This window comes from Schistocerca gregaria, chromosome 1, assembly GCF_023897955.1.
Source record: "Schistocerca gregaria isolate iqSchGreg1 chromosome 1, iqSchGreg1.2, whole genome shotgun sequence".
Classification (NCBI taxonomy): Eukaryota; Metazoa; Arthropoda; class Insecta; order Orthoptera; family Acrididae; genus Schistocerca; species Schistocerca gregaria.
The window spans coordinates 824,115,633-824,178,033 of NC_064920.1; the positions used below are offsets into that span (position 1 = coordinate 824,115,633).

General features: G+C 38.7%; 1 protein-coding gene across 2 annotated transcripts; it reads left to right on the forward strand.

The window, feature by feature from the left end:
• The first annotated feature begins 4,009 nt into the window (after window positions 1–4,009).
• On the forward strand, window positions 4,010–50,818 carry LOC126271548 (transmembrane and coiled-coil domain-containing protein 6). 2 transcript variants are annotated; one of them, XM_049974163.1, is made up of 4 exons: window positions 4,010–4,498; window positions 20,113–20,255; window positions 37,021–37,196; window positions 50,267–50,818. In XM_049974163.1, exons 1-4 carry the CDS (start codon window positions 4,273–4,275, stop codon window positions 50,739–50,741), a joined length of 1,020 nt encoding a protein of 339 aa, XP_049830120.1. In that variant the 5' UTR covers window positions 4,010–4,272; the 3' UTR covers window positions 50,742–50,818. The 2 variants fall into 2 exon arrangements, with proteins under 2 accessions (XP_049830120.1, XP_049830119.1); XM_049974162.1 differs by having other exon boundaries at window positions 4,011–4,567.
• Window positions 50,819–62,401: the final 11,583 nt, after the last annotated feature.

A 62,401-nucleotide genomic window follows, 5' to 3' on the forward strand; every position in this document is an offset into this window, starting at 1 on the left:
AAATCACCCTGGACCTCGGACTATGACGCGACCTTACGTGGGATTTCACAGTTGCAGACGTGTCAGAACTCATAATAGGCCCTAACTTTTTATCACATTATCAACATCATAACTATGATTGTCTTTACCAGCAAGTTTTCGAAAGAACGTCTTCGAATGTTTACACAGTCTATATCATCCCAACACGCGATCTGCGATATGTCTCAACACAGATTGATCGTATGGCCAGAAATGAAGAAAGACTGCCATGAGTGGTCATGATGTTGCTTACAGTGTCAGCATTGCAAAATCAGCTGATACATACATGCACCAATAGGCAGCTACCCTGACACTACCATGCATTTCACTCACATGCATGTGGATGTTGTGTCACTACAACCAACTTCAAAAAGTCAGCGGTATCTGTTGACAATGATTGACCAATTCACCTACTGGCCAGATGCAGCACCTGTGGACAACATCTCCCCAGGAGCTTTGGTGCATGCTGCTGTGCTAAACTTGGTATCACATTTTGGCTGTTCTCGGCACATTACAACAAATAGTGTCAAGCAGTACGAATCGGAATTGTTCACTAAGCTCACAGCACACTGTGACATGAATCATTACAAAATAACCAGCGACCATGAAGTCAGAAATAGAATGATAGAGCATTAGCATTGAGCTCTAAAAAACTCTCTGATATACCACCTGCTGGGTAATCAGAAGCTCAGCTGGTGGTTCTTCTTGGTTTGCTGAATGTATACAAACCCATTCTAGACAGTTCATCTGTAGAACTGGTGTAGTATGACTGCCTGACAAATTTGTAGGTGTGGCTCCCCAGCCTGATGCAGGCCCATCTATCTTCGTCGGTAGCCATAGAGATCATGCCGAGACGACCGAACCGACATACCTGGCCAGGCATGAAACTGTTGCCACATTGCCTGCAAAGAGCTTGAAACATGCACACACATGTTGCTGCCTACTAATGGCATCAAACCGGTCCTACAATCATCGTACGCCAGGCAACATTGTGCCATCAAGAGGGGTGATGCCATCCTGCACGTCCTGGTCAACAGCAAACGCATAAGTGTTAGGATAAATGGGGTCAAGTCTGCATACGTTTTCAATGAGCTACCCCTCACTAATGCTAGACGGATACGGCATCTCACTTCACATCGCCCAACCACAGGAACTCCTGCATCAGCTCCCAGCCCTGCAGCAGCATCCCCTGTGCCAAAACTGGCCACAAGGTAAGCTTCAGGAGAACAACAGTCCACAAAATCTGGTTAATGCGTCCACAGCCCGGTGCACTTCCTGGATGGTGCTCTGCCTTCACCTAAGGGACTATTGTAGCAACTGTTCCTGCTACCAACAAAGTTTTGAGCAGTGCAGAGCACGAGTGTTTGAGGCATGTGTTTGATTTCACACCATCAATTCATTTCCCGCACTAGCCACCACGAGCGCTGTGTTTTGCCATCATTACCACGTTTATTCTTTGTATTTTGTGACGTATTTGCTATATTTTCTCTGTGTCTTCGCTGTCAGAGAGGTGTCATCCATATTTGCTCATTGTGTAGCTCAGTTATGGATAAACCATCATGCTTATTCTCTCTGTCTCTCTCTGGCTCCTTATACTTTCACTACATTTAATGAAGTACTGTAGTAGCTTGTCGACTGGAAGAATAAAGTTCCTTTCAGTCTCCATAACCTATGGGAATTGTTTGTTATTTGTTCTAATCTAAACATGCAGGCTAATGGCAGGAAGTGCAAAATGGCTAAACAGGAATGACTGAAGGACGAATATAATGATTTAGAAGCATATTTCATTAGATGAAAGACAGATGGTACAATGTACAGGAAAATTAAGATCGCTTGGGAGACAACAGAATCAGCTGTATGGATATCAAGAGCTAAGATGGAATACAATTACTAAGGAAAGACGGAAAACTGAAAGGTGTAGGGAATATATAGAGGCTTTATACAAGGGGGATGAACTTGAAGGCAATATTATAGAAACCGAAGAGGACTTGGATGAAGATGAGAAGGGGGTACAACGCTGTAAGAAGAATTTGAAAGAGCACTAAAAGACATAAGTCGAAAAAAGGCCTATGGAGTGGACAACGTTCCGTCAGAAGTACTCCTAGCCTTGGGAGAACCAGCTATGACAGTACTCTTCCATCTGGTGTGTAAGACGCATGAGGCAGACGAAATACCCTCAGACTTCAAGAAGAATATAATACTTCCAAAATACCCTAATATTTATGGACAAATATAATACTTTCAACTCCAAAAAAAGAGGATGCCGAGATATATGAATATTACCGAATTGTCAGCTTAATAACTCATGGCTGCAAAATACTGACACAAATTCTTTGCAGAAGAATGGAAAAATTGGTAGACGTTCACTTCATGGAAGATCAGTTTGGGTTCTGCAGAAATGTAGGAAGACATAAGTCAATACTGAGCCTGTAGCTTCTCTCAGAAGGCAGGTTAAGGAAAGGCAAACCTATTTTTATAGCATTTCTAGACTTAAAGAACCCTTTTGACAGTGTTGACTGGAATTCTCTCTTTGAAATTCTGAAGATAGTGGAGGTAAAATATAGGGAGCGAAAGGCTATTTACAACTTATACAGTGAGCAGATGGCAGTTATAAGAGTCAAATGGCAGGAAAGAAAATTAGCAGTTGAGAAGGAAGTGTGATAGGGTTTTAGCTTATCACAGATCTTATTCTAACTGTACTTTGAGCAGGCAGTAAAGGAAACAAAACAAGTTTTGAAGTAAGAATTAAAATTTGTGGAGAAAAATAAAAACTTTGAGATTCGTTGATGACATTGTATAATTCTTTCAGGACTTGGAAAAGCTGCTAAATGGAATATACGGTGTCTTGGAAGGAGGATATAAGATGACTGTCAAAAGAAAGCAAAACAAGGACAAAAGAATATAGTCAAATTAATTCAAGTGATACTGATGGAATTAGATTAGGAAACGAGATGCAGCGTTCTGCTATTTGGACAGCAAAATAATATGATGAGCTAAGTAAGGATGATATAAAATGTAGACTGGAAATGGCAAGAGAAGCATTTCCCTAGAGGGAAAATTTAACATCGAATAAAAATTTAAGGGTTAGGAAGTCTTTTCTGAAGTTATTTGTCTGGGATTTAGTCCTGTTTGGAAGTGAAACATGGACGATGAGCAGCTTGGAGAAGGAATAAATAGAAGCTTTTGAAATGTGATGAGTGCTACAGCAGAATACTGAAGATTAGATGGGTAGATCAACATAAATAATGAGGATGTGGGGAACAGACTTGAGGCTAGAAGAAATTTGTGGCACAATATGCATCAAATATGGCATCAAGCAATCACCAATTTGGTATTGGAGGGACAGGTGAGGGGAAAAAATTGTAGAGAGAGACCAAGAGATGAATACAATAAACAGATTCAGAAGGATGTAGATTGTAGTAGTTTTTGGAGACAAAGAGGCTAGCACAGGTCAGAGTAGCATGGAGAGCTGAATTAAGTTAGTCTTTGGACTGAAGACAATAACTACAACAACGACAAATGTCCGTTTTAGGATTTATTATTCTAGAGTAATGTAATCCATTACGTCCTGACTGTTCAATGACGTACAGTTTGTAGTAAATGCTGATATACTCTACTTAGGCATCATCCAGCGCTGGTACAATGCGTTTCCCTCGCTATTCCGAGAATATACCTTAACGACCAGCTATTCCGATTTCGTACAACCGGTCGATAGCAAGAGAACAGCCATGACGAGATATAGAAGGTGACGGACCGGGACATACTGTTTGAGAATGAAAGATGAATTTTGGCAACGGTGCTCTTCGCCTCCTACTTCAGATGAATAAAATATAGAGTCAGAGATCCTTCACAAATCTGCATTGAATGCTCTAGTTGCTTTAAGGCGTAATTTGCAGATTAAATTAATACCTTCCTTGTCGCTTGAGTTGCCTTTCTATATGTTACTGGTCACGGCTGTAAGTTGATCAGCGATCCTTAGTGGGGCTCCTCTAAAAACCACCTTTGTTTCGATCACAGCGGTAGTTTTTATCTTTGATACAGCGTTGTTTTTGTTTATAGTATTTGGTCTGTGTATTGTTTACTTACGTGCGGTGGGTGTGTTAAACGTGTGGAGTGGAAAGCGATTTACTCATTGACAGAAGACCACGAAACAGACAGGAATTCGTATAATTAGACGAATTTTAAACTGACGCAGAATAAAATGATGTTCGTGCTACCTTGTATTTTTTAAACTTTGTTTCATTTGCATTAATAATGGAAACAAGTACCACTATTATAAGAAGTAATCTAAGAGAACAGAGGATTCATGAAAGGGATGAGAGACGACAGGAAATTGTAAATCATCGACGAGCGCTGGGAGAGTTGAACTTAAGTGATCGAGTCGTGAGCGCTACAGAAATCACAGATTTGGCGAATAAATTGAAATGCAAAAAGATAACGCTACAAGACATGAAGATTTTAAAGCAGGCCCTTATACAAAGTGAGGACAATATACGTGCATTTTTAAATGTCAACGGCGCGCTTCATGCTCTAGTTCGTGAAGCATCCGGTAATTGACAATTATATTTGTGTGTGTGTGGTTTTATTTTTTTCTTTCTTTTCCAGAAACATCTGGCACGGTTTGCTGGATGCTTCTGTTTGATCAACTTTTTTTGTGTTGTAGTAAAACCCATTCCTTATTCCGGAATACTGCGCAGTTATTTCCTCGTTGTAGGTCTACTCCTGAAGTCGTTTTACCATACTCACTCTAGCTGTGGATGGGTACCCATAATCCTATAGTGAGGTCATTCAAAACTGACCTGAGAACGTTAAGTCCATTTGTTTCATAGTCACTTTATTCTTGTTCAAACAGGTCTTCTGGGCAGCATCCGCCGCCCTATTTCCCAATCAAAGTAGGCTTAGCCATTTGATTTTTCCCCAAATCCTAATTTTTTTCACTTTTTAGCCGAGGTTAATTGGCAGGATAGTGAGCACTACACTCATGTCCCCATGTTTTAAAATCGTTAACAGCATTAGATTACTCTTTAACTGACAATAAATTAAACTTGACATGTTTAATTTACGTACGTTAATTCTATTTCTGTGTCAGTATGTTAACTTGAAACAGTATGTTATAGGTATGGGTTTTGTTTAATCATACAGTGGCTGTAAAGGTGGAGGCATCTAGGGTGCCAGTATATCAGTAATGCTATAGCATTTATGTTATACCGCCATGTGTAATTATATTTTTATAGGTACATATTATTAGTAGGTAGTTCTGTAATAAATAAAATGTTTATACTTGCTTTACCCCGTGTGCACATTTTACCCTGAGCTTCCATAAACAAAGAGTATATATTCACAAGATGATGCCCTTTGTTGATCCTAGTGAACAATGGGATCCATCGGCATATTCTTTGAAGTTTGCTTACAGTTATAATGTTTTTGTTTGTATGTTTCTTTTTAAAATAATAGATGTCATTTATGTGTTTTTTTTTTGAAATATGTTGTTTGGTTCTTATTTTCAGTAGTGCTTGTTATTTATTTTGTTATGTATGTTGGTGTAGTATATAGTGAAGTGTAAAATTCTGTAAAAACTGTTTCCATTATAGAGCTTGTTCCTAGCACTAGTGGTATTAATCATGCTAGTTCACCCTTCTCAAAAATGAGAGGAGGTGGGGGTTACTGTGTCTTCTGGAACAGATTTAGAATATTGGTACCCATATATCAGGCAGAACAGATTTTTATAGTAGGACTGTGTAGGCTAGTGACAAAAAAGATTTGATAATTTTTTTTTTTAACTGACCGATTGGAGAAAAGATGAGACGTCATTTGCGGCCGTTTAATCATTGGATGTAACAGCTGTGTGAGTTACGATAACTAGTGGTGAGTTCATGTGGTGTTGTCTGTGGGAGTGTGTATGGGTCAAACAGGCAGTTGTGTTGTTTAAAGTCTGGTGTTTACTTGTCATGAGATTACTGTTAGCAGGAAATCTGTGATTGATTGGTTTAATTTTTGTATTGTTGCAATTTGTAACATGAACAGAATAGTTGATGGGGAAGGGGGAGGGGACTATTGTTGGAGTAAATTAATCTTGTTTTGGGTGTGTTAAATTTCGCAAGGGTAAGTCAATTGTCAGTGTTTCGAGTTTGTAATGCTGTTTCAAGTAAGAGGATGACCTAGTATTAAACATAATTGAGAAATGGGATACAGTTGTTGTTTTAAATATTGGTAAAAAAAAAAAACACTGAGGAGGGAGCTACTATTTATTGTGATGTATATATGAGGGTCGTTCAATAAGTAATGCCCCACATTTTTTTCTCTTAACATATTTGTTATTAAAAGTCAGAATTTGGTGACAATGTACATCTAAACGTCTTGTCCATGTCCTATTTTTGTACGTAGTCTCCATCACGTTCTATGGCCATACACGAACACTGTGGAAGAGCATGTATTCCCTGGTGGTAAAAGCTCTTGTCCTGTAAACATAGCCATGTTTTCATTGCATGACTGATAGTCTAGTTTTCCAAGTGTGTTCTCCATAGAGAATCTTTAAGTGCCAACAATTAAGATGAAATGACCTTTCTTTGAATCTTGTGGCTCACTATGAGCATTCGTGGAACCCATCATGAGCACCTCTTCGAATACCAGACAGTCTCCAAAGCTGACCGACAACTGTAGAGCTAATTATTGAGTTGTGATATGCTGGTTGGCACAAATTATGGCACCCGGACTATTCAGAATGTCTGGGGCAGTGGGTGATGATGGATCTCCGTTTCTGCATTTCCTGCGGCTGTAACTTTCTTGACCCATAGTCCAACTGTGCTCCTGTAAACTGCAGCATTGCCATACACTGCACACAAGTGTTTATGGGTGTTCACCGTGGTTTCTTTTTCTACACACAAGAATTCAATAACAGCATGCCGCTTGTAATGTGAGCCGTATGTAGACGCAATTTTGACGCTGTACTACAGCTCTGTTATCTGCCAGAATGGTTAGAAACTTCACCAGCATGCAGAATAAACATCAGATGTGGAGCACGAACAAGGACGTTTGTCTATGTATATTACTGGCTCTTTTTTTTATGTGGCTCATTACTTATTGAACAACCCTTGTATGTGAGTGGTGTCTGTTCTGTCAGACATATCCAGCAGAATAGACATAATGTGTGATGATGCAGCTGGAACAGACATGGAACTGTAGGAAGGAGAAAAAAAGAGAATGGCGGGTGGGAAATTGTGACAGCTAGCTGCAGAGGGCATTGTGATAATGTAATGGCAAAAGTTCAAAGTTTGTGCAATACCAGGCCTTGACCCTGGATTCAGTGCTTCTTATGAGTGGTTGCCATAACCAGTTTGACCATCCGGATGTCATCCCTGACCAACTCAAATTTCCAACTTATTGCACACAGCAATGCAGCATCCTTGTGTGTTGAACTCTCTATTAGGAAATTCTGATTCTCATAGAAGTTTGGATGATATTTATCCATTTGCACTGATACAAATGTGGAGGAGCTGGACATGTCTGACAGAGCAGACTCCTCTGAGATATATACATTTCTGAAAAAGAGGTAATGGTTCCTCAACGGTTGTTTGAGTGTGAATGCATAAATATTGTCTGAGTTCCTATGGGAAACAGAATTTGTGACTGAAAAGTTTAATGGAGGAGGGATGCTGCATTGTATTGTGCGATTAGGTAGGAAATTTGAGTCAGTCAGGGACTGTGTCTGATTTGCTGAAGTGGTTAAGGCAGCTGCTCATGAGAAGCATTAAATATGGGTTCAAGTTGAAGCCTGTCCAAATTTTCAGCTTCCACCATTGCCTTACCACAATACCCTTTGTGGCTAGTTGTCATCCTCCCCCCTTTGCTCCATTTCCTTCCCCTTCCTACATTTCATATTTACACTTCTTCTGATGTAGAGGCCTTCTGTTGTAGGATTTACTCTATTAGTTGTTGGGTAGAATTTAAAAGTTTTAAATCTAGGTTATGCACTGATACTGTAGGTGGATGTTTGTTTACATGTGCAAGAGGTGCGGGAAGGGGCTGTACATTGCAGTTGTATGTGAAGAAGTATGTATGGACAGTGAATATGTCATTAAATCTTTTCTGAAGGTTAGGTTTTTTTGTGTTTTTTGTTATGAATGGGTTGTTAATGCATGATTATTTATGACTTGAGGTTGTGATAGCTATTCTGTGTTTTCTTATGTTTATATACATGTGCTTCACAGATTTGTTATTTTTTCATATTAGTGTTTCTATTTTATTTGTGATTTTTAGTATTTATTTTTGATTCTTTTAATTTTTGTTTTGTTTGGACCACTCTTTCTCATAAAGTGCAGATTTCTTTAATTATGAGTGGAGTCAACTCTATATTTTATATTAATTGTTGCTACTTATTTTTCTGTTTGTAGAGTGGGTTGGTTGTTCATATTGCATGGTTTACTGTACCTGCTCAAGATATACCATAATTAATTGCGAATATTGATGCCGATGAAAGTGTGCAACAATAGAAGCAAAAATGTTTCCGTAAATATGGAATCAAGTTCGCATCTAATTGAGCTGAAATTTCACCTGTGGCCTACAGGGTAAAGAAATATTTGGTATTCTAAAATGATCTTCTCAACTTTGATCAAGTATGTTTCAGAAATGGGGTAGGTGGAAATGTGTGGTTTGTGGCATAATGTTCATGCACACCTAAAGATTTAGTAGTTGTTGAACAAAGTTCTGTTTGTGCACTGTCTGTAACATGCAGGATATTGCAATTAGTATTCCAGTTCCTCTCATGCTTGGCCTAGCATGGCCTCATTAACCTGTGCAGTTGCTGCTGTGTTGTGAGTTCTTGCAGGTCCTGCGCTGTAGTCTTCTAGTTAGCATCCTTCAGAAAGCCCTAAAGCAAAAAATTTAATGAAATTATATTTGGTGACCTTGGTGGTCATGAAATGAGTCCTCCACTGTTGCCATCCATGAAATGGGTCCTCCTCTGCCAGTCCAGCAACCTGGAAATGTTGCCAAAAGCCTTCCTGATCATCAAGGCCTAGTGTATAGGACCGCCACTCTGCTGCAGCATGATGTCAGGTTATAGTTCTTCAACCCATGGAAATGCAAACAGTTCCAACATGTCCAGATAAACAGTCAAGTTTATTCAGGCCTCTGCAGTGAAACTAAATGTTTGCCATTGGACTGTCACTCACAATTTCCCTGCTGAAGTATCCTCATAGCCACACATTGTGTCAGTTTACGTTGATGGACACACTAAAGCAAGCTTTGTCTATAAACATGATCTTTATGATGTAGTCTGGGTCATTGCCAATGCATCTCATAATCTCAATTGCAAATGCTTTGTGCTTTGACCTGACATCAGGTTGAAACACATGCAGCAGTTGCACATTGTAAGCATGAAACTACAGTCTCTTATGTTTCACTCTGTGCACTGTGGTTGGTGGTAGCTGCAGCTGTCAGTATGCCTGACTGATTGGTTCCGTTGGACTCCAGATGAATGTCTGTTGCACCCATATTACATTTTCAAGCATTTGTGCTTGCTGAGCTCTTCATGACACTTCTGGTTTCTGTGAATCTCGTGTTCCACTGCCTGATGGCCAAATGTCATATCGGTGTACTTCTGTAATGTGTCCAGAAGTTCCATGGATCTGGGTGACAGATTTGGTCTCCATCAACCATTCCAAACCCTGTGCCATTTGCTTGGGGGGAGGGGCGGGGGGACATGACCATTTTCATTATAAAAATACCATCCCCATTTTTGAAATGTACATTATTGAGGTTGTAAATATTTTGGAAGATCCTCTACATTTAATTTAGCAAATTACATGTTTAATTTACTGTACATTCACCCATACGTGCTAGAGGAGGTGTTTGACATGTCATCCTTCCAGTCGAATGCACTCATCTCTGTAGGGAATTAAGAATCCTTTCATATGTCACCAGATCATCTCAGAAATCTTGACAAGATTGCATGGTTTACTACTCCAGTTCTATAACCTTATCACCAGTAGTGCTGTATACTTCTGTTTTGAGATGAACCCAGACAAAACACAACAGAGAATTTAGACCAGATGATCTTTGTAGGCTAAGGTACAGGTTCCAACCAACCTACTCATTTTCGACCACACTGACGTGTTAGACATCATCCTAAATCACCAACAAAATTTGCCGGTGCCCCCATTGTGCATGTAGCCCAATTAGATTGGAACTTAAATGAACGGGCTAGACTTAAGATACATTTCTGCTAGCTAAGACAGTTTTTCATTTTTTACTGAGTTTGCCCAGTAGTCTTCCTACTTTCCCCCACTCTAAAGTGGGTTTATCTTGAGGCAATATCAGTTTATTGCCATCAAAGCAAACACTATGACCTACTAGTTATACCAGCTTGCATGAAAATACTTTCAATGGCAACAGGACAGAGTTCACATTGCAATTATTGTGTGGGATTTTATACAACTGCCTGTCACTGCAGACATTTATTGTGTGTGTGTGTGTGTGTGTGTGTGTGTGTGTGTGTGTGTGTGTGTGTGTGTGCAGACATTTATTTTGTGTGTGTGTGTGTGTGTGTGTGTGTGTGTGTGTGTGTGTGTGTGTGAGTGTGTTTGTTTTAAATATGTACATTAGGAAGACTGGTCAATTTTTGGTTGAATATGTGATGCTACTACATGACTACATGGTTATGGAAAACCTGATAGGATTAACATTTGACAGTGAGAAGATAAGATGTGGAACCTTATGGATATTACATCAGATCATATTAAGAAGCCTTCCCATTGTTACTGGCATTTATTTCATGCAGGAGAGAAAAAGAAAACTGCTGATGGATTTACCGCTTTTTGTAAACCAGATGTGTCCAGAGTTGCTAAAACCAAGGCCACAAACCCACACTTGGGGGGGGGGGGGGGGTCAGATACAATTTTTCGCTTTGTTAATGTTCTATAGAAAAAGTATAATTTGTACGTAGTAAGTTGACACAAAGAGATTAGCACATCTTAATTCATTACCTACAAATAACTTATAATTATCCCTGTCAACGCAACGATGGAAATTCAACAGATTTTCATCATCAAATGTAATTCACAGTGTTTCATTGTTTTGCCAGTTGACAAGATCCAACTTCACCTCTTCAAGCAGGTTTTGAAGTAAAGTAGCAAAAGGGCCGTAAAATAAATCTAGCAAAGACTTTACCTTATCAAGAGCAGTGAAATGACTTATAAGTAGTGGTTCTAAGGTCAGGAAACCTGACAATGACTGGGAGAGAAATGCTCTGATGACATGAGCTTCCGTACCACATTCTATCCCATTGTTGGTATGGCCCAATTGGCCTGTCTATTGCTGAAATGCAGAACTTTACCTTCTCTCTCTCTCTCTCTCTCTCTCTCTCTCTCTCTCTCACACATACACACACACACACACAGATTTTGCTTTAAGTTTTCTAACACTTTCTTGTAATCAGAAAAATGGTTTTAATTACTCTACTTCACCTGAAAAGATATAATATAGCCATAGAATTGATTAATCAACTGATTTTTGGTTTGAAGCTGCATATTTAAAGTATTTCAATAACTGGAAAAATCAGTCAAAATTATTATGTCACACAATCAGTTTGTATTTTTCTTTTCTTTCTTTCTTTCTTTATTATTATTATTGTTATTTTTTTTAAATTCAGAGATGTTTCTGTTCTTTTCAGTCACGAAAATTTTAGTTTCATCAATTAAATTCAGAATTTGCTCTAACATTTTACTGTGATTTAGCCATCTTCTATTTGTGTCAAAAATCATATCACTGTATTCACTGTCAATGTCTTCAAGAAAAGTTTTGATTTTCTGTGATTGAGACTATGATCTTTTGTGAAATTAATTGTTGAAAGCACAACTTCCATGACATGTTCAAAATCTACTTTCTTTGGGCACAAAGTCTCACAGTTGTTTACACAGTGTAATGATATCAAATCATCACTGTGCGTACCAAAATACTTTTTTAGTATCCAAAATTACCGATATTCCTACCGTGGAGGCTGTTGTAATACTTGCTAATTTAGTCAGATATAAATAAATGTTTGAACACTGTTCCAATGCATTATTCCATGTAAAAATGCTAACGACAGGAGTGTGGAGGTTATGTGAGTTGATTTATCAATAGTTAGTGAAAAGCAAGCAAATTTCTTTGAGCAAATTTTGTAACTGGTCCTCCATGTTTCTTAAGAGAGCAGTAATTCTCCTTTGCCCAGACATCCAATTTAACTGAATTTTCTTAGAGTGTTTAACTGATACCAGGCAAATCTTTCTAGCAATGTTTCAAGACAATTTTTGACAAAATCTCCATCAGTAAATGCTCAACAACTTTTTGTTAAAAGAAAAGATATTTCAAAACTTATCTCTGTTACAATTTCTAAGTCCTTAACAGGTTTTCTGAACATCACTTGCTGACATGCCAATTCTCATATCAGGGTAGGAATTATCTGTTTGCGTAATTCTTCTGGCAATTCATAAAATGCAGACAGCAGACTTTTTTCAGTGTCTCCGTAAATTGTATTTTTTTGGGACAGGTGAAAGACTTTTGCAAATAAGGCAAATGATATTGTTCAGTCATTTCACAAAAAAATATCTTTTAATCCAGCTACCCTGAAACTCCTGCTTCTCATATGTGGCCTATTTTGTCCTTCTTTGTCCATTCTGCATTTAATTTTAGACGTTCTCCAAATGGAGACACTGAATTCTCACAACAGTGCTTATGAAGAGAAAAACAAAATCTTAATTACAAAAAGATTACTGTATAAAATTTGGTTACGCTATTATTGGCCAATGGTTGTGAAGTAAATGCTTCCTGATTCACAGAAATGCATCAAATTGTTACTAAACTTTGTTGCAAAAAGTTCAACCCTGTTACTGAGTCTGCTGATGAAGCTCACTGATGCAGGGTATGCACTATAGAATACGTGAAGCACTGATGGCTAAACAATGTTTTTTCTTGTGCACCCACACGTTCACTTGACTACATTATTGTGGAAGCTCAAAAATAACATACTGTGAAACAAGTTATTGTTCTGGATTGGGGTCCCTTGCCCCAGTGCCAGCTAGACTGGCATGGCTCAAAAGAATTAAGTTCTGCAAGGGCCCACCATTTCCTTTCTGGGAGAGAATGGAAGATGAGAAAGAATAATATTAAAGTTTAAAAAATTTACAACAGTGAACAATGGGAGGTGGGCTGCACTTTGTGCATTCCTGTTGTAAACTAATATCACCAATAGCTTGTACTGAAGTTTTTTTATTGCTGTAATGATTCACATTACACTGCATTGTTGAAAACATATGACTTTGACTGATTTACATGTAAAAATAATAACTTTGAAGAAAGTTATGTACACCATAAACCGCTTTATGTAACAAAGTAATTGGATAGATGAAAAACATACTCGTCAAGTGGCGGCAGAGCATGCACTTAAGAAAAAGGTTACAATTATGCAGGCTTTCAAATCCAGTGTCTCGTTTTTCCAGCAGAGGGTTGAAGGGGAAGGAAGAGAGGTGAAGGGAAAGGAATGGAGAGGTCTAGAAAAAGAGGTATATTTCGGAAAACTCACCCAGAGCTGTGGGTCAAGTAAGGCTTACTGGATGGGATGAGAACAAGAAACTGATTGTTCGGGACTGCGCTGGATAAGATTTGAATAGATTGTCAAACTCATCTCGTGCAGTCCCCAACAATCAGTCTTTCATTCCTATCCCATCTGGTGAATATCACCTGACCGATAGTTGTCGGTGACTTTTCCAAAATTTGCTCCTTTTCCTAGACCTCCCCAGTCCTTTTCCTTCGCCCCTTTCCTTCCCCTTCTACCCTTCTGCCTACATAATTAAAACCTTTTCTTACGTGCGTGTTCTGCCGCCACTTGGTGAGTATATTTTTTATCTATCCAGTTACACTATATTGTCAAAAATTAATTGTTTTCATTAGTTTTAAGTATGCTTTTGACATAATAATATTATAGATTATTTTATGAGCTTTGCTAGAAATTATGCAACATGACATTTTGCATCATAGTTTTTAATTAATATACAAATTACTTTCCAGTTACAACGTGCAGTATATTGATGATATAATCTGAGTGCCTTTGTCAACATTGTGTTTTGCGAGATGTATGACTTTTGATGTAGAAAAACATTAATACTTGCTACTAGTAATATACAAGTGACGACAATATTAGAATTTTTTTATAATTCACTAATGTGTATGGCACTGTTCTATAGATAATTGAAACTTACATAAATATCAAATGTAAATTCAAATGAATTTCACATTATGTTTAACATATAAAAGCACAAATTAATTACTGCACACAGTGTGCAAGTGGGATATGCTACTGCGGTATTAGGCATACAAGTGAATATGGATTGGATCAAATCCCACTTTGCCATGTTATAGTGCACAGCAAATACAAAGAATTCTGACCTGTGTGCTCTAAGAAGCTCATCCACACGGCAACCCTGCTCTTTGTTGCACAAGCTTTATTTGTAACATGTGCTGTTGTACACATAATCAACAGACCTTGGTGTGCATCCATGGAGCACAACAATTAATGCTGCTAGTTGTGAATATACCAACTTCTTGCAGCTGTTGCTGTAGTTTGATGAAAATGATATTTGATGTACTGAAGTGATCCAGAAAACATACTCAGTATATGCATTGTGTGTCTCTACCATCTTGGATTGTACAGTGAAGCAGAAGATTTGAAAATTATCTGATCTTCAAACTTATTTCATATCCAAATGGTATATTTCTGAGCATGGGTTCCTTATCAAAACTTTACTAAGTCTGTTCAACAACACCTCTCCACATGTAAAAGGAATTGTGGAATGCCCAGTATACCTCTCATAAGCATATAATGGGAGGAGCTTACATACTTCACAGCATTTTCTGACATAACGTGGTCAACTCTGCTCCTGGCCACTTTTTGAGGGTGGCCATTCATTCCAGTGGACAACTGGTTGGCGGTCATGCCTACATAAATGCTGTTCAGAAATTACAGCTTATTGATTTCAGAGGTGGCCTTGTCTGTGCTGTACATTGCAGTGACAAAAATAATGGGATGATGATTTTCACATATACAGGTGGCAGTAGTATCATGTACAGAAGGTATAACAGAACAGTGCATTGGTGGAGCTGTCTTTACTACAAGATCTACATCTACATCTACATCCATACTCCGCAAGCCACCTGACGGTGTGTGGCGGAGGGTACCCTAAGTACCTCTATCGGTTCTCCCTTCTATTCCAGTCTCGTATTGTACGTGGAAAGAAGGATTGTCAGTATGCTTCTGTGTGGGCTCTAATCTCTCTTATTTTATCCTCATGGTCTCTTCGCGAGATATACGTAGAAGGGAGCAATATACTGCTTGACTCTTCGGTGAAGGTATGTTCTCGAATCTTTAACAAAAGCCCGTACCGAGCTACTGAGTGTCTCTCCTGCAGAGTCTTCCACTGGAGTTTATCTATCATCTCCGTAACGCTTTCGCAATTACTAAATGATCCTGTAACGAAGCGCGCTGCTCTCCGTTGGATCTTCTCTATCTCTTCTATCAACCCTACCTGGTGCGGATCCCACACTGCTGAGCAGTATTCAAGCATTGGGCGAACAAGCGTACTGTAACCTACTTCCTTTGTTGTCGGATTGCATTTCCTTAGGATTCTTCCAATGAATCTCAGTCTGGCATCTGCTTTACCAACGATCAACTTTATATGATCATTCCATTTTAAATCACTCCTAATGAGTACTCCCAGATAATTTATGGAATTAACTGCTTCCAGTTGCTGACCTGCTATTTTGTAGCTAAATGATAAGGGACCTATCTTTCTATGTATTCGCATCACATTACACTTGTCTACATTGATATTCAATTGCCATTCCGTGCACCATGCGTCAATTCGCTGCAGATCCTCCTGCATTTCAGTACAATTCTCCATTGTTGCAACCTCTCGATACACCACAGCATCATCTGCAAAAAGCCTCAGTGAACTTCCGATGTCATCCACCAGGTCATTTATGTATATTGTGAATAGAAACGGTCCTATGACACTCCCCTGCGGCACACCTGAAATCACTCTTACTTCGGAAGACTTCTCTCCATTGAGAATGACATGCTGCGTTCTGTTATCTAGGAACTCCTCAATCCAATCACACAATTGATCTGATAGTCCGTATGCTCTTACTTTGTTCATTAAACGACTGTGGGGAACTGTGTCAAACGCCTTGCGGAAGTCAAGAAACACGGCATCTACCTGTGAACCCGTGTCTAAGGCCCTCTGAGTCTCGTGGACGAATAGCGCGAGCTGGGTTTCACACGACCGTCTTTTTCGAAACCCATGCTGATTCCTACAGAGTAGATTTCTAGTCTCCAGAAAAGACATTATACTCGAACATAATACGTGTTCCAAAATTCTACAAGTGATCGACGTTAGAGATGATACATGTGACATGGTTTCTGGTAGGATTATGACCCCATGATGGGAATTAACAGGCTTTAAATGTAGGATGGTAGTTGGAGCTAGACACATGGGACATTCCATTTCAAAAATCGTTAGTTATTTTAATATTCTGAGAGCCACAGTGTTCTGAGGATACCAAATTTTAGGTATGACCTCTCACCACCGACAATGCAGTGGTCTTCACTTAAAAATCAAGAACAGTGGAATTTGCATAGAATTGTCAGTCCTAACAGACAAGCAACACTGTGTGAAGTAACTGCAGAAATCAATTTTGGCTCTACAGTGATTGTATCTGTTAGGACAGTGCGGCGAAAATTGGGTTTAATGGGCTATCGCAGCAGATGACCGCTGCAAGTGCCTTTGCTGAGAGTACCTCTCCTGGGCTCATGATCGTATCAGTTGGACCCTAGCTGACTGGAAAACCGTGGGCTGGTCACGAGTCCTGATTTCAGTTGGTAAGAATTGAGAATAGGGTTCAAGTGTGGCACAGACCCCATAAAGCCGTGGACCAAGTTGTCAACAAGGCACTGTGCAAGATTCTGCTGGTTCCATGATGGTGTGTGCTGTGTTCGCATTGAATGCACTGGGTCCTCTGGTCCAGCTGAACATATCATTGACATGAAATGTTTATGTTTGGCTACTTGGAGACAATTTGCTGCCATTCATGGACTTAATGTTCCCAAACAAATGTAATTGCCACTGGGCCACAGTTATTTGTGATTGGTTTGAAGAAATTTGTGGACAATTTGAGCAAATTACTTGGCCACCCAGATTGCCCAATATGAATCCCATCAAATATTTATGCAACATAATCGAGAGGTCAGTTCGTGTACAAAATCCTGTGCCAGCAACACTTTGGCAAATATGGACAGCTTTAGAGGCAGGGGACTTCCGACAACTTGTTGAGTCCACACAATGTAGAGTTGCTGCAGTGCATTGGGCAAAAGACGATCTGACACAATATTAGGAGATATCTCATGATTTTTATCTCTTCTGTGTACAATGAGCCTGAGATGGGACTGGAGTAACATGTGCAATGTGGGTGGATTAGTCAAGTTTTGCACTGTATTTTTCCACATGAGTAATATAACAAGAGGTGGGGAACAAATGTGGTGTGAGGACTGAGGATGGACTAAGAAATGGCATAGATTTAGTAAGCAGTGAAGTACCACCTTGGGAAGTGTGGATAGGATGTTCGTCGTTTCCAGGCAGAGTGACAAGTAGTCAAAGCCCAGGCAAAGGATATGATTCAGTTTTTCCAGTTCAGGATGATACTGGCTTTACAGCTTATTCTTAGGTTTGGTTTGAGACTTAGGAATATGTGTGGATATTTCATATACACATACAAGAGGAACTACCATGTGGTTAAACAGTGCCTTTCATTCTTCAGTCATTACTTTTGAAACATTCTTGCATCCCCCAAACCTGGTTTTTTATGATCAGTTTTTTCCCCAGTCAAATACTCTATGTAGAGTGCAGTTGTTAATGTGGAACTGTTCAGTCTGATCTCTCTGTTGGAAACCTTTATTATGTGTTTGAAATATCTGTTTTAATGTCATTTATTGTTATCCCTATTTCACACAATCCTGAAATTTGGACTTCAGCCCTTTTTCACTTGTGTAGGCAATCTCAAATTACATGTCATTGAATATTTTTATTTGGTTTGAATATTCATTTTTGATTACTATGATCAGGATGTAAATTTAATAGTACATGCATGGAATAGTCTTTTAGGAACAAAAGATTTTCATTACATGGTTATCAGCTTTAATTTGAAATACTAAGACTTCAATTTCTTGTGGAAATCTGGCAAAAGCTGAAGTAGTGGAATTGTGTAGATTCTTTGAATAGTGATAAATCATGTAAGTCCAATTTTTATGTTGTGTTGTGTCATGTTAGATCAGTGACTTGTAGTGGGAACATAGTGGTGTTCATCAGGAATGTAAACATAGCAGTGAAGTGCACAGTGCATTAAGAAAATGATTGTTGTGATACATCCATTTGCTTTGCTAAAATACAACCAAACCATCAACTTCTCTACCTCATCAGTTCAAAAAGTATGGGTGTGGATTGATCAAAAATAGGGAAACAGTAAATAGCGGTTTTAATGCTGTACTACAGAGTCTGCCCCCTCCCCCACTCACACACATTTACATACAATGCACAGAACACTCATACAACCATGTGAAACTGTCTTTGGTATGATGTTTAACTTGCATCTCTCATTGGCTTGAATGTCAATTATGTTGCCAAAACATTCACCTTTCATGTGAATTTCTGCATTTTTGTGGTAGGTTCTTATGGGTAACACCAAGTCTCATCTCCTATGATGATGATCTCCCAGAAAAGGTTGGTCATGTTTTGCATTTCACTCAAGCTGTATCTGTGTGTCACTTTTATTTGTGAGTCAAGATGTGTGGAACAAACGCACACACTTTTTCCTTTTTCAAAACATTCTGGAGAAAGTCTTGAATATTTGATTTAGAGATGTCGCTCCATTGTGACACAACAATGTCAACACACTGTGGCCTTATCCACTACTTAAGACTGTGTCCTGATAATTGACTGGTCGAATGCGCATCTGTTGTTAGTTCAAGTTGCCACCAAGCTACTGCAATGACGTCACTTGCATGCCAAGAGTAAAATCATACTTGAAACGTTTTGCTTCATGATATGCTATAAGTAACTCTGACACCACAGCTTCCATTAAAAATAGCGACATCAGTGATGTCACTGCTCAAGACAGTATTAGAATCAGTATGTGTAGTAAACAATGCAATCCAAGGCTTAACCCACAATAACTAAACAGCATATAGTAAGCAAAACTCTCAAATGACATCTACAACAGAAACACTGTTGTGTTCTTCAGTCTGAAGACTCATTTGATACAGCTGTCCATGCTAGTCTATCACGTGCAAGCCTGTTCATCTCGGCAAAACTATAGCAACCTACATCCACTTGAAACTGTCTGCTGTAACAGACACTGATCCTACTTTACAGCTTTTACCTCCCAGACTTTTCTTCATCAACAGATTGACTATTTTTTCGTGCTTCAGGATGTGTCTTGTCATCTGATCTCACTCCATTACAATTGCAGTCAACTGAAACATACAAAGAAAAACATCATAGATGCCAACTACGTAACATGTTTCAAATTTCCAAGAATTGTTCACTAGTTAATCACCTTGACAGTGTATTAATTTAATGTACAAAATGTACCTGTTGCACTGGCCAGCTCTGTGTGATAATTTTAACAGTTTTCTCATTTGAATGTTTCATTTGATAAAAGTATGCATAATGATTATTTAGCAGGAGAAATGCAAGCATTTAATTTATTTAGTACAGTGTTAACTATGTACTGTCAATAGACAACTTACTAACTATTAACAGTTCAGAGACTTAAAAATAACCTTCAATATTACTGAATACTATTGTTCCATTTATTGCTAAAAACATCATACGCACCAGCAGAGACTGAATGTACTGTGCTTCATTGTAAAAAGAAGCACTGTTAAGCAAATCTCTAATTTCATTCAACAAATCTCATTCAATTAAGAATTATGGTATATGGAGCTGCATTTTCTGTACAGATAGTAAGTTTGGACTGATCATTATTCATTGCACCAGTAACATTTTGCAGGTCATAAAACACCATACAAGTTGGAAGCTATCAACTGCTGTTGCAATCTTGCACTTGGAAATGAAAAAGTTGGAATGCAACTAACCAAAGCATTTGCACCTTATCTTATTTCACAGTTGGACTGCTTCAACCATGTATTCCTGGTAAATAATTTATTTTCTTCTTCTTCTTCTTCTTCTTCTTCTTATTATTATTATTAATAATACCAGAATTGCCCTAACCATATACAGTGGGAAATAATGTTTTTATATATTTGCTTAGAGCAAAGTTATGAAGTGTATGTTGATAGAAGACGTGTCCTATGAAGGGGGTAACCAGATGCAAATATCCTGCTCGGTAGAGAGCATCACAATGGAGTTGGAAGCAAGGTAAACGCAACCTAAGGTTAAAAAGAAAATGATGTGCAGTTAACATTTACAATCAAGGAATTGAGACTTATTCAATGAAAGTGTGCAGCAAGTTGAAATAAACATGTGTGATATTGTTAGTTACCCTTAGATAGGTGCCCGAAAATTTACAATGGGAGAGAGAAGCATTTAGAATGTAACTGTTCATCAGTACTGTTGGTATGTTTTTACAGAGTTCCTGAGGGAAAAAAAAAAAAAAAAAAAAAAAAAAAAAAAAAAAAAAAAAAAAAAAAAAAAAAACAGATAACCAAGAGAAGAAAAATAAGTGTTCAACTACATAAATAACTGAAGTCCAGGAATCTGTCAGTAATAAGAAAATCATCCTTGTTTTAATGTCTGAGTTACTATTAGATACATCAAATATTCTGATTTGATTAAGGAAAAAGTATTTGAAAAGCCAGCTATTGAACTTACGACATCAGCCTTACCATTGAAATAGAACACAGATCCCGTGTCGGTGACTTCCAAGACTTTCTGTGTGAATTTGAAATGATGTTAAGTAGTTTAGATCCAACAAAAAAGAAAATCATCTGTGGTGACTTTAACATTGATTTTTTGAAACCCTCAAACTGCAAAGAGGATTTACTGTTCATGTCAAGGAGTTTCAATTTAATCCCCACAGCAAATGCACAGACAAGAATCTCTAAGCATCATAAAACTGTACTAGAACAGATTTTTATTCAAGAAACCCTCTTCCCCTACAGCACTAAAACAATAAATGTGGGCTACGGTGATTATGAGGCCCTGCTAGTAATGCATTTTTGTACAGAGAAAATACCACCAATCAAAATGACTGGGTGCAGGGATCACAGTGATGGTAATATAGCAAACTTTTGCCACCTAAGCTGGGAAACATGGGATGAAGTATGTTTCAGAAATAAATTGCTTACAGCTGTATATGTACATAAATGGCTGAAAGCAGTTCACTTCTGAAATGTCTATTACTTCATCTGTGGTTGCCCTGAACAAAAAAGTTTCGTGGGTTGCATCCTACTTATATCCGTGGTGCGCCCCCTTCCACCTGGCTCTGGGAGGCATGGTACAGAGAGGTCAGTGTTCAGGGTGAGAGGAGAAGTCGTGATGGTAGCGGGCATTCTGTGCTCATCTCTGTCAGAGCATTCCAGCCCAGTCTTGTGAGGAGGACAGTGGTGGACATGCTCTCGATGAATTGCTGCTATTGCTGGATTCCATGCCACACTCAGTTGGTGTCCTTTGCCTTTGTTTGCAAGATTCTCACGAATCCAAAGTTCTAAGGACTCTTTTATGACACTGTCCCAATAGCTGGTGGCTTGGCAGAGCACCTTGGTGTTCTCCAAGTCAAATATGTGGTATTCTTTGATGCTTTGTCGTCCTATCATTGATTTCTCCGTCTGTCCCAGTTGCACATGCTCGATATGTTCCTCGTAGTGGTTAAAAATACATTGCTGTATTTGTCTAATGTACTGTTGACTGCAGTCGCTGGCAGCGCTGTAAATTGTTGGTACGCTGAGTTTAAGGAGGTCTTTCACAGAGCCAAACCACTCTCTTTACCCAGCATCCGAAGCCAGGTGGAGGGGATCGCACCACTGGTATAAGTAGACTGTCATCCGCAAAATCTTCACACTTTGCCAGAAGATGGCGCGTACATTACTCATTGAAATGTGGTCTTATAATACTGACGCTTGGCCGGAAACCCGAGAGCTTTGCATTAATCGAAAAACTATTTGTATTATGTAGCAACTCATCATATCGTGAAGATGCTAAGTTGCAGATAGGTACAACAAAAAAGACTGTCACAAAATGAGCTTTCAGCCAACAGGATTTTTGTCAACACACACACACACACACACACACACACACACACACACACACGAAAACTCTACTCACTGTGAGTTATATTTACGTGAGCGAGTGTGTGTGTGTGTGTGTGTGTGTGTGTGTGTGTGTGTGTGTGTGTGTGTGTGTGTGTGTGTGTGTGTGTGTGTGTGTCTGTTGTCTATTTTTGACAAAGGCCTTGTTAGCCAAAAGCTCATTTTGTGAAAGCTCATTTTGTGGCAGTCCTCTGTTGTGCTTATCTGCAACTCAGCATCTCTGCTGTATGGTGAGTAGCAACTATCCTTTATAATAATATTACATTCCATCCTGGATTTTCCATTGTTTAAAAAACTGTTTGTGTGGGATGAGGTGTTCAATGAAGCAGATGTAAGTAAAATGTTCAATAACTTTCATGAGACATATCATTACCATTTTTACATAGGCTTCCCACTTCAATAATGTAAATTAAAACCAACTACAAACAAAAGTTGGATCTCGTCAAGTATAAAAATCTCCAGCACAAAGAAAAGATTTCTCCATACAAAGGAAAAAAATACTGAATTGTTAAAAATGCAAAATTATGCCAAGAGTATGGTAGGATCTACCACAAAGCTATTAAAGATCCAAAAAAGGGGTAATGACGAATACATCTGCAAATTGAAAAACATATCATGGGTAACATGTAACATCATCAGATCCTAAACAGGCACCAAGCCAATGACAAAAATTATTAGCCTAAATCTGGAAAATGGACAAGTATCTGATATCACCTCAGTAGCTAATATTTTTAATGAGTACTTTAGCAGAATAGCAAATCTTATGTAAAGTAACTTTCAGGCTCTTAACATGTAACACTATGAAAACCACAAGCCACACAATTGATTTATGTTTCCCAAAAAAGTCAGACGCAATGAGCTACACTGGCAATTAGATCATTAAAGAAACTTTCACATGGTTTTCAAGTCATTTTCGTCCTGTATTATAAACTGAACAAGACATTATATTGTCGACCTGCAGAAGCATATTTATTATTAATCACTCCTTATTCAAGGTATATTTCCAAATCTCCTAAATGTTGCAACGGCAACCCCCTTGCACAAAAAGGGAGCCACAGGCAATGTTAACAATACAAGCCAGTAGCTCGGCTTAGTGGCTTGTCTTGTATAATATGTTGCTAGAGCTTATTAACAAAACCTCTTTGGTCAATTCACCAGCCTGGATTCAGGATTCACAACCACAGCACTCTATGAATTCCTGTATGCTACACTAAAAGCTATAGATGGAAAGGAAATTGCTCCTGGAATATTTTTGGACCTATGCAAAGCATTTGACATTATAGATCATTCTATTGTATTTCATAAGTTGGAAAGAAAGTGGAAAGGGAGTTAGAGTTACTCCAAATGAATGGATTAGGTCATATCTTACCAACCAATAACAAAAAGTTGTTCTTAAACAAGTTAAATAACTGGAAGCATTTTAAGAAAAACAGTATACTCATCAGAAAAAGCTACAATGAAATTTGGCGTGCCACAAGGACCAACATTAAGTCCAGTCCTCTTTATTTTGCTTATAGGTGATCTGAGTAAGACTGTGCATGACAAACAGAAAACTTCATTTGCTGATGATACCAGTATTTTGATTACAGGGTTAAACCAGTAATCTACAGACACACCATTATGTATTTAAACCGGGGATTTAGAAACAACGGAGAGACTTTGTCCCGCCGTAGCCCACAGTGGTTTGCAACAGGCCACAGCATCCCCCCCCCTTCCCGCCCCTCATCACCTTCCACCGAACCCAGAGTTGGTGGTCGGTCCGGCTCCCAGTTGACCTCCCTAGGAACGTCTCACACGAGACGAGTGTAACCCCAGGTGTTTGCATGGTAGAGTAATTATGGTGTAGGCCTGCATGGAGATGGTGTTTGCGCAGCAATCGCCGACATAGTGTAACTGAGGCGGAATAAGGGGAACCAGCCCACATTTGCTGAGGCAGTTGGAAAACCGCCTGAAAAACCATACACAGGTTGGCCGGCACACCGGACTTTGACACTAATCCAGCAGGTGGATTTGTGTCGGGGACTGGCACACCTTCCTGCTTGGGAAGCAGCGCGTTAGACTGCATGGCTAGATGGGCGAGCAGATACACCATTGTTGGAGCTGATAGATTATTTTGAAAGAAATGAACTTGTAAGAAACACTGAAAAAAATGGTAACCATGAACTTTCATATATTCTGCCCTATTCAACAAAATGACCACTCATTGAGAACAAATAACAAAAACTTAAAATTGATTGATGATGTGAAATTTCTGGGAAGATATCTGCAGAGTGAATGAAAATGGAACACACATAATAAAGTACTTACAGCTAAACTTGTCATCAATCTATTATATGCTACAGATATTAAACACAAGCTGTAACAGAGAAATAGTAATACAGGTACATCACACACATATCAGATGAGCAGTTAGGTATGGAATAATATTTTGAGATAATGCACCTTGTAGTTGATCCATATTCAAAACCCAAAAATTAGCTATCTGAATCATATGCAACATAGAGAGACAAGACCCGTGTCTCCCTCGTTTCCTGACATTAAAGATACTGAACCTCCCAAGCCTGTACATGTTTGAAATGACAGTCTTTTCAAGAGAATGTTTAGAAACCTCCAATGCATATCAGCAAAACAGCTCTGTGCACAGTTATAAACGGGAAACTGCAGTGACATCCATGTCTCCCCGGCCAGGGCATCAGTCTTCCAGAAAAGTGTTCTTCATAGAAGCACACAGTTTTATAATCACCCTCTAACAATGCCAAGTTATTAAAGGAAGAAAGTTAAAAAAAAAAAAAAAAAAAAATGCGGAAGTCATTTCTGATGGACCACTGTTTCTACTCTGTAAACGAATTCCTCATCATTTAAAGTGAAATCTTATAATGTAAAATTACCAGATATATTACAGGAACTGTGTGATAAATCACACCTATTTTACGTATGGTACTGTATTAGCATAATCATTTACATTAAACTTGTCCAGAGCAGTCACATGTGATAAAATCTATTATTATTTGTATTTATATGTAATCTTTATCTCCTCTGTATCCTTTTTTATTTTTAACTTGTGCTATATCTGTTCAAGATGTCACATGACCGAAACAAAATCAATATCAGGCCAATTTGCGTTTGTGACATTGATGATGGCAGCATGTATTTGGACCGATCATTGTAGTGGCAGATGTAAATGGCATAACCAGGTTCTGAACTGCTGTAGGGTAATAGTAATCCCACTCATCATGCCTTATGTTTGGTGCTGTCACAAGAAACATTTTCCAGAAGTGAAGATTTCACACCATTTCATTGGAAGTCTCCAGCTTGGTCCATTTGTACTGGAAGCAGATCACATTCAAGTTATGCCCTCTTTAGAAGTTTTTCATACATTTGTGTACAAAAATCTTAGAAATTATCATATTTCTGTGTGTCCCAGAGGGATTGGAGACCAGGTAGGGTTGATAGAAGAGATAGAGATAGAGAAGATCCAACGGAGAGCAGCGCGCTTCGTTACAGGATCATTTAGTAATTGCGAAAGCGTTACGGAGATGATAGATAAACTCCAGTGGAAGACTCTGCAGGAGAGACGCTCAGTAGCTCGGTACGGGCTTTTGTTAAAGTTTCGAGAACATACCTTCACCGAAGAGTCAAGCAGTATATTGCTCCCTCCTACGTATATCTCGCGAAGAGACCATGAGGATAAAATCAGAGAGATTAGAGCCCACACAGAAGCATACCGACAATCCTTCTTTCCATGTACAATACGAGACTGGAATAGAAGGGAGAACCGATAGAGGTACTCAGGGTACCCTCCGCCACACACCGTCAGGTGGCTTGCGGAGTATGGATGTAGATGTAGATATAGATGTAGATGTCTAAAAACTATCACTACCTACTGAATGTATGGGCATATAAAGTTCAAATTCGAGTAGTGACTGGCTCTGCATTTAGTTGAATGTAACTGAAAGGTAAAAATAAATTAAGAACAATGTGTAACAAGAAAAAAATACTGGCTCTGGTGTAAAAGAAGACACTTTAATTACATGAAACGTTCAGTGGTTAATAAATAATCACTATTTTCACACAGGAAAATTTTTTTTAGTTTGCTGATTTTTAAAACAGTCGCTAAACATCTTATCTTTGGGTTTACAGAAAAAGTAATGTTGAACTCAATATGAAGGGTGATTTGAATGCCATGGCATTTTACTTTGCAAGTGCTATGCTCTCAGCTTGCCCATTGAAGGAGAGTAAAGAGTTTAATGTGGACCCAGAACTACACTATGTGATCAAAAGTATCCAGATATCTGGCTGAAAATGACTTACAAATTCGTGGCGCCCTCCATCGGTAATGGTGAAATTCAATATGTGTGGGCCCATCCTTAACCTTGATGACAACTTCCACTCTCGCAGGCATATGTTCAGTCAGGTGTTGGAAGGGTTTTGGGGAATGGCAGCCCTTTCTTCACGGAGTTCTGCTCTGAGGAGAGGTATTGATGCCGGTTAGTGAGGCGTGCCATGAAGTTGGTGTTCCAAAACATCCCAAAGGAGTTCTATTGGATTCAGGCCATGACTCTGTGCAGGCCAGTCCATTACAGGGATGTTATTTACTAATTGAAGACATAAAGTCTGTAAATGAGTCCGCAATCATTTTTGGCACTTTATTTTCCTAAGTCCATCTTGGTCACACAGATTTCTTACACTTTGTTACCGGTTTCGCCATACTGCCATCTTCAGATTTGTTACAAAGATAAATACTGTGCAAGCGACAGGTTCAATAAGTTAATGCCAAATCTAACAAGTCTTAGTGATAAATAAAATATAAAATATGAAATATTTATAGCCACATATAGCAGCCATACATTCGATTAAAATAGTCTGTCGTAAATCATCGTCAAGTTAAACATGTGAGTACATGGTACATGCTGGTAATATTCAGATTCCGTCTGATATTTGTACAAGAGACTAATGCCAGCAGAGGGCACTGCCAGTGTGATGATTAAATTGCGGCATGCACAGTCATTAGTTTAATTTTTTTTAAAATTACTTCCCACAGCAAAATGGGTCTGACAATAAAATGTAACTGATGTGAAATTGAATTCATAATTAAAATACCATAAAAAGTACAAATACTAATATAATACAGCCACTAGCCTGACTAGGTAATAGGTGCAACCTGTATAAGCTAGTATCAAAAGTGTAACAATAAAATAAAATATCTAAAAAATCTTCCAGCCTGACAAGTCGATTACCATAAACATAATTGTAGTACAATTAATAAAATAGTAACTATACATTACGAGTAAAAAAATCAATAATTGATATTAAATCCAGCGTGTGGTCTCGATGGCAACATTTTATAGTATCCTTGTTTTCCTGTGGTCGAGCTTATGGAGGAAGGCCCAGTCTCCTCGTCGTGAATGGTCGGCGCATGTCGATCCGCTAGGGTGCTCTACGCTACTAAATCTTGTAGGAGACTGCACTGTGACCTTTCATCACACTGCAGAGTGTCTGAATCTTGAACTGTATTCAGAATCATGTGTGTAGCTTTGTGTAGTAAAGTGAATAAGGTTGACATTTTGTTGCGTGAACAGCGTAGATGATAGCCAGTCAAGCTTTATGAGTTTTGAGTGTGATGGATGCTTTGCTCAGCACTCTAGATTCACATTTGACTGGACTGAGATATAAGTTTCCATATGACCATTTAACTTTTCTAGGATTTCCTTTTACTGAGGCAAATGTTGGGATGATTCAGTTGAGAAAGACATGTCTGAATTTCCACTCCGTCTTTCCTGAACATGAGCGTCTGCTCCATATATTATGACCTTATTGTCACCAAATCCTAATTTTTATTCTTGTGATTTATCACCGAATTTTGCTTTAAATGCAAAGCATAGTAATAAATTACTGCCTTGATTCTGCTTATGATCATTATATGTGAAGGGAGTCTGTGGGAGGTCATAATTGAGGTATAGCCAATGAGTGTATTCCAACTATTCCTTCGTGTGTTGGCTATTATTATTTAAAGCAATCTGTAAAAGGTAGTTAGTGTCAGGAATGAACTTCAATGTGCTTGTTATTGTGATAATGTTCCAGATTAAACTTAAGTGTGTATGTTAGTGTGTTGGCTAAATTTGTTACTTTTAACAATGCTTCAGAGAAATTTCTCTATAGAGATTCAAGGGTGTTCTTTGAAACCTACTATTAGTTGAGCTGAGACAGAAATCAATGTGAATCTTCCAGTGCAGTGAATGCATTGGGTGTGGTCTTAACAGTAAAGTACACATGAATTGCTCAAAATCAGTAGTTGGGGAGTAGACTAGTTATCACTGTTTTGTAGGTCAGAACATTTCACAAATATAGTGGTAGAGGAGATTGATTTCGGTTTTCCAGTAAAATGGTTTAATTTCCCAGTGCACTTACGAGAATTATGCAATGAAATTGTGTATCACACAGTTTCTGGGCTATGTGAATGATGATGGAGAACTTCCTTTGACTGTTTGGAAGGAAACTATCATTCACCTTGGTGAGCTACTGTATTCAATTTCTTTATTGTGTGGCTGTCGGCTGCTGCACATTTCTATTATATAGTGAGCACTTGTCTTAACTACTCCCATTGGCTGTGTTCAATTAAGATTTATTTTCATTACTGGATTAGTAATTCAGGCTTTCAAGATCCTTGGGGTGATTTAAGAAAACTTCTTTCTACCTTGATAAAAATATTTTATTATTTGTTTAATTAACCAGTTGATGTTCCTCTGTGCAAACTTCATCATCATTCACAGTATCAGCACATTAGTGGGTCATTTAACTGATATATGTGGTGTCTGTTCTTTCAACTTCACCTGTGATGTAAGTTGATAATTTTGGTCTGATGGGAGTCGTGCTACGGTAGTCCATGCCGTTGTGGTGACCACTGTGCCCAGATGGTGTAGTGGTCAGTGCATTTTCCTAGTGAGTCTCTGGTTGAAATCCCAGCCCAGTGCAAATTTTCAACTTGCCCCATTGATATAGATAAATGCATTCTGGCACCTAATGTCTTTAATTCCTTTGTGTCTTCATTTAACTGAAATACCATTTTTGCAGAACATCTACGTCTAGTAAAGAGAAGTGTTTCAGTGTAAAAAAAGTTATAATCTGTTTCACTTCTGAATTGATTCTATGTACAGAAAACAACACATTGTTACCTGCAACAGGTTCTTTGGCATGCCAGTGTAGAAGTGTGCACAGAAACAGCCACATGAAAAATCCATTAAATACATACATTTATTTACAATAAAAAGGGGATTTCAGAATTTTCTTTTTTTGAGAGCACATGTACAAGAATTGTGTGCCAATTTGGAATTCTAGAGCCACACATTTTACTGTTTGCATCCTTTCTGCATAGTTTTTCATTGAGTGTATCAATACCCTTTTTATTGTGATATGTCGTGAAAGCTCAAGCCTTTCCAGTGCTGCCGTAAACCATTTCATTGTATAATTATGTGTGAAATAAGTGAGTTTTCAGAATTTTAGGACGGTTACAAAATATAATATCCTAAATTATTGGTATGAGTGTTTTGGATATGTGACTTATTTTTACCAAATCGCTTACAGCCAAATAATACATCACCCCAAAATTTCGTTGTATATCAATGTAAATAAACGTGTATTTTTGAGAATTTTCAGAAGCTACCATTGTCCTTTGAGTAATCTATTAGTAATTTGTAGTAAATCAGCATTTACGATTTAGTACTTGTTGCAGATATTCTAACAAACATATTATGTTACATCTAGCTTCCCCTTCAAAAGGAGTGGCCCAATATATATTATTTACATTTATCATAAATAGGCTCTGTTTTTGAGTTGCTAACAACTATAATTAACCTCAAAACATTTTAGGAAACTCATAATTTTTACCACAGGTTTTAGTGTTGCATAATTGGAAATCTTGTTTTGTGTATTTGCTACAATTCTGATAGAGAATTAACATTTTTTTAGCACAACAGATTAAAAGATAACCAGTGACCTTAATTTAAAGTTAATTATTCACTGCTCTGTAATATATTGCACCAGCCAAAATGCAGCCCCAATGGATGCTGTTCTCGAACACAGGATGAATAATTGGTTGACATCCGTAAGCAGCTGGAAAGTGCCCTGGCTACTGTCAAACAATTGGCAGCTGTTGTGAATTGGTGTGTTGGAAGAGCTCCCGAGACTCGTGCACCTGTAATACACATGCTAGAGGTACCTTGAGTACTGTCCTCTCCAGTGGATCCTGTCTCCTCTGCATAAGGTACAAGATCAGTCAGTGCTCGTTCACTTGACTGTGAGTGGTGTGTCAGTGGTAAATCTAGGTGTCCTGAATAGAGTGGATGGTGACTAGGGAGAACTCATGGTGTTGTACTGATCCCTCTAACTGACAAGTTTCAGGTGCTATCTCTCACTAAAATTAAAACTGAGCCTGTGGGACTCACTTTACCTTTTTTGGGAAACCTGTTTTGTCCAGTGGCAAGACGGCGCAAATGCAAAATGGTAGGGGTCTATTAATTGTCAGCAGTTCAAACGTATAGCCAGTGGTGGTACCTCTTAGGTAAATGGCAGCAAGGAACAGGTAAGGACACAAGGTACACTCAGTGTGTATGCTTGGGGTCCTCATTCAACATGTTGGAGAGGCTATCCCAGCAGCCATTGAGGGAACTGGGTGCAACCAACTGCAGATTGTGGTGCGTGTTGGAACAAATGATGCATGTTGTCTGGGCTCTAAAGTCATACTTATCTCAATTCAGCAACTGGAAGAGAAAGTTTAGATCAGCCTTGTGCTTGGAGTTTCAAGTTTCATTGAAGCTCACAATTTGCAGTATTGTCCTCAGAACTGGTCATGGCCCTTTGGTTCTGAGTCAAGTGGAAGGACTGAACCAGAGACTGTGAAGGTTCTTTGACAAGCTAGGCTGTGACTTCTTGGACTTGTGCCATACTGTCAAGAATGGTAGGGTCCCCCTAAATGGTTCAATGTGCACTACACGTCAGAGGTAGCTACACAGGTAGCTGACTGTGTGTGTGTGTTTTCTAGATTAGGCAACTCTCTATCCTATCCATATAATGGTAGCTGTAGGAAACCCAGAAGTACCAGTGTAAGACTGAAAGAAATGCCTCTTACAGGTGAGAGTATTAAAATTCTAATGGTTAACTACCAAAGCATTCGCAACAAAGTGTCACTTTGAAGTTATCCCAAAAAGCAGTGAAGTTCAAGTAATACTAGGTACTGAAAACTAGTTGAAACCTGAAATTGATAGCACTCAGATTTTTGGGGAAAGCATAGGCAAATGGGACCTGAAGGTGGTGTATTTGTCACAGTAGACAAGAAGCTCAACTCCTCTGAGATAGACATAGAAACTCTGTGTGAGATTGTTTGGACAAGATTCACTATGGGGGGCGGGCCTGAAACAATAATTGGATCCTTCTGTCGCCCACCAGACTCATCTGATGTAACCAAAAGCTTTAGAGAAAACCTCAGTTCACTTGTACCTAAGTTCCGTAATCATACTGTAGTCATCAGTGAAGACTTTAATCATCCAACAGTTGATTAGTAAAATTACAGTTTTGTTAGTGGCAGGCATGATACAACATCCTGTGAAACTTTACTAAATGCCTTTTTTGAAAACCATCTATGAGGTGTACAACTTTGCTTCCGTCGTTTTTTCCTCAACATCTGATGCTTTAATGAAACAAATTGGTTACACTTGTATCATTCAAAGTATTTTCCATTGCTGGCCACTACTTTCTCCCATCTTTTGGCCAGTATACGAATCCCGCATCGAAAAGATCATCCATCTTTTGAAATGATCCACAAATAGATCCAATTTGTGACTTCTTCATGAGATCTGATGTGTTGGTCAGCCAGGCCATGTGCCATTGATCTAAACAGGTGATAGTCAAAGGGAGCAATGTCTGGAGAATACAGCGGGTTGGGTGGGACTTCCCATTTTAATGTTTCCAAGTACATTTTGACCTCTTTTGCAAGGTGGGGTCGACCGTTGTTGTGCTGCAAAGTCACTTTATCATGCCTCTCACGGTATTGCGGCAGTTTATCTTTTAATGCTCTGCTCAAACACATTAATTGCATTCAATAACGAGCACCTGTGGTTGTTTCACTTGGTTTTAACACCTCATAGTACATGATGCTGAGCTGGTCCCACCAAATGCAGAGCATGATCTTGGAGCCATGAATATTCAGTTTGGCCATCGACTTGGAAGCATGGCCAGAATATCCCCATGATTTTTGCATTTAGGGTTATCGTAATGAGTCCATTTTTCGTACCCAGTCACAATGCGATGCAGAAATCCCTTCCGTTTTTGCCTCTGAAGCAACTGTTCACTAACACACAAACGCCATTCAACGTTTCTTGGTTTCAGCTCACACGGGACCCAAGTTCCTTCTTTCTGAATCATGCCCATAGCCTTGAGATGTTTTGAAATGGCTTGCTGTGTGACTCCCACTAATCATGCGAATTCCTCTTGAGTTTGATGCGAGTCTTCACTCAGCAATGTCTCCAGTTATGTATCTTTGAAAACATTCTCTCTTTCATCACTATGCCAGTCTACGATGTTAAAATTGCCATTCTGGAAGCATTGAAACCATTCACGACACCTTCTTTCACTAATAGCATCCTTACAATATTTTTCTTGAAAGAGGAAGCCACCTGGTAGAATTTTTTGCAGAGCATAACTTAATCATAGTTAACACTTGGTTCAAGAATCATGAAAGAAGGTTGTATAAATGGAAGAACTCTGGAGATATTAAAAGGTATCAGATAGATTACATAATGCTAAGACAGAGATTTAGGAACCAGGTTTTAAATTGTAAGATATTTCCAGGGGCAGATGTGGACTCTGACCATAATCTATTGGTTATGAACTGTAGATTAAAACTGAAGACACTCCAAAAATGTGGGAATTTAAGGAGATGGGACCTGGATAAACTGAAAGAACCAGAGGTTGTACAGAGTTTCAGAGAGAGCATAAGGGAACAATTGACAGGAATGGGGGAAAGAAATACAGTAAAAGAAGAATGGGTAGCTTTGAGGGATGAAATAGCGAAGGCAGCAGAGGATAAAATAGGTAAAAAGATGAGGGCTAGTAGAAACCATTTGGTAACAGAAGAAATATTAAATTTAATTGATGAAAGGAGAAAATATAAAAATGCAGGAAATGAAGCAGGCAAAAAGGAATACAAACGTCACAAAAATCAGATCGACAGGAAGTGCAAAATGGCTAAACAGGGATGGCTAGAGGACAAATGTAGGGATGTAGAGGCTTATCTCACTAGGGGTAAAATAGATACTGCCTACAGGAAAATTAAAGAGACCTTTGGAGAAAAGAGAACCACTTGCATGAATATCAAGAACTTTGATGGAAACTCAGTTCTAAGCAAAGAAGGAAAGAAGAAAGGTGGAAGGAGGATATAGATGGTCTATACAAGGGTGATGTACTTGAGGACAATATTATGGGAATGGAAGAGGATGTAGATGAAGATGAAATGGGAGATATGATACTGCGTGGAGAGTTTGACCGGGCACTGAAAGACCTGAGTCGAAACAAGGCCCCCAGAGTAGACAGCTTTCCATTAGAACTACTGACAGCCTTGGAAGAGCCAGTCCTGACAAAACTCTACCATCTGGTGAGCAAGATGTATGAGATGGGTGAAATACCCTCAGACTTCAAGAGGAATGTAATAATTCCAATCCCAAAGAAGGCGGGTGCTGACAGATGTGAAAATTACCGAACTATCAGTTTAATAAGTCACAGCTGCAAAATACTAACGCGAATTCTGATAAATGCCGATCTTGGGGAAGATCAGTTTGGATTCTGTAGAGCTGCAAAATACTAACGCGAATTCTGATAAATGCCGACCTCGGGGAAGATCAGTTTGGATTCCGTAGAAATGTTGGAACACTGACCCTACGACTTATCTTAGAAGAAAGATTAAGGAAAGGCAAACCTAAGTTTCTAGCATTTGTAGACTTAGTGAAAGCTTTTGACAATGTTGATTGGAATACTCTCTTTCAAATTCTGAAGGTGGCAGGGGTAAAATACAAGGAGCGAAAGGATATTTACAATTTGTAGAGAAAGCAGATGGCAGTTATAAGAGTCGAGGGGTATGAAAGGGAAGCAATGGTTGGGAAGGGAGTGAGACAGGTGAGCAAGCAATAAAATCCATGGAGAAGAAATATAAACTTTGAGGTTCGCCGATGACATTGTAAACCTGTCAGAGATGAGGATAATGGAATGTAGTCGAACTAAGTTGGGAGATGCTGAGGGAATTAGATTATGAAATGAGACACTGAAAGTGGTAAAGGAGTTTTGCTATTTGGGGAGCAAAATAACTGATGATGGTCGAAGTACAGAGGAAATAAAACGTAGATTCGCAATGGCAAGGAAAGTGTTTCTGAAGAAGAAAAATTTGTTCACATCGAGTATAGATTTAAATGTCAGGAAGTCGTTTCTGAAAGTATTTGTATGGAGTGTAGCCATGTATGGAAGTGAAACGTGGACGATAAATAGCTTAGACAAGAAGAGAATAGAAGCTTTCGAAATGTGGTGCTACAGAAGAATGCTGAAGATTCGATGGGTAGATCACATAACTAATGAGGAGGTATTGAACAGAATTGGGGAGAAGAGGAGTTTGTGGCACAGCTTGACGACAAGAAGGGACCGGTTGGTAGGACCTTTTTAGAGGCATCAAGGAATCACAAATTTAGCATTGGAGGGCAGCGTGGAGGGTAAAAATCGCAGAGGGAGACTAAGAGATGATTACACTAAGCAGATTCAGAAGGATGTAGGCTGCAGTAGGTACTGGGAGATGAAGAACCTTGCACAGGATAGAGTAGCATGGAGAGCTGCATCAAACCAGTGTCAGGACTGAAGACCACAACAACCACCATACGTACTTGAGAGCATTCGATGAGACTAACACTTCCCCCAAATGATGAGAATTGGGCTCATAAACTGACATTTTTAATCAAGAACAACTTGATGCAGACACAAATCAACTAATGTTTGAATGATGTTATGTTGAGTGAGGTCCAAGCTAACTGCCTGACGTCTGTGATCTGTTTCTTTCGACCGCTACTTACGGTTGTCGCCACCTATCAGTAAACGTGGAAGAAAAGTTGTACTTCTACCAGGTGTACAACTGGTAGAACAGATAGTTAGGAGCCCACTCTTGATGAAAATATATGGGATATAATGGCAACAAATAGACCTGACCACCTTGAGGATCTCCACATCGAAACTGGGATCAGTGACTGTGATATGGTTGTGGCAAGAATGATTACAAAGGATAACTAAAACAAGCAGAAAGCTATATATGTTCAGTAAATTATACAAAAAGTCAGTCGTGCCATATCTCAGTGAGGAAGTTGAAACTTTCAGCACAGGGAAGGAGCATGTAGGAAAACTGTGGCTCACATTTAAGAGAGGAGTTGACCATGCACTAGATAGATATACATCCAGTAGAATAGGTCATAATGAGAGGGAACTTCCAATCACTGTGAAGAAACTTCTAACTGCATAATAGGAGTAAAACAAAGTGTAGGGCTATACATAGAGAGACACTGAATGAAACCATTTGACACTCAGCAGAGCAATGCGTGTTGTCTTCGATGAATAACATAGCAGGATATTTTCAAATGATATTACATGTGTAATGGTGTGACGCATGTCAACAATCTTGTGCGGTATGTTGGCCTGTCCTTTGCCTAGTATGTGGCCAACCATTGGTCTTGGATATCTGTTGTCTAATGCAATTTCTTTGTGGTGTTGGCTTGTCAATATTTGTACTTAAGTATGACTGTACTGTAAGCGCAGCTCCTGTTTGTGTAAACTGAAGAACATAAAAACCATACTCCAATTTTGTTACACCTTTTTCTTACCACTACACTTCTTTTAGTATCGTCTTACATTTGTTGCTTACAACAGACCCAGAGAGCACTATAGTCGAAACATTGGACCCAGATTTGGGGGTGTCAGACTCAAATCCAAGTCTGACCATCCATATTTAGATTTTATCTGGTTTCCCTAAATCACTTAATTCAAAGGTGTGGACAATTTTCCTGCACCAATCCCTGCTTATGCTCTATTGCAAATGACTTTGCTCTCAGTGGGACATAAGGGTTTAACCTGCTTTTACAGTTTTACACATATAGTGATAAATATTTATAATCTTCATTCTCATTTTTCTCTCATTCAGAGACTCACTATATATGCCTTTTATTTTACACAGTGACTTTTGAGTCATCTTGAATAACTGTAATTCAGTAACTAGTAATATTGTTAGATGTATGTGCCGTAGCGGTATAAATGCAAGACAGAAAATTCAAAGTCCACAGTCTGCCTGTCTACAAAAATATTGTTTTATGTAGCTACAACATATGTCAGTAATAGTGTGTACTACAGCTTATCAATAATTAATTGGAAGCTTGTAACAATATGTCATAAGCAACTTATTTATGCATAATGTAATGGTGTGATTATAGTAAATCAGATAACATTTCTGCTTGTGTTTCCTGTATTTATTGCTTTATTTTTTCCCAAAGATAAATATGCATTTTATCACAAAATACAGTATAAGGGTCTGTAGCGAATGTGAAATTAATGGACCTTTTTTTCCTAATCATCTCTTAAAGGATATTTGCCTCTGGACTCTTGGAAACTTGGCAGGAAGTGGTGAGAAGCCTTGGTCAATATTAAAAACTCAAGGTCTTTTGCCAAAGATTCTGCAACTCATTACTATGGGAAGTGTCATTCAGTCAGCAGTTTATGCTCTTATGATGTACACAAGGACAGGAATCACTTTTATAGAGTAAGTTTTTAGAAGGCAAGAAGTTAGTTCTTTTTGTGATCTTGTGCAGTTTCAATGACAAAAAGCAGCAGTTTAAATTTACTGTAATTTTATAATGACAATAACTCATGATTGCAACTGTGAGGTGTAAATATTATAGGATAAAATGGCTTTATACAGTATTCATAGTTGTTCGAAACAAAGCTCACATTTTTAGAAGAACTGAAAGATAGTAGAAACTGGATTTAATAACTAACAATAAATTTTATTTACGCTCTAAGACAAAAAAGTCAGTATTGCATTTGTCCACCTCTGTCCCTTATGCGAGCAGTTATTCGATTTGGCATTGATTGATAGAGCTGTTGGATGCCCTCCTGATGGATGCTGTGCCAAATTATGTCCAGTTGGTGCATCAGACCATCAAAATCCCAAGCTGGTTGGAGGACCCTGCTCATATTGCTCCAAATGTTCTCATTTGGAGAGAGATCTGGTGACCCTGCTGAACAAAGTACAGTTTGGCAAGCACGAAAACAAGCAGTAGGCACACTCATTGTGTGTGGGTGAGCATTATCTTGCTGAAATGTAAGCCAAGATTGCTTGCCATGAAGGGCAACAAAACGGGTTGTAGAAAATTATTGACATAACACTGTGCTGTAAGGGTGCTGCGGATGACAACCAAAGAGGTCCTGCTATGAAAAGAAATGGCACCCCAGATCATCGGTGACAGTCAGATTGGTATCCCACCACTGTCTGGGGTGTCTTGACCCATCTCTGGCCTGCAGTCTCATTGACTGGAGTAGAATAGTCTTCACTTTTGAGCCCTGCCTCGAACTGAGCTCTAGTGACCAGCAAAGAAATATCTTGGAACCTATAACCATATTTTAAATACTAGTCATAAAAAGACACATAATTTACAGGTAGGAGGAAAGGTATCATCAGAGAAAAAATGAGATAAGGTGGAAGAGGCATAACAAAGAAGCTTGGGTACAAAACATGACATAATAAAGTGACAAAACAACACAAAAAGATTTGCTGTAGTAATATGAGTAACAAGGGTGTAAAGATGGAGGGAAGATGAGAACTGCTGCCTAGTGATAATTGAAGAACTGGCTTCACAATGTGATGAGAATATTTTATTTGATGCTAGTTTGGCACATTGGATACAGCTGATGATCATTTTATTCAGCAGTCTCATTGTTAACATGACATTTATTTATTTGTCCAGGGTTCATCTTATAAAGATATGGAAAGTGCTTTAACAAATATGTATGCAAATGCTGCACACAGAATCATGATTTGGGGCAGTGGTGAGGGTGTCCTTGGTTGATGCTTGGTTCCTGTCTGAGTTAGGAACATGGAGTAAAAGGTTTTTGGTTGAGACAGGACCAGTGGCCATTTGTATAGCCATTCAAACAGCTCTCTTACTGTAGATATGTTACAGTATGCTGTGCAAGATTTGAATGACAAACCAGCACTTAGGGAAACTGTGCAGATTGATTAATTCCTTTTGCAAAAAAATTTAATTGGGCTGAAATTAATGCTCGGCCAATGGCACCATTTATACTTGCACTCTTCAGATTTTACATGCAAAAACCATCCCCTCATTCAGATATTATGTGCAAAAACAGTCGCCTTTTAAATACATTGGACTGGAGCAAGACTGTTGGTTCAAATTTGGTCCTCTGGTGTATCCAATCTTGATCTAAGATAAATTTTAACCATTTGAAAAAATCTTGCTTTTTTTGGATTTTATATGCAGAAAACACATTTTTCTGGAAGGTTTGGAAGCAAGCCACTTGTATGTGCTAAACTTGTACGAATCAGTTCAAACTTTTGATGAAGGTAAATACAAGTCCAAATGAATTTTTTAAATTCAGTAATCATACTAATTGTTGAGACACAATCGTTTAAAGTTGACCTAAATGTAGCTTGTAAAATTTGTTCTTACATGAATTGAATGTGCAGAAATTTTTTTAAAAGTGGATCATATAAATGAAAAATACTTTCTTACAATGAAATTGAAAACCCACTTTTAAAAATCTACCTTCATTCAGATTTTCTGTGCAAAAACACTTTTTTTTAGTTAAAAGTGTGCCACTTTTGTGTTCCAGACTTGTGCAAATTGTTTCAAATTCTTGGAGAAGGTAGACAAATACATGTAATTAATGGTTGTACTATTGCTGCTTTGTGGAAGCTTTATCTGCTGCCACAATATAAGCAACATGATTTGAAAAACAATAAAAAGACCTATGTTGGATCAGATGTTGCCTGAGTCAACAGAAATCTGCATTGTTTGCCAAGGTATCAAGGTATGGCAGTCCAGTGTCAAAATTATGGTAAATGAACTAGAATGAAAAATGGTCCTACATAGCACAAAAAAGGTGAATATGTCCTGGGCAGAGTTAGGGATGTAAAAGAAGCGAACTAGCTTTTTGACCTATATGCCAGCTTCAAAGACATTTAAATCGAAACATTTTGATATATTCACACTCTTTTATGAGTTAACCCTACTTCCCTAGTGCATAGAGTTCTCTTTACTGCAATGCATTGGCACACATGCATCATGCAGTTTATAGAGCAAGGCCCCTGATCCTGTGCTCAAAAGGCAGATGATTTGTCAGCCATAGTAAACAATACATAAAATCATATAGCTGAAGAGCATATCTGAAATAGCTAAAAAAGTTTTTCTGGTGAAATAAAATTTCTGGAGGTGAATTTGTTCCTTGGGGATGCTACAACAATTTTTTGTTTCTAGGTTGGAGGGGGGGGGCGGTCATTTCCTCCCCCCCCCCCCCCCTCAGGGGACAATTTCTCTCCCAAATCCACCCACTGATAAACGTATGGTGAAGAATGTAAAACCAAATAGACACTAATTTATGCTTTTAGAGAGTGGGATGCATCTGCAATAGTAAGTATCTGACAGTGGGGGTGGACCTGTAATAGAAAGTGTGGAAGAGGGGGGGGGGGGGGGGTTGCACCCATCCTAAACATTAGTGAAGTGTTGCATCATATTGCACAACATGACAAATTCCTTGTTGGATGACATGATGGCATGTACCATGTTACACAACATGACGTGATGTATCGTCTTACTTTACTTGACACGATGCATTATGTTATGTGACTTGGGTACTAGTACTAACAAGTAAAAAAGTGAGACTATGTCATGATGTTTTCATCTAAATGTCTTAAGTGAAAAAGCTAGTTCCATTCTTTTACATCCCTAATTCTGCCCGGGACATATTCCCCTTTTTTGTGCTGATATGAACTCCAGCCCATTCGGAAAATTGACTCTGGATCCGTAAACATGCCGTGGTGCCCCATGCACGTCTTCATGTCCACACTTCACCTGAAAAACTGAGTTGGCACCCCACAAAAAGTGAGATGTTGAAGTTAGGAGAATGATGTTACTATCATGCACTGTAGACCTTGGCACATGGTTTTCCTGTCAAAGCATTACATTGTAATCGTGTATTGTGATGTGACAAGGTGTTGTAGTTATCCCCTTGCATTATTAACCATTGATCTTGATTCCTCTAAGTACCCTTTGTGTGTGTAGTATGTATTACTTATGAAAAATGTTGTAGCTGCATTTTTGAACAGATATATTTTAATAGTCTTTTTCATCTTCTTGAACAATTTATTGTATAATTTCATTCCCTAATAGAAAGTTCTGTTTCAAGTTTATTTGTTTTTGTAGACAACTGGCTTGTGTTCCATCATTATGTGTATAACTGTTAGTTAAATACTTAATAATGTTTTTCTCAGTATGTAAAACAGATAGGTAGCTAGACTAATTTGTTAGAGAAAGGATACCTAGTTTGTTGAAACAATTCTTTAGGATGAAGTGGTCTAATACTTTTGTTACTATTCTTATGGCCCATGCATTTTAAAAATGGTGTCCATGTTTTGTGACAAAAAATTCCGATTACTAAGAAATGAATATGTAGGAGTAGTATGTCAAAATAAGACATTGGCTGTTACAAACTGATGATAGAATCCTAAGAGCAAAACTTTCTGTTGGTGTTATTTTTGCCAATACCTTGGTGTGTGTATTCCATGTCAATTGACAATCACAATTCATCTTTAAAAACATTGTGTTTGTAATGCTTTAGTTTATCATCTATACTTAATCCAACAGGACTGTTTTGCCTCTTAATGCTGTAGTGCATACTGTTTATTTTCTTTATACTCAGTGTTAACTTATTACATTCTGCCCAATTGTGAACATCCTTCAGGGTTTCAGTTTCTTTTACTAATAGGAGTTCAGTGACTATAATGTTCTCATAAGCAAAGAGAACCTGTCTGGAAAGTCATTGACATACAAGGTGTCCATAATTAAAGTTCCAGTTTCAAAACGCCATAGAAAGATTACTACTGATCAGAATGACATCAAATTTGAACTGCGTATTATTGATTAGAGATGGGTAAAACTGTTATTTTCAGAGATTAGATGAGAACTGGTCACTCATGTCTTTGACAGCTGTTTGATCAACTCCTTTCCTCCCTCTGCCACATTGCACTTTGAAAGAAGCTTTCTTTTTGAATTTTGTAATCAGTTTCTCCAGATCCCTAGCAGACATCAGACCAGTGCCTTTTTTCATAACCTTGAGTTTGTGGAACTTCTGCAGGGCTACTGGCATACAGTTACTGTTCTTGTAAAAGAGCTTTATCAGCAGCATGCAATCCTTCATGGACACAGTCATGTAGGGAATCTCGTACACAAACTGAGGAACAGCTGTGTGCTGCACATCTATTGGTGTGCATATTCTGATGCTGGCCAAATTTTCATAAATTTTTTTTGTTCGTTGATGTTTCCCCTTTGTGTCAATAATACACTGTTCAAATTTGACATCATTCCGAGCAGTATTTCTCTTTCTATAGTTTTTTGAAACTGGCACTTTAATTATGTACACCCTGTATATTAAGAACAATTAGACACAGTACAACTCCGTGAGGAGTATATATGTTTCTTGTCTGACAAGTGCTTAATTAAAAATCATACTTGAAATGATTCTAGGCCACCTTATTCCATGCTAAAAAATGTAAAATGGCTTCCAAGGATTAATGTACAATATGTGTGGTGGTGAACAATCAATGTTCTCAGAATATATAGAAGAATATTTTATTATTAATGTATGTAAACAGAAAGGGTAGCAAATTGTCTCCTCCTGGCAATGACAGTGGTGCCTCCAGACACTGATTCAATCCAGATCTTCTGTTTAATGTAAGCAGCTGCCTAAATAATTAGGCCATGCAAACAGATATTTCTGTTCCTTCAGGACATTTCAATTTCATCCATTGGGTATGTAGGGACTGTGCTGTTAAATAAAATGATTTCGTGGAGGGGTGGGGCATTACCACAGACCTGTCTGTAGATTATTAGTAATGGGTTGACAATATGATGTGTTCGCGAGCTGAATCAGTGCAGTGGAAAGCGTCTGCATGCCAGAAACCGATATTTGATCACTTTCACAGAATGCTAAGACAAGATTCAGAAAGCCACATAATAATCGATCTCACTGACATCATCTGGACGAGTAAACAGTGAAAATCCCTGCTAAAGGGCTTGGTTGTAGTGTCTGGATCCCACTCCAGCTACTGCTGAGTGTGGGTGCCAACGAGTCCTCTCCATTTAGCTCGGCCCTCCAACCACTTTTTTTTCCTCCACTTGCTGCCAGATAACACCTTTCCTTTCCACAGATATTCTCACTCCCTTTTTCCATTGTGTTCTTGGGTGCCCTCTAGGTCTTTTTCCATCCCTCTTTAGTTCTTCCACAATTCTGGGAAGTCTCTGCCCATGCATCCTCTTAACATGCCTTGTATCATCTTAATCTCTTTTTTCAAATTCTTCCCTCATACTTTCTTGTTTAAGGTCCTTTCTAATATCTGCATTCCTTACTCTGTCCATTCTTATTTTTCCCTTAACTGCTCTGAGAAATTTCATTTCCCCTGCTTGCAGTCTGCTCCAACCCCTTTCTGTCACTGTCCATGTTTCTCCCCCATAGGTAACCATAGGGAAGTAATAACTCTTATACATAAAAAGTTTTGCTTTTTCTGAAGCTTCCTTATTGCAAATCAGGTGTTTTATTGTTTGGTAGAAATTGCCTCCCTTCTGTAACCTCCTATTAATTTCATTGGTTATTCTTCCATCATTAGATATTTCACTCCCTAAATAAGTGAAACTGTTTACCACTTTAACGGGTTCTGCATTCATAAGTAATATTCCCATTGGTCCCTTTCTCTTCTAAATTCCATTACTTCACTCTTATCTTTATTTATTTTTAATCCATGCCTTTTCATTATTTCGTTCCACATGTCAAGTTTTAACTGTACATCTACCTCTTTATCGCCCCCTATTACCATATCATGTGCAAAAATCATATTTTTGTCTTTTTCGTTTACTGTATCTTTAACTGCCCTATTCATTTCATCACAATATTAAAAGGTACAGGAGGTAGAATATTTCCTTGTTTAAGTCTTTTTCTTATTTTGAAGTATTCAGAGTTCCCCAATGGTGTTCAAATTCTACAATTGTGTCCTCTGTACATTGTCTTTATTACATTAATATATCCATCTTCTATACCTATCTTCTTCATTTCTTCCCTGAGTCTTTCCCTGTTAACTGAGTCATATGCCTTTTCTATGTCTACAAAAACCATTATCACCCTTTAGTTATACTCCCAACTTTTTTCCATCAGTTGACGGATAGAAAATATCAGATCAGTTGTGCTTCTTCCTTTTCTATACCCATGTTGTTCTCCACTCAGCTCCATTTCTATCTTTTCACTTATTCGAATTAGTAAAATTCTTTCAAAAATCTTGGCTGTGTGACTCATAAGGGTTATTCCTCTGAAGTTTTTACAAAGTCTTTTATTGCCTTTTCTGAAAATGGGAACAATGTCTCCTCTTCTCCAATCATCAGGTATTGTACTATTTCTCCACACACTTGACAGTACTCTGTACAGCCACTGCATATGCTGCTCTTATCATGTCAACTGATACTTCATCAGATCCTGGGGCTTTCCCTCCATTCATCTTCTTCACATCTATTTCCATTTCTTCCCATGTAATTTGACCTGATTCTGCTTCCCAACTTCTCTCAACTTCTCCATTATTGATTGTTTCCTGTTGTACCTGTTCCTCAGTGTTTTAACAGTTTCTTAAAATGTTCTCTTCAGAGATCTTTTATATTCCCTGGATCTTCAATCACAGTACCATCCTCTCTTTAAATCTTTACTGGTACTTCAGAAGCCTTCCTTTTATTTTTCATCATTTAATAGAACGTTTTCTTATTGCTCTTCCCGTGCCTTTTTCTTTGCTGTTTCCACTGTTTCTTTGTACTTCTTCTTTTCCTGTATATATCTTTTACGGTCCTCATCATTTTTAGTTTCCACCATTTTTTCCATGCTCCATTTCTTCTAACTGCTTGGATTGTGGTATAATCCCACCAACTAGTCTGTCTTACTTTTTCCTTTCAGATGCTTTACCACATACTTTTTGTTCTGTTACAACTAAAGTGTCTTTGAATAAACCCCATTATTTTTCTTCACCACAGAAAACTGATTTTGGAAATTTTTGTGTGATTAATTCTCTATACTTCTCTGCACTTTCACTCTACTTCAGTTTCCAAACTCATATCCTCAGCACTTTCTTCTGTTTTCTGTTTTTCGCACACTGATTCATTTTCCATTGTCCCACCAGTAATCTATGGTCTCCATCTGCACTCACATTTGGGATTACCTTCACATTTGTTACTTTCTCTCCCCATTCCCTATCTACTAGAATATAATCAGTTACGCTCTCAGTTCTTCCATCCCAACTGTATCTGCTGATAACATGACTTTCTCTCTTCGTAAACCAGCTGTTTGCTATTTTCATTCCATTCCTCTGGCACAAACCCAGGAGTCTTCTCCTTTTTCATTTCTGCCTCCATATGCAAAACATCCCAATACTTGCTCAGATCCCTTTCTCTCTTTGCCTACGTGAGCATTAAAATCTCCCATCACCATATTAGCACTCTCTATATGGTTCTCTAATTCATCTTTTCTTTGCTTCATCCCACTTGAGGTGCATAAATCTGGATAACTTTTAGTGTTTCTTTTTGGAATCTCGGGTTTAAGATTATGATTCTGTCTGATAGATATCTCACACTTTCAATACAGTTTTGTACATTCTTATTCACCATCACTGCCACACTGTTTCTTCCAAACCTGTTATTCCCACTCCAATACAGTTTTCCTCCTCCTCTCATATTCTTCTCACCTATTCCCTTTCACTTCATTTTGCTTAATCCCAAAATATCTAACTTTCTCTCTGTTAGTACATCTGTCAATTCTTCCATTTTTGCACTGAGGGTTAATATGTTAAGGTTAGTTTTTAGTCTGTTTGGTTTCATTTTCTTGCACTGATGAATATCATCCCATCATTCACACCAGTACTTGAAGAAGCAGTGGGGTCAAATCCTGAGCGGATTGTTCCAAGGCTCATCTGCATTTAGAAAGCAGTATATAAAGACTTTCCTACTGGCTTGCTAGGCCTAATGCACGAAACGATTTTCTGTTGGGGTTGTGTCCCTTCGCCTTTGGAGTTTCTCCTCCACCAAAAGGCAGTGGTTCCCTTCTCATTTAATCCCCAGAAAGGAGGGGTGCCACATTTGGTATCTTTGTCGCTCCGAAGTCTTTCTTCTCTGCCATTGCTGCCATTAAGGTCTTCACCTCTAACCCTGGGCATGGGTTCCATGTTATACCCCATGGGATTGGGTCCCTGCCTGAACTCAGCCATCCTATCACTCTGACCTACTGAAGTGTAGGATGCCCACCCCCGCGACGTGGATGCGCCAGACAGGAATTACGCTAGTGGAGCAATACGGAAGGGGACCCTACCTGTCTGGAGTGGGTTAATGATTGTGTATCATGCCACAATCAAAGGCTAAATTTGGTGCCCACTCCAAATGTGCTACCAATAGCAGATTACATCAGCTATGTGGTGCATGCTGTCACTGGAAGCAGCAGAAAAGGTTTGCATTCAAACCTGTAGAGTACTTACCAAGCAGAGGCATTAGAATCTGCTGTGTTCAAACCAACAAGTTTATAGCAAGGTTTGGATGATATATTTTTGGTGTAGCTATGTGGAATTAAGAAACCTGAGAGTTCCAAACAGATCTCTGGATCATAGTATATATAGAAAACCCACAAACTCTGATCTCTCTCTCTCTCTCTCTCCATACATCGAGCCACCACCAGAAATCACAAAGAAATTTTATGCTAAAGATTCTGGTCCATAGAGCTCAAACATATTCAGACAAGGAGAGACTTTTTGAAGAATTTTATCAGGTTTTGCAGTCAAAATCAAGAACTCCTGAGAAAGAGGTATAGACTGAGATGGAGAAAGAGAATCCGCAATTCATTTACCTACTTAATGCTGGATGAGTATCCAGAAAGATTGGTAGACTTCTATTGAAACAATGCTTACATTGTATTTCACTCCCGTCAACAAAGATAAAAAGTCTTCTTTGTAATGTTAAAGATGATCTAGTCTCCAAACGTGGGATGTGCACCACATTCCAAGTGAAAGTGGGGTTTCTTACATAGGACAGACTTTGAGAACAATTGAGGAGAAATGCAAGGAAAATCTGCGACACACCCAACTAAAACAAGGGATCAAACCACTGCTCTGAATATTGCCATGAAGTGAAACTTGATGAGATTGGTATCATGGTGCAGACACCAAGTTTCTGGGACAGTTTGATGAAGGATTCTGTCGAAATAAAGATGTCCGATAACCTAATGAACGGGGAGAGAGGTTTCAGTTCAACCAAGGCTTTTGTCTCTGGCCCTCAATTTAGTAACTCCACACCAGCTATCAGATCTACCAGAGATGGGACATACTGAGATAATGTACATTTCACGATATATCAGCGCATTGTCTGAAAAATAAGAGAGCATGAAAGGGTGTAGTTAATGTTGGGAGTCAAACTCAAAACCAGCTATAAATAGCGGCGTGAGACCAACAACAGTTCACAGTCTGGTTGGAGTCAGTCAGTGAGTACACCTAAAGCACAACTCACCACATCTGCGGATGATGAGTGTGTTGGTCGTTGAAACTGTGCAAAACTGGAAGTGATAGGTTGGTTACATACCCAGAAGTACCGTATTTACTCAATCTAAGCCGCACTTTTTTTTTACGGTTTTTGTAATCCAGAAACATGCCTGCGGCTTAGAATCGAGTGCAAAGTAAGCGGCAGTTCTGAAAAATGTTGGTAGGTGCCGCCACAACTAACTTCTGCCGTCGAATTATGTAGCGCTACACGGGTATGCTTTGCAGGCACAAAGATAAATACTGGCGACAAAACCTCTGCGTCAGTAAATTAAAAAAAAAAAAGTGGAAGACGAGCTTTTTTTCACCGCTCCGAGTTTCGACCACTGCATTTTCATACTTTATCCAAGGAAGTAAATACAAATTCCGTATTGTTCATCTTCGAATGTAGCACCATTTCAGCGTACTATGAAAATCCGACTGGCAAGATTGTTTGGAATGTTTGTCAATATGGCCAACTCTACCTTCTGAATTTTTTCCTACCTGGGACAAGAGATCGTTGCTAATAAGAACTTTTATGAAATGTGAATCACATGCAGTATTCTCTTCACATTAAGAATAATACCAATATAAACATTTTGCCATGTATTCTTTCGTGTTTGCTGCTATCTCATTTAAATCCTGTCTGCCTAATAAACTACGAAACTAGAGTGAGACAACAGCAAACGTGGAATAATATACATATCATGTCATGTTTATATTTGTATTGTTCTTATGCCTAATAGTGATACAGTCAGAAATGAAGCACGGCAATTAACAAGATTTTTAAATCTAAGATGACTAATGTCTGTACAGAATGTAATGTACTACAGAGGCTTCTGCACAGATTTTCAACCAGAGAAAATTTTTCGCTAAACTCTCATTCAGAACATCTTCTATCATACGCAGTCTATTATTTGGTTCTTGTTGATCATTATCAAAGAAAGCAGCAGTGTAAGTAACAGCAAATAGCAAGCAGTCTCTTGCCATTGTTTCGCTAATGAGATGATTCCTCTTTTTTCTAAAAAAGCTGCGGCTGTGCGCACAAGAGCAAGGCATGCTGCGAGGGGCGGCAGGTCATAAACACTCTTTATCAGAATGCGACAAACAATGCATGACACAGTACAGTAATGCATTTTCAGCTTAGAGTGATGTAAACACCTATAACAAAGAGAATGGCATTTACCAGATCAAAGAAAAATAAGCAATCAATTCTAACCAGACAAAGCATGTGATAAGGGAATGGTACCCATATAAATACGGACGGAGCACCTGAGGCATAGCAATGGCTACATGGTAAAGCTTAACTGCTAAGCTTAAAACTCGAATCAAACTACTGTAGCTGTATCGTCATTCATTCGACCTAAATTGTATTACAGTGGACCAACTTTGTTTCGATTTGGATGTGCAGCCTAAAACTTTTCTCTCCCTTGGAATTTCGAGTCTCAAATTTCAGGTGCGGCTTAGATTCGGGAAAAATTTTTTTCCTTGATTTCGAGTCACATTTTTCAGGTGCGGCTTAGATTCGAGTAAATACGGTATACCATTATTGTAGAGAGTTTTGTGATGGCTATGGATCCAGTAATTTTCTTTGGATAGTCTTTAAACTCCCACAGATAATAACAATGCAGAAAAAGTGCAAAACTTGTGATCTGCTGACTAATAGTTAGATAAGTGGTATTCGATTTGTACCATAGCATGGTTCTCCAGAATTTTAACAAAAATGGTTCTGATAGGTCTGACCACTATGGGACTTAACATCTGAGGTCAGCAGTCCTCTAGAACTTAGAACTACGTAAACCTAACTAACCTAAGGACATCACGACCTCGCACACATCCATGCTCGAGGCAGGATTTGAACCTGCGACCGTAGTGGTCACGCGGTTCTAGACTGAAGCGCCTAGAACCATTCGGCCGCACTGGTCGGCGAATTTTAACAGTTTCAGATAGTGGGGAGACTGTGTGAAAATCATTTTTGTAAATCTTGCAGTTAAATGTACAAGTAACAGTTAGGATGCTGTAGTTCATATTTTCTGTAAGACATTGATGGGTGATTGTGATCCCGAACCTGGACGAAAAATGACAGTTGTGAACATCACGTGAAAGTACATTTTGTTACACTTTCTTAATGACGTATGTAAGTAAAATAAATATTTTGTTAATTGTTTGGTTTGAGTTAATGCTACATTTTGGTACTTCATTCTGTAGGAATGGCCACACTCATATTTACAATGTCCATTGTTCATTTTTTAGCCTGTGTGTAAGGTGGCCTTGCAGAGTGATGCTTTCAGTCATATACAGTGCCATCAGTAGTATGCTGCCTATGAAAGTTACAGCACTTCTTTTTCTATTTTCTAATCAGACAAATATTTTAATCAGTAAAAAAGTTTGTGTTTAGTGTGTGTTCTGATACACTAACAAATTTCATTCTGTAAGATTTGTTTTCAGATTCTAAGAAACTAAGGGGTGGATTAGTACTTAGCAGAATTTCCATTCCAAGGCATTGTATTAGACCCCTCCCAGGCTCCCACATGTATTTCCTGTTTTGTAGTTTCTTTTTCAGATTCTCTGTGGAGAGATTTTGTGTTCATATTGTGTTTAAGGTAAAAGACATGCAGATTACAAGTGCATCAAACCTAGTGGTGTAATGATATAATGATGACGTTAGTGCCAAGTCACAGTGTGGGGACAAAATTCTGCACACAAACACACACACACACACACACACACACACACACACACACACAGAGAGAGAGAGAGAGAGATAGACAGACACACACACACACACACACACACACACACACACACAGAGAGAGAGAGAGAGAGAGAGAGAGAGAGAGAGAGAGAGAGATAGAAAATGTGAGATTGAGCAATGGAATTGTCTCCTTTTGTCCTTCGACATTTAATTATAAACTTTGTCAACATAACATTAAACCACTAAGTGAGATCTTGTTAATTACATGTAATAGAGATCTGATTTATTATCTACAATGTTGTCATTTTTCTTTTATCAGGGACCATGAGCTTGAGTCAATTGCTGTGGAAAGTTGCCCGTTGATGTCAACAGAACCAACTGTTAACTGGGTCATTTATCTTCTGAGCTGCACTGAAAAGTGTGATATAATTATGCTTAAAAATTCTGTTGTCTCAAAAGCATCGAGCCTTTTGCTGGAATTGGTGAGAAAACTTGCCAGTGAAAATAAAAGCAATGATATAGTGACTGTAACAGCACTACTTAGAATTATAGGGAACTTGTGTGGAGGAAGGGAAGAATGTGTAGAGGAACTGATGCAGGGAGTAGATTCTCAGAAACACATGCTTGAATTGTTTGGGACACTTCTGAGTTCGCCATATCCTCATCTAAGATGTGAATCATTGTGGGTTATTGGAAATATTGCCAAACATTTGTGTGAACCAGAGATCTTCTTATCACAACTGGAACCAAGCCTTAGTAACACTCTCAAAGCCAACATTACACTGAATATATAATAATAGATGTGTAATAATAATTGATGTCAATTTAATATTTTGTATCTTGATGATAAGCAATATATATTTATGTTATGTATTTTGTTTTGTTGGGACAAGTATGTCCCAAAATTTATTGTTTGCTTGTATATGCCCATGAAGTTTAGTGAGTTACAAGACTTGCAGTAGCTTGTAAGAGTTGAGTTTGATTCCTAGCCACTCCTCAGATTTATTAGGTCTCTCAGCTTGTTATGGTGTATGGTCTACACAGAAATAGCTATAGTAATAGATAATGCTTTTTAGTTATATATACCATGTAAGCTCTGAACCTTTGATAAGTAACTTAAGTGATTAAAATAACCTGAAGCTATAGTGATTGGGCCATGGCAGGAAGCAGTGACTGTGTTGATGAAAAGAATACTGATATCGCGTAAAAGTACAAATTGCTATTGTGTAGTCTAGAATTTCTGTGTTAGGATTAATCTGCTGTAGAATATCATCTGTCTAGTAGAAGATGGGTATAGGATGTCTGTTGGAACAAGTCTAAGATTGGAAGGCAATAGATAGAAACAAGGGATTGAAGGGGCAATGGACAAGGAGGTCTTCTGTGAAAATTATTACAGAAATATTCTAATAATTGACAAGAGGGAAATACTGTGTACACTGACAATAGACCTACACAGTGTTCCATGGACGTCAACAACATTTGGCATTGTGTGTGTTATGATTAAAATTAAATGTCACAAGTAAGTTCAGTGTATTACATGTAAAACTGTAAATTTCTGTACACTCAGAAGGGAAACTCCCAGCGCACCCCCCTCCACCCCCCCCCCCCCCCTCAAATTTGGTGGTAAGATGGTCCAATGGATAGCCTGTCGAACACAGAACACAGATCAAGCAAAAAACAGGAAGAAAGTGTATTGAAATGTGAAAAAAAGGCAAAATAAAACGAGTGGCTGGTCCAATCTTAACAAGTGCAACATTGAGTGAAGTGTAAGAACTTTGGTGTTGTGGGTAAGTGGTCATAGTTTTGGACTGCAAAGCAGACAAGCCATGTTCGAAATTCCCTCTAGCTGTTTATTTTATTTTACTTTTTTACAACATTATGAACTGTCTATCCAGTCATTGAAATGTCTTTGTAGTTGTCATACTACTTATTGGTTATAGAATATGAGTAAATGCGATAAGTAGTGAGAACAAGATACCTCATAGACCTCTCACAGAAATGAAAACAACAAATAAATGGATGTGGACTATTTTACAATAAAGGAATTCAAGAGTAAAAACTTCCAAAATGGAATGCAACTTTAAAAATGTTAAAAACATTTGTTTTGACGGAGCACAGAGAAACTAACTGTTTGTGAAACTGTTGCATTCATTTGTTGGAGCTTATGTGACAAACTATTATGTTTTCATCATTTCCTTGGGAGTGATCACATTCATATCCACACAAACACCTAAATTGGGCAAGGAGGCATATCTCACTCCCTCACCAGATATACAGATCTTTTATTGTTTATTGCAGTGAAGTGCAGCACATTGTATTATTATTGTTAGAACTGTAAGGTGGAGAGAAGTTGCACACAGAATTCCAAATACCCAAGTTGTCTAATTTCTATTGCTGAGGAACTAGATGGCTCAGTGATCAAGAAAACATTGACAAATGACCTTCTGAGGACATTGAAGGACTGCCAAAAAGCCATATAACATTTGTAGTTGACACATGGTAACTTACCTAGTGTCCGAACTCAGTCATACCACATACTGTCAGAATGCTAACTGAAGAGCACTCAGTGGTTTACACCAGACAGTTTTAAGTCGAATCGTGTTACACGATTTTAAATTAATAAACATGGCATATAGGTACCAGAAAGAGATATTGATCAGCATAGACTAAAAGACGGCTAAGTGACTAAGTGACAGACTACTAATTCAAAGGTTCAGAGTTGTAGGTGGTCTCCAGAAATTTTTGTCAGTTGCGCCTTTATGTAGGTGATAAATGCCAAGTAACATAGTGGTTCAGAGTCCGCATCAGACTATTGATTCTCCGTTAATAAGCTGGGTATATCACTAAATATTTTATCATGATGTAAATAAAACAGAAAGAAACTTCCACATGGGAAAAATATTTTATCATTTACATATGATTGGATGGTAGGTCTGTTCACAGATGAAAAGAGTATCTGGTAGAAAGGTTGCTAACAGCGAGGAAGGTGAATGTATTTCTACGTCCATATCAGTCTATCTCTTAGTCAAACTGCTGAAGCAATCAAATGAAGCTATAAGATTTGCCCTAAAAGTAGAAAATGCTATTGGTAAAAAGTATAAGAATTTCTTTGAGACTGCAGTTATTCATTTTAATCTGCCATGCCGAAGTGGAGGATTAAATGCTGCAAGTTGGTACGTTTCCAAATGGCTGGGCTTAAAATTTCTGTCTAAAAGTGCATGAATTTAACTGTGTATACTTTCATTAAACGAAATTTTAGTAAGGTTATGTGTAGAATATGGCAAGGATTTGAAGAGAAATGTGTGTTTTGTAAGTGAAGAGATCAGTAGTTTGGAAAATATGCAACTTACTTGTGACACTTTAGTTATTGTGGTGCATACCACTAGAAGAGTAGTAGAAACTGGCAATCTGTCAGAAAAATAATTGAATGTATATTTTGTCAAGGCTGTATAAAAAGCCGAAAAAGTTTTGCATTTCTGCGAATATGTGTGGGCTTAGATTCATAGGCAGCAGGGAATAAAATAACATATCTCATGAACTTAAAAAAGTAACAATGTTAAAATAAAAGCAAAACAATAGCCAAAATAAAGGCAGTATGGATGAGCACATTGGTGAACTGGAAATCTGCTGCTGGGTAACATTCAGTATTGTGTTTCTCCATCCCATAGATTGTAACATGCTTGGATCCTCAGTGGACTGTCCATCAGGTTATCAAAACATTTCTGCTCAAGAACATTCTCGCTAAATGATGGTAGCCCTAGAGCAGTCATCCAACGCGTGATGATGCACTGCAAGTTTCAACTGGCATTAGGCATACTCAGTTTTTTTTTTTTTTTTCATGTCTGCCGATACCACAAGCTTTTCCATTCAGTTGATTCCTACCTCCAGCAGGGATGAGTTTACAACATAGACACTGCATATTTTTCGATTAACATGACAAAAGATGAACCCGTTGTGAAATGTTGACTGAAGGGCTGGACAGTAAGTTGGAATATCCCATCATTCTACTATCCAGCACTCAGTTATCCTTGTTAGTGATAAGAGAGTGTCCATGATGTGAGTGGTCCACCTCCCACCTGAGCCAGATGCCGCATGGACAAGATGTCCGTTGATACTTGGTTGCCTAATACTCTTCCTTCGTAATTGTCAGACCTCATGGAAATCCCACACTTGTAAGTGAAAAGAACAGACACTATTGACTCAGTTTCCATACCAGTCTTTCCCTTGTCCACCTTCTTCATATGGCATAGTGCTGTGAGACATTAACTGTTTTCTGTAATAGACATTTAGATGCCATGTACTGTCACTTCAAAAAGAAGGAAGAAAGAAAGAAAGTAAGTAAGTAAGTAAGAAAGTAAGTAAGTAGCCTGCTCGGTTGGCCGTGCAGTCTAACGCATGGCTTTCCAGGTGGGAAGGAGCACCTGGTTCCCGGCATGAATACGCCTGGAAGATTTGTGTCGAGGCCTGGAGAACCAGCCAGTCTGTGGATGGTTTTTATGCGGTTTTCCATCTGCCTATGCGAATGCGGGCTGCTTCCCCTTATTCCGCCTCAGTTACACTATGTTGGCGATTGCTGCGCAAACAAGTTCTCCACGTACGCATACACCACCATTACTCTACCACACAAACGTAGGGGTACACTCATCTGGTCTGATACGTTCCTTGGGGGGTCCACCAGGGACAGAACCACACAATAACCTTGATTCGGTGTGGGGCAGCGGAGGGGTGAAGTGGACTGCAGTAATCGTCGTGGGGTTGTGGACCACTGCGACTGCGGCGGGGACGGAGCCTCTCCATCATTTCTATGTTCCCAGTTCACATACAATACAATACAAGTAAGTAAGTAAGTCAGTAAGTGCACAGTTCCGTTGCATGGGTATGAGCCATAATTTGTAGCATACACCATACAGTGTTACAGACCTCAAGAAAAAACTGTGAGGCAGAGTATATACATGTAGTGGGCAACTTACTGGACCAACAACACTTCGTGGCATAAGATGGAAGAGTGTGCACAGTCTCAGTGTGAAATGAGCCTTTGAGGCATGTTGAGAGACTGAACAGCGAGCACAAGCCACTCGTCCTGCTCACAATTGGAGACACATTACTCTCTACCAAACTTAATAGAGAATGCAGGTTTCGTTTCAGTCCCACCATACTGGTGGCAGTACACAGCGGTTGATTGTGGTCAAAATACTGTTTCAGAAGGAGTTTCTGATCAAAAACACAACAGTGCAACTCATCAGGCTGGTGCAAAACTTGCGTTGAGCACTTTTGGTAAGTATATTTCACTGTTGACATGTGGGTTGTTCTTGGAGTTCATTGTATTTGCAGTTAGGTGAGCTCTTTTTGAGTAATGCTGTGGCATCAGCTTTACAATTTGATTCATTAATGAGAGATATTTCAAAAGAGGTTCTAACAACAAGATTGTTTGTAAATAATGGTAACAAGTGGTGTGAGATAATTGTAACAAGAAATAAAATGGAGTCTCTTAGTAGGAACAAACCAGACAAGTTGATGCATTTGAAACAAATGCTGAAATGGTTTGCAACATGCAGTTTCAGTGGGAAGGAGCAATGGAAGCCAATGAAAGCCATACTTCCACTGTCAATTACTTCAGCTGTAAAACTGAGAAACTTTCTTACAAGCACTTAATTGACTATTTTTTACTAGCAGATTATCAACAAATTATGCTGAAAACCTCTTTTCACAAGTTTAAAAAACTGATCATATTCATCCAACACCTGTAAAACTACAACATGTAATCAGGATTATACACAATGCGCAATACTTTCATGAATTGCATGTACCTCTGTCGTCTCTGTATGAAGTGGGTGGTTGTGGTTGTGGTGGTGATGTTGGTGACAATGAATACTGTATAAATTATATTATTATTTCCTGATTGTAGTCTGAGTTCGAGCCCTATTTCTTTACTCTTCTAAATATTAACATAATTCAGAAATATAAATAACAACATAATTCCTTTGCCAGTAATGTCACAATGGGGTGTAGTACACTGAAGCTCATCTGTGTACAGATTTCAGTGTGAAGTTATTATTGTTAGGTGAAGAATAGGCATTTTTCTTTCTTTTTTTGTTAAAAGTAAAAATTAGAACAATTCATAACTAAGTACTGAATTCATAAAATTGCACCCTTAAATGCCCAACATTTTCTCCCCCCCCCCCCCCCCCCAAAAAAAAATCATTGCAATATCCTGGTCAGGCACAATAAATGCAGTCACAGTCCTCCTGCACTCATTTCCCTATCCTATCCCTCCTATACCTGTGACAGTCCTCGTAGTGAGACATCCACTATGCACCCTCCAACCACTCTCTATACCAGTCCTGTAACTAGTAAAATAAACACTATCAAAGGAAGAGCTATATGTAATAATACACATTTCATGTAAGAGTTGTTTTGTAAGCACTGTTTCGCCTTTTAAATTGGTATCACTGCCACCAAGTTATTAGTCAGCATGAAAGGACATAGGTAGAGGGTGTAGACTGGCAGCACACAATATCCTGTTGCAGAACACATTCTGCAATGTGACAGTAGCGACGTTGATGCCTGTTTCATCACACGTGCCATCTGGATTCTTCCCCCAGACACTAAATTCTCAGAACTCCACAGCTTTAAAAGGTGAAATTGTGGAGGTATCATAGGTTCAAATAGGTAAAAAGACAAGGTCCAGTAGAAATCCTTGGATAGAACAGGAGTTATTGAATTTAATTGATGAAAAAGAAAATATAAAAATGCTGTAAATGAAGCAGGTGAAAGGGAATACAAATGTCTAAAAAATGAGAATGATGGGAAGTGCAAAGTAGCTGGAGTGGCTAGAGAACTAATGTAAGGATTTTGAGGGATATTTCACTAGGGGAAAGACAGATACCGCCTACAGGAAAATTAGGGAGGCCTTTGGAGAAAAGAAAATCAGCTGTATAAATATCAAGATGTCAGATGGAAAACCAGTTCTCAGCAAAGAAGGGAAATCTGAAAGGAGGGAGGAGAAGGTCTAAGGGAGAAGAACCTGAAAGCAATATTATAGAAATGGAAGAGCAAGAGGATGCAGATGAAGATGAGGTGGAAGATATCATACTGCAAGAATAATTTGACGGAGCATTGATAGATCTAAGTCGAAACAAGTCACTGGGAGTAGACGACATTCTATCAGAACTACTGAGAGCCTTGGGAGAGTCAGCCACGCCAAAACTCTTCCATATTGTGTGCAAGATGTATGGCACAGGTTAAATGCCCTCATACTTAAAGAAGAAAGTAATAATTACAATTCCAAAGAAAGAAGGTGCTGACAGGTTTGAAAATTTACAGACTCGTCAGTTTCATAAGTCATGGTTGCAAAATACTAACACGAATTCTTACAGAAGAATGGAAAAACTGGCAGAAGGTGACCTCAAGGGAAGGTCAGGTTGTGTTTAGGAGAAATGGGGGAATATGCGAGGCAAAACTGACCCTACGACTTCTCTTGGAAGATAGGTTAAGGAAAGGCAAACATTCGTTTATAGCATTTGTAGACTTAGAGAAAGCTTTTGAGAACATTAACTCAAATGCTCTCTCTGAAATTTTGAAGGTAGGAGGGGTAAAATACAGGGAGCGAAAGGCTATTTACAACTTTGACAGTAACCAGACAGCAGTTATAAGAGTCGAGGGGCATGAAAGGGAAGCAGTGGTTGAGTAGGGAATGATATAGTGTTGTAGCCTATCCCAGCATATTGAACAAAAAGTAAAGAAAACCAAACAAAAATGTGGAGTAGGAACTAAAGTTCAGGAAGCAGAAATAAAATCTTTGAGGTTTACTGATGACATTGTAATTCTGTCAGAGACAGTAGATGACTTGGAAGAGCAGCTGGATGGAATGGGAAGTGTCTTGTAACGAAAATATAAGATGAACATCAACAAAAGGAGAACAAGGATAATGGAATGTAGTCACATCAAGTTAGGTGTTACTGAAGGAACTGGATTAGGAAATGAGGCCTTAAAATAGTTGATGAGTTTTGCTATTTGGGTTGCAAAATAACTGATGATGAACGAAGTAGAGGGATTTAAAATGTAGACTGGCAATGGCAAGAAAAGTGTTTCTGAAGAAGAGAGATTTGTTAACATTGAATATGGACTTAAGTTTTATAAAGTATTTTCTGAAGGGATTTGTTGGGAGGATAGATCACATATCTGATGAGGAGAATTGGGGGGACAAGGAATTTATGGTACAACTTAACTAATAGAATGGATTGGTTGATAGGACACTTTGTGAGGCATCAAGAGGTCACGAATTTCATACTGGAGTGAAGTGTGAGGGATAAAAATCTTAGAGGAAGACTAAGGGATAAATACACTAAGCAGATTCAGCAGGATGCAGTAGTTATTCAGACATGAAGAGGCTTGTGCAGGGTAGAGTAGGATGGAGAGCTGCATCAGATCAGTCTTCAGACTGAAGACAACAGTAACAACAACAACAACAACAACAACAACACCAACAACTAAAACTACTTCTTCTTCTTCTTCTTCTTCTTCTTCTTCGTGGTTTCTAAGGGATTCAGAACTCCTGTACTGCTCTCACATGTTGCCTCCAGATGTTTGTATCTACTTCCTGCCAGTTATTTAAATCCATCCTGCTGCATATTATATTAATAACAATTAGGTATGTACTCCTGGGTCTCTCTCTTGGTCTCTTACCAAAAGACTTCTCCATGAATATTCCTTAAACTACTTTGATCCTCTTTCATTCTCATCATATGGCACACCCACTGAAGTCTTCTTGAGTCAACTATCCACGTTATTGCTACTTGTTGTGATAGCATATGGATTGCTGTGTTGTTTCTTCTCTTCCAGCTTCATGATTAATTATCATGGGATAGAGCAAAGATTCTGTTATAAACTTTGTTCTCAAATACAGTACTTGTATCCATTTTAGTTAAATTGTGCACTTCTGCTCCATAAGTTAGGACTGGCCTGATGATTGTGTTGTACAGTTCCATTTTTTGTCAGTAGTTCAGACCCTGTTAGTATCTTGAAGTCTCATTATCACTTCTGCTCATCTCTAATTTGGTTCTTCTGTCATTGCACACTTAAATATGAACTGTTTGCTCACAACTCTCTCCAAGGCTACATTAACAAGCACACAACTTTTGCTACATAAAAATTGCAGTTGTAATATGAACTACATTTGCAATGGTTTGTCCAAGTGCTATACTGGCTAGTGTGCCATGTTGGTGATTCTGTTGTATCACCAGGATATTTTTTTTTTCTTAGAAAATATATGCATTAAACTAAATTACCAATATCTACTACATGTATACCACCACCACCACCACCACCAGTACTACTACTACTACTACTACTACTACTACTACTACTACTTCTACTAGTAATTTTCATTCCCTCTTGAACATAGGGCTGTTATGAAATTCCTCCATCTGGTACGATTTCTAGGAAGTCTCTTCACTTCACTCCAGACTTTCCCATCCTCTGCAGCTTCTCTCTTGATCATCCTTTTTCGGGTCTGTTTGTGATGACCACGTTTTCTAACTCCTTGAGGTTTCCAGTCCAACGTCACCCTTTCAACAGCTCCATCTGGCTTCCTCAGTGTATGCCCAATCCAGTTCCATTTTCTTTCCTTGAGTTGTATATTGATTGGTTGCTGAATTGTCTTCCTCCAAAGATCTTAATTTGTCATTATATCTGGCCATCTCAAATTTAAAATATGCTGGAGGCAGTGGTTGATAAAAACTTGGAACTGGTTTTTGATGTGGTTAGTCACCTTCCAAGTTTTGCAGCCATACAACAGAACAGCCTTCACATTGCTATTGAAAAGCCAGAGTTTGGTCTTCCTATTTCTCCAAACAGGGTACAGCTGTACAAATGCACCATTTGCTTTGTGGATGTGACTATGGACATCCTCATCAGCCCCTCCTGTAGTCGTGACTATACTTCTGAGATAGAGGAAAGATTGGACCTGCTCTACATCCTCCATTAATGGACAGCCTAGTGATGATGGTTGAATTTATCTACATTTCTTTGGTTTTGCGAACATTTATCTTGAGGCTTCCAACTCCTGCCTCTCTCTGTAACCTGGCCAGTTTCTCTTCAAAGTCTCAATATCGTTGTGCCGTTAAGCAGATATCATCTGCAAAATCTAGATCTTCAAGCCTATCCTCCATGGCCCATTGCACAGCTGCTCCCCATCACTCTCGTCATCACATGGTCCAACACCAAAATAAATAGTGTTGGCGAAGGAATACACCCTCGTTGTACTCCTGAATTAACTTGGAAAGGCTCTGTTAGTTCTCCATTATGTAGTACTTGGCATTCATAGTCTTCATACGTTTCCTTGATGATGTGAATAATCTTTGTTGGAATGTCATATTTTGCAAGTGTATCCCACACGACTCTTTGATTGACAGAGTCAAAAGCCTTTTCTGGAGTCAATGAAGGTAAGGTAGAGGGTATATTGCCACTCCACACTTTGTTCCAAAATAATTCTGAGAGTATTGATAAGGCCCACAAAGCTTCGATGTTTTCTAAAACCAGCGTGCTCTCTCCTCAGTCGTGCTTCCTGCTTCATGTATGATAAACATAATTAATTTGTTTACATGAGAGTGCGTTTTCTGTTTCAGTACTACCTTCAAAATGACACATATGACCAAAAGTTATTCTGCCTGACAGAAAAAGGGAAGTATGTAGAAGGGGAGGAGGAAATGAAATGAAACTTCATATGTTGACATGGTGTGTGATATCACAGTGATAACGACATCAAGTCAAATTGAAAGAACGTGGTAGTATGAGCCCACTAATCACTATGACGTTGGACCCCTTCTGGCTTAGATCTATGCTCTAAATCGGATGGGAAGGATGTCATAAAGTCATTGTATCCTCTCCTGAGGCAAGCTGGCCCACAGTTGTTATAACTAGTCCTTAATAACTGGATGGCAGTGGGACAGAATGGCATCTGAACTGGTCCCACAATGTTCTGTTGAGGAGAGATATAGGGATCTTTTTGGCCATGGGAGTACCTCACCATCATTCAGACATTCCATAGACACACATACCATGTGCGGACAAGTATTGTCCTGAAAAATGGCACCAAGTTTCTGTATTGTGGGAGGTAACACAGTATGACAAAAGATGTCTGTAACTTACTATTGTACCCTTACATTTCCATCAGTCACTACCAGCCATGACCTGAAGTCACAGCTTATGGCCCCCCACACTGTGACAACAGAAGTGACACAGTTATACCTCTCCAAAACATTGGAAGTATGGGTCCCTTCCCTAGGTCACTGCCATACTTGCAGACGATGGTCATCTGAGGTAATGCAGAACTGTGATTAATTGCTGAGCACAATGTGACACTTATCAGTCAGTAATCCACGCATACCGGTTGTGGTACCACTCCAAATGTAGCCATTTGTGCTGCAGTGTTACCAGCAGCGTATGAATTGGATGGTAATTCCCTAGTGCAGCTGCTGCTAGTCTCTGTCCAATGATGCAAGATGACATTGGATGTTGCAGGGAGTCCATTACTTGACCTTGAATGGCAGACGCAGATGTGATGGGGCTATGATGTGATTGGTGCTTCGTGCACAATACAGTGGTCCTCCTTTGTGATGGTCAGACATGTTCAACCGGAACCTTTACAAGGAATTTACCTGCCCTCACATTCCCATGTAGTAAAACATTAGAACACTGTCATATCAGAATGACCCCTAATCTGAATATTGCATGATTTGACCAGCCATTCATATGTAAAACCAAATGCTGTTAGATGCTGATAATGCTTCCTTGTGTGAAGGCACTGCATTTATATGTCCTTCACAGGTATCGCTCCGCATCTGATGCGTTCAAAGCCCCTTATATATCCTAGCAGGCCTGGCAACAACACTAATGTACTCTGTTGACCATTCTATCTGTTGCAGAGAGTTACACCTCTAATCACTTACATACCTGCTAATGTTGTCTATGTGTATGAAGTTACATTGACAACTGACTATGTCTTCTGCGTGCTTCACTTTTTTTTGTCAGATGGTCTATATTATAATGAGCATCTGTTTTTGCTCCAGTATGGAGGTTCCAGTGGGAACTCACTGACTAGACTTTGCTTCACATAACATGAAGCATTGTGGAGAGGTGCTTCTGCCACACTACATTCTGTAAATTCTAGTGACTTGGCACACTGTTAGTAATGCAATGTGAAGGATCACAGCACTATCTCCTTTATCTGACTTACTGTTGGACACAGCACTTACGTACATATTAAGCATTGTATATGCATCCCTGTAATATTTGTAACTAAATCATATTTTATCAGTGTTACAATATATTCTATGTTTGGTGACCAGCAGTACTATTGATAACTACATTGAGTCAGAGATACTGTGAGAGCTGGTGACAGCCACCATCAAGCATGTTCTGTGCTGACCCCTGTGTTTCCCATGGAGAGATCCCT

What these genes read in the sequence shown, in the direction of transcription:
- LOC126271548 (XM_049974162.1), top strand. Translation starts at nt 4,273, where the DNA reads ATGGAAACAAGTACCACTATTATAAGAAGTAATCTAAGAGAACAGAGG. An exon ending in GCTTCAACCATGTATTCCTG is followed by an intron (nt 20,256 to 37,020) that starts GTAAATAATTTA and finishes CATCTCTTAAAG; the next exon opens with GATATTTGCCTCTGGACTCT. An exon ending in ACAGGAATCACTTTTATAGA is followed by an intron (nt 37,197 to 50,266) that starts GTAAGTTTTTAG and finishes TTCTTTTATCAG; the next exon opens with GGACCATGAGCTTGAGTCAA.